At 32.3% G+C, this 72089-nt stretch overlaps 1 protein-coding gene and 1 long non-coding RNA gene across 2 annotated transcripts in view; both read right to left on the reverse strand.

Annotated features, from left to right (window-relative positions):
- Positions 1-25511: 25511 nt before the first annotated feature.
- On the reverse strand, positions 25512-29675 carry LOC145129184 (uncharacterized). The gene is made up of 13 exons (XM_079063909.1): positions 29525-29675; positions 28666-28736; positions 28523-28591; positions 27932-28060; positions 27759-27845; positions 27391-27444; positions 27218-27308; positions 26977-27047; positions 26833-26902; positions 26392-26444; positions 26209-26302; positions 26015-26109; positions 25512-25780 (listed from the first exon to the last, which is right to left on the reverse strand). The coding sequence occupies exons 1-13, from the start codon at positions 29598-29600 to the stop codon at positions 25691-25693; spliced, it is 1050 nt and encodes a 349-aa protein (XP_078920035.1). The 5' UTR covers positions 29601-29675; the 3' UTR covers positions 25512-25690.
- Positions 29676-71003: 41328 nt separating this feature from the next.
- Positions 71004-72089, reverse strand: part of LOC145132149 (uncharacterized) — a 1267-nt gene continuing 181 nt past the window's right edge. Inside the window, exons 2-3 of the long non-coding RNA XR_013717890.1 lie at positions 72002-72071; positions 71004-71264 (exon numbers count right to left, since the gene is read on the reverse strand). This is a non-coding gene — a long non-coding RNA (uncharacterized LOC145132149). The remainder of the gene's footprint in view (positions 71265-72001; positions 72072-72089) is intronic.

Consider the following 72089-nt stretch of genomic DNA (forward strand, 5'->3'; position numbering starts at 1 on the left):
ATTTATAGTTGTAACTTTGGAATGCCTGACTATCAATCTTTTTGTAGATATTTGGATGAAGGTATGGATGTCAGATGAAGTTTTTTCTACATGCTCCCTTCTAGTTTAAACAACTTTGTGTAACTTAAATAGACAACCTTATAATATTATATACCTATTAATTAGAATTATGGAGAAAAAAATATTTTGAAACCAAGTGGCATCCCAGTCGAGTAATGTTTGAATTGAAGAAGAAAAACTCATATACAAACTCCATGTATTAAAACACCACACACCACTCGAAAACACCAAACACTATTGGAAAACACCAGATGTCACAGAACACCAGACGCCACCGGAAACCACCAGGAGGCACCAGAAAATTACAAGACACCACCGATTTGAAAACACCATGGTTCCATTTTAAGTTTATTTAATCATTTATATTCATTAATAATAAATCAATAATAAAAAACTAAAAAAAAGATAAATACAAAGGACAATATGGTCTTTTCATCTTTACGAGGGATGAAAAACGCAATAAAACCAAAACCTAGGGTCCGTCCGAGTGCAAATAAAAACATAGGGACCAAATGTGAAATATTTGTAAACCATAGGGACCATTCGGGAATTTCTTCTTTAGGATATGCATTGAGTAATTACGAAAAACGTTTCTTTCATTTAGGACATGCTTTATGTAAATTACGAAAAATGATTATATCATTTACAACATTCATCAAGTTAACTACGTATATCGTTTGTGAGGCAAACAATAAACTCTAAAGTCGAAACCAAATATTTGGTCCTTTTTTGTTCCAAACGAGTGGCAAAGGCATGAAATATCATTTAGGTTATGCGGTATGGTTTTAACATCAATTATGTTATGCTTACTTGACGTCCCTTAACATATGTTATAATATGTGAAAATTGTTCTGCTTTCATGTGGTGTTAAGCCATTTTACCCTCTCAACATTTTCCAACGTGGGTTAAGAAAAAAAACAATCAACTTTTTTTAATCTTTTTTCTTTTTTAAGTGGTGTGCTGGTGTGGTGTGTATTCCCTAGCAAAAATGGAGTCGTGCGGAGAATGACAGGATAGATGATCAACTTCCATATACTAGTATGATTTTGCTTTACACATAAACCATATGCATTTGGCACCCATTCTTTATTTTTATGTTGTTGTAAATATACATAATCACATGAAATCTTTTATTCTTTGTCCTCCTAATTTGAATGCAATTTCTATTAGAATTTAAAGAAGTCTATTTTCATACTGTTGCAAACTTAGCACAGTGCATAAAAAACCTAGAGCAATTATTAGATATATTCATGGAATTTGGGAGGCTCGAAACTTTAAGGGAATACAAGTGTTAAACTGGTAGTCGATTGACTTATTGACTTATTTCTTGTGTATTTTACATTCCATTACGAAATAGTCTGCTACAATTTCCATTTTTTTTGTAGATATATGATGATTAGTAAAATGAAAAAATGAGTTACAAGAAGATAGCATGTATGGCTTCTATACCCTTCAAGTTGCACATGTGATTTATAGTTGTAACTTTGGAATGCCTGACTATCAATCTTTTTGTAGATATTTGGATGAAGGTATGGATGTCAGATGAAGTTTTTTCTACATGCTCCCTTCTAGTTTAAACAACTTTGTGTAACTTAAATAGACAACCTTATAATATTATATACCTATTAATTAGAATTATGGAGAAAAAAATATTTTGAAACCAAGTGGCATCCCAATCGAGTAATGTTTGAATTGAAGAAGAAAAACTCATATACAAACTCCATGTATTAAAACACCAGACACCACTCGAAAACACCAAACACTACTAGAAAACACCAGATGTCACAAGAACACCAGACGCCACCGGAAACCACCAGGAGGCGCAAGGAAATTACAAGACACCACCGATCTGAAAACACCATGGTTCCATTTTAAGTTTATTTAATCATTTATATTCATTAATAATAAATCAATAATAAAAAACTAAAAAAAATGATAAATACAAAGGACAATATGGTCTTTTCATCTTTACGTGGGATGAAAAACGCAATAAAACCAAAACCTAGGGTCCGTCCGAGTGCAAAAAAAACATAGGGGCCAAATGTGAAATTTTTGTAAACCATAGGGCCCATTCAGTAATTTGTTCTTTAGGATATGCATTGACTAATTACGAAAAACGTTTCTTTCATTTAGGACATGCATTATGTAAATTACGAAAAACGATCGTATCATTTACGACATTCATTGACAAGTCTTAATCGTAGAAAATATCTGTTTTAGAATACATACACACACACACACACACACACACATATATATATATATATATATATATATATATATATATATATATATATATATATATATATATATATATATATATATATATATATATATATATATATCAATTTCTTCATTTAGGGCATTTTTGGTCCCAACTATGATGATTCTTAAGCATGGCATGCTCTTCATCAAATAAGTCGTCCTTTCAAACCGAATGAGGGGTCTTGAATCATAAAAATGTGGTCTTGATGCTTAGTTCTTCCCAATGCATGTTCTAGAAGGTCTTAAGGTGTTAAGAAGTTGGATTTTGTTTATTAGGCACTTAATGGGCATGCAAAGTCATAAAGTTGGAAACTTTATGACTCTTAGTGGTATTTTGGCCTTGGATCTGAAATTTGGACGTGAGAGCTTAATGCATTAAGCTCTTATTGAGGAAAAAGGAATTTGTGTGTATGTCGTGCGTAACCTAGAGTACGCCGTACGTACGGGGTCAACCGTCTGACTCCGGTTAAAGCCTAAGTACTCTCAGCGTAGGAGCTGAGTACGCCCCGCGTACTCAGCTCAGTGGATCGAGTTAACTCGTTGAGCTTGACCTTTGACCAAGTTGACCTAGGGTACTTTAGGTATTTTGAGCTAATTAATTGAGATTAGGTCCTTGGTTTTGGTTAGGTGATCGTTGAGCCACTAGATTATATATCCTGGTCAGCATAGTGATATGATAGTTTATAGCTGTTCAGTAGATCTGTATGGTTATCTGTATTTGTTGGCTCACTGTTTATGTTTATTTGTTGCATATGTCGACATGTTGTGTTGGGTTGAGGTGGTCCTGCTTTGTGCTATAGGCCAAGAGACCCAGGAACCACCAAATAGGTTGTAGGCCCTGTGAGGTGGTCCATTCAGGCCAGCGGCCCGTGGATCGGTCTGGATAGGTTGTAGGCCTTACGAGGTGGTCCGGTCAGGTTGAAGTCTTGTAGAGTGGTCTAGATAAGCCGTAGGCCCTGGGAGGCGGTCCAATTACGTTGGTTGCTCATATTTGTATGCTTGTTTGTTATGTGGTGTGTTGTTACTTTGGGGGAACTCACTAAGCTTTGGTTTACCGTTTTAGTTTATCGTTTCAGGTACTTCTGAGGATCGTGCGAAGGCAAAGGCGTGATCGTACACAACTTCCTGTTTTATGTCAGCAAGTCTTGGGAAAACTCTGATTTGAAATAATTCTTTTGAAACAATGACTCTTTTTGTAAACAATACTGATTCATGGTTGGTTTTGAAAATTTTAAACTTGTTGTGATTTTTGGAGTGTTACAAGCTGGTATCGGAGGCTTGGTTTGAGAGTATTGGATGAACATTCATGTGAATCCAGACTCAAACTAGGGAACTGCAAAAGTTTTGAAACTGATTTTCAAAATTGTTTTCAAAAGTAAATAAGGAAGGATGTGATGTGTACAATCAGCCGGAGCAAGAAAGTATACCCTAAGTTACCCACACTATTATTGATATTATGTTTATGTTAGAACAACAAGCTAGTGGTAGGCTAGGGATCTTCAGGGATTCCATGATAGAATTGCCTGATAATTGATGCCTGAAAGCCTAAGATTCTTGCTAGTATGGAACTAATATCATTATAGTAGTTTCTTAGTGTATGCATCATAATTGTACATAACTAAGACTCTATAGGATGAGAATTTTTGGTTTAGCCTTATTTCATGTTCTTCTTTGATGAAGGGCTTAGTGTAGAATCAAATATCCGACTGTCTACAGGATCCAGCATTATGTATGATTAGCACACACGAGTGCTGTAGGGTTGTTGGAAGTTTCATGGGTGGGTTATGTGTGAGCAGCTGACCAGTTGAGGAATTTCTAGCCTTTCTCTAGGGTGTGAGAATAGGATGTATGTGTATTCTAGTGTGTGCTAATAGGGTCGTTGTGATGATCTTCTAAGACAAATACGTGTAGGTGCGAAAGGTAGTATGGGCCCGTACTATTGGAAGCATAGGACCCCTACGCGTAGCAGGGAAGTCACAACCCCTAGGGTTTGTTCTTTAGAATAGCTTATATGGTATGAAATGCACCTAATATGATATTTTCTTGTTTATTTTAAGTATGGTGGTCACGAGGAGATTCGAGACAGGAGTTGGGTCGAGTGGCCAGGATAGGTCGAGGTTATGACTGTTATCTGGGGGTAGATACCGAAGCTATTTGGGTCTATAAAGACTGTCATGATTGAATACTTTGAAGACTGATACGATGCTCTTACTGAGGCTGTTGTTGCTGCAGCTACCACGGCCGTTGCGGCCGTTGGGGTCGTGGAGATAGAGCTTTCCAGTATCGGGACTTCGACAATACGAATCCCCCGATGTTCGATAGGGTTCAGGATCCGATCATTGTTATGAGGTGGTTGTCCGATGTCGAGGGATGTTTCATTAACTGCTCCTGCCCAGCCGAACAGAAGGTCAATTGCACCCTGAACCTTCTCAAGTTCGGGGTGAAGGATTGGTGGAGTATGGTTACTAGCTCTTATACTCCGGAGCAGAGGGCTACTGCTTCATGGGAGTAGTTATTTGAGATGTTCCGCACAAGATATGTTCCATTGGTTGAGAAGGAGAGACTATCCCATGAGAATTTAATTTTGAGGCAGGGGACGGAGTCGGTCACTGAGATCACCAAGATGTTTACGGAGAGAGCTCTGTTTTGTCCTGAGTTTGCTACTTTTGAGCATGCTCAGATGACCCGGTACTTGAGCATGCTCAAGACGGACATCCGCCAATTTGTGTCTACTCAACATTATGGTAGACTTTTGGGGTTACAGGAGGCCGCTAGGAGGCGGGAGATCGAGTTGGAGCTCCAGACGAGGGAGCGGAGGCAGGCTCCGGTGCAGTTGCAGCCTACAGTGAAGCGGTTCAAGGCTGCTGATGTGATATATGTGAGTCAGAGGGTTTGTACTTGTGGCAAGTGCGGCATGGTTCATGAGGGTTCTTGGCGATCTTCGTTTGGGTGCCACAAATGTGGCAAGGATAGGCATTGTACCAAGGATTGCCGCCATCAGGTCCCAACACCGACCACCAGGATCTGTTATCACTGTGAGCAGGTTGACTATATTAAGGCCAACTATCCTTTACTCATTGCAGCACCGGCGCAGGCTCCAGTGCCAGCTACTTTGAGGATCACCGACGGGTGCAAGGGTAAGGCGGAGCCCCTAAGTGCTCTAGGTCGCACTTTTCAGCTCACGGCATATGAGGCCAGGGCGGCGCCAAATTTTGTTATTGTTATGTTTCTATTTATCATTTTGTAAAATATTTTATGGTATGCATATGTTTATGTTTCTGATAGGTATATTCTTAGTGAATTTTTTGCCTGCTCTTGTGTTATTCGACTCGGGCGCGAGTCGGTCCTTTGTAGCCCAGTCTTTTAGTAGGGATTTTGATATGACCCTTAGCGAGTTGGACACATGGCATACTCATACATGAGGAGGCGGGTATTGGATGCGTACGTCGAGCGTACTCAGCAGGTACGCCGCGCCTATGTTGTTTAGACCAAAACCCTAGTTTAAGGGTTTTTCACCTTATCTAATCCTCTTTATGGATCATGGCCTTCACCCTCATCAGCCTCCACCTGAGAAAACGTCCCTCTAGCTAACCCTAAGTGAGAAGAGGAAGAAGGTAGTGGGGAGACTTTGGAGCTTGGAAGCAACTTGGATATTGGATTCTCTCCTTTCTAGCAACCTCCAGGAGGTAAAAAGCTCCTAGCTTGATCATCTTATCTTATATATCCAACCATTTCTTCATTTAGGACATTTTTGGTCCCAACTATGATGATTCTTGAGCATGGCATGCTCTTAATCAAATAAGTCATCCTTTTAGACCCAATGAGAGGTCTTGAGTCATAAAAATGTGGTCTTGATACTTAGTTCTTCCCCCATACATGCTCTAGAAGGTCTTAAGGTGTTAAGAAGTTGGGATTTTGTGTATTAAGCACTTAATGGCCATGCAAAGTCATAAAGTTCAAAACTTTATGATTGTAAGTGGTATTTTGGCCTTTGATTTGAAATTAGGACGTGAGATCTTAGTGCATTAAAATCTTATTGAGGAAAAATGATTTTGTATGTGCGTCGTGCGTAACCCAGCGTACCCCGCATGTACGGGGTCAACTTCCCGACTTCGGTTAAAGCCTGAGTACGCCCGACATAGGTGATGAGTATGCCCCACATACTCACCTGAGTGGACCGAGTTGACTCGTTGACCTTGACCTTTGACCAAGTTGACCTAGGGTTATTTAAGGTATTTTGAGTTGATTAATTGAGATTAGGTCCTTGGTTTTGGTTTCGGGACCGAGATTTATTCAGCTTGTATTAAGACTGAGAGGTGAGTTTTCCTCATTTTACCCATGGGCCGAAGGTACCAATGCCGACCCACTAGATTATTTATCATGGTCAGGATAGTGATATGATAGTTTGTAGTTGTTAAGTAGATCTGTATGATTATTTGTATTTTCTGGCTCTGTGTTTATGTTTATTTGTTGCATATGTCAACATTTGTGTTAGGTTGAGGCGGTCCTACTTTGTGCTGTAGTCCAACACACCCGGGGATAACCGGATAGGTTGTAGGCCCTGCGAGGCGGTCCAGTCACATCGGCGGCCTGTGGAGGAGTCCGGATAGGATGTAGGCCCTGCGAGACGGTCCAGTCATGCCAAAGGCTCGTATAGCGGTCTAGATATGTTGTAGGCCCTGTGAGGCGGTACACTTAGGTTGGCTGCTCATATTTGTATGCTTGTTTGTTATGTGGTGTGCTGGTACTTTGGGGAACTCACTAACCTTTGGCTTACAATTTTAGTTGATGTTTCAGGTACTTTTGAGGATCGTGGAAAGGCAATGGTGTGATCGTACACAACGTTTTGTTTTATATCACCGAGTTTTAGGAAAACTCTAATTTGAAATAACGCTTTTGAAGCAATGACTATTTTGTAAACAATATTGATTCATCGTTGGTTTTGAAAATTTCAATTTTGTTGTGATTTTTGGAGTTTTACACATTCCTTGAAACGCTTGTAGCGAGTCAACCTTCAAAATGTTGACCACACAAACTATAAATTTATAATACTACATTATCATAAATGAAATCATATTCTTCAGTTGTGAATTATTACAAATAGTTGGTACATACGAGTCGGGAAAAATGTTGTTCGTATAAATAATGTTTAACAAAATACATAAGACAATGATAATGATGTACTTAATGGAGACAGAACTTTGGTAAGTCATATAAGGATGTTTTTTTACAAACGGCTTTCCGCATAAAGCCCTAGGTTTTTTTTACAAATTTACCCTTGATTGCTTTAGTTTAGTTTATTTTTTCGAAGTACAGATTAACGGAAAGTTATATTCCACAAGCGACTTGTTGAGCTCGGCTGCTTTGCTTACACTCTTGAAAAATATGACGGCTTGATTGAAACCTATCGCATCGAGCTTACGATTCTTCTCTAGCTAGATCAATTTGATGTAGTGCTGCCATGGATAACCGTTAGAAAAGACTAAAAGGTAATCTTCAGTATGATGGAATCAAGGTAGATATGGAATGGTTAATTTCATTGTAATAACGAAATATAATTTGTAGAAGGAAATTGATTTTTTTTCATTTTAGCCATGGGAATGGAATGGGATGAAAAGTTGCAATGAAAGACACTTTTATCTATATATTTTTTAAAGTAGGGCTCAAAACGTTTTTCTAAATATTTCACATTGACAAGTAAATTAGAATTCTACTTTCAAAATTGTGCCTTCAATTATTTCATAAACGAAATCATCTCCATATTCCTCTTCTCATTCTCTTTTTACAAGCCATTTAGAATTTAAACCCATGAATCTCAAAGAATTTATTAGGACGATAGTCAGCATCAGACATTGTAAAAGAAGAGATTTCTCATGGTTTTTCTCTTTTGTGTAATACCTTAAGTCATATTTTTCTTCTATTCAATTTAGGTATTGTCACACCCCGCTAAAGAGGAAACACGGGGCGTGGCAGTACAAAGGGTTTCATAGCAAAAGATAAAGACAACACCAACCATAGTATTAAAAGCTTTATAGTTTACAATGAGTTTGAACAACTTCAAAGAAAAATATTATAATACATTTGAAAAATAACACATGAAAATGCTCCTACAAGTGATGTGTCCCTACGTGTCACTTACTCGATGTTTCCTGAAAAAAGCGTGTAAAATGAGCGGTCAACTACCGAAATAGTTGGTGAGTTCACAAGTTTACAAAAATATTTGTTTCATGAATCGTAATCAAAGTTTTGATAGAAGTTTCCATAAATAAAAGTACATTGCTAAAATGAGTCAATAAGTTTTCATAAACAATGTTCGTTGTCATCATGAGAAATAAAGTATGTTGCCAAAATGAGATGTAAAGTTCAAATTCTCATAGGAAATATAGTTCGTTGCTAAAACGAGTAAACAAGTTTCGTTACTAAAATAAGTACACAAGTTTCACTACTAAAATAAGTATACAAGTTTCACTGCTAAAATGAGTATACAATTTTCGTTGCTAAAATAAGTATACAAGTTTCATCGCTAAAATAAGTATACAAGTTTTTTTGCTAAAATAAGTATAAAAGTTTCATTGCTAAAATAAGTATACAAGTGTCGTTGCTAACATGCGATGTAAGATTCGTATGCGAATCAAGTTTCCATTCATGAGTTCAAAACCCAAGCCTAGTGACCGAATTGTGCCCTATTGACTACTATGTGTATCACAAACATAGAGAATAAAATGGTAAAATGCACTCAAGCGAATCGTGCGAGTGAAGAGTTGTCTACCTCCTGATAGCGCTATCTACAATGACCATGGGATCAAAAGAGTTAATGAGTTGTGTAGAATGATTCCAGGGACTTAACCGCGATACAGTCCTCATGAATTAAAGTAACATACACATACATGCAAATCATAGCAACCAAGTTTATACGAGTCAAAATAAATACAACGAACATAAACAGTTTTTGGACATGCTTTTCCACCCCAAAACATTTAAAACCGAAAATAGGTGGAGTCGTGAATACTCACAATGCTTTGAGATAATGCAAATGATTCCTTCAACTACGCTCCACTCGTACCACTATCGATTCCTACAAAAACGTTACACACTAATGAGTCTCTATTCGAAATCTAATACTAGTATACTTACTACTACAATAGAACTATGCCAATATTATGCCAAAATTTTAATATTGTTAAGTTACAAATATTTTTCTTTGAAATATATATTTCTATGAATCAATTTGTTGTATAACAAATTCAAGTGGAAATTCTCATTATTGAAATGTTAAAATTTAACATTTTAGGAGGTGTTCCACTGATTAAATATTCAAAAACAAAATCAATTTAGTTCCAGAATTTCCTAAATTTTGCATTTCAATTTAAACTGAAGTCAAAGACCTTAAGATAAATTTTCTTCAATTTTTTATAAGTCTAATATTTTTCCTTTATTTAATTGCTAAAATCAACACAAATTCATGAAAAATAGCAACCAGTTAATAAAATTCTCCAAAATTTTTCTAACATTGATACTCATCATATATAATATGGGAAAAATGTAAAACTTGGTTTTTAAACAGATTAATGTGATTTTATGATTTTTGTGTATTTATTATAGCAAAAATCGAAATAAAGAGGAAACAGTTTAGAAAATTCTCCAAACTTTTTGTGCCACTGTTATTCGACATATATAATATGGGAAAAACATCAAAGTTGGTTTTCAAATAGTTTAACTAGTTTTCTTTGTTTTATTCGCTTAAAAATCATTAATTCGAGAAAATTATTAAACAGTAGCTAAAATTCACTAAACTTTTTATATACGATTAATATATGCTATAAGATATTCGGATGAAGTTTCATAATTTTTGAATAAGTGTAAGTATTATTTTCATGAATTTAACCCCTTAAATATTCATTAAATCGGGAAAAGTAAGAAACTATCATGGAAAAATCTGAAATTTCTTTTATGGGGTACTTATAATATCCTGAAGATGTAAAAATTGTCAAATACAGTTTCGGACATTCATAACTGTATTTTACAATTTATTTGTCTTCAACAAAAATAAATTTAAAATCAACCGAAGACAGTCATAAAAATATATGCAAATTCATGAAACGTATTTAATTAGTGTATAAGTGATATCAGAAATTTCCCATAATTTATTGACCACAAAAAGTATACTATGTGAATTATTGCTCTATTTTCTTGCAATAATTATAATAATTCGAGAAAAACAAATTATTTTCTGAAAATTTCCATATCATCTTATTTTATTGTTTGGATTCTAGGAAAAATCGGATTTGAGCAGAAAAGAAGTTCTAGATATTTATTTGTGAATAAATCGTTTATGACATATTTGAAAGCTTTTTAACAACATACTATGATCATCTAGCATCTAAGCTTGAAGATCATCACATGCATGTTGGTTTGAAGACCATGCATGAGTTTGAAATGCTCAAAATTCGTTATTGAAAGAAAAATCATGGTGCATGTGGTGATTTTCCACCAAAACTTGTAGAGAAGTGCATTATCTTGATTTTGACTTCGGTTTTGGTCATGAGACTTCACCATTTGCAACATGCATGTTGTTTTTGGTGAAATCCTATGACCATCATCATAAAAATCATGGTTATGAACATATAATTCATAATCCATCCATACAATGGTATAGAAGTAGAAAATGTGCATGAAAACACAAAGTTGTGAAGGAAAAAGTGAAGGGAGAATGAAGGTTTTTGTGATTACCTCAAGAACAACACTTGATGATGAAAGTTTTGAGTGTCATGAGATTATATTTTCTGGAAAATTTCATGTTTGAGAGGAAGATAAAGATTAGATAGAGTTTGAGTGGTGATGATGATGAAGTGTTGGGAGGAATGAGAGAAAGAGTGTAAGAGTGACATAAATGATTTCTACTTTGGAAAGAGAGTTAGTGGGAGGGAGAGAGAGAGAGATAGAGAGAGAGAGGGAGAGAGAGAGAACGAATTTGAGGGGATGAGAGAGGGTTTCCCTCTCTTCCATTTTTATAAATTTCATATATTTTATAAAATTATGAAGTTTTTATAACATATGCACCATAACCTAAATCTTATTTATAAAACCTTGATTTTTGACTTATAAATCAAAGGTAAATGTTAATGTCTTTTTTTTTCGTGATTATATTTTCTTGAAGTTAATCATTTGAAATTGATATTATAAGGTTCATAACAAATTTTTATGGAGTTTTAGGTGTTAAAGTTTATAAATTTGAGTTTTTAGGGCTTTTAGGGTTTTTCAGAATTTGCTAAACATTAGATATCAAAATAAAATGAATCTTTGAGACTTCAAATTATTTTTTATTATTATAACTCTTTTATACTTATAAATAATGTTTGTAATTTGTTTTTGTTGGTTTATTGGCATTTCTATGCACTGGTTCCGAGATTCAAGTGAAATTGAAGAACCAAGTATACTAGTCATAGTTTCAACTTTGACTTAAGTTCCTACGAGACTTTGACCTAATTTATACTACTAAGTCAAGTTCATGATGTGTCTACATGATTCATGCAAAGATGTTCAAGTCAAGTAATGACCTGAATTTGGATAGTCGCTACAGTTAAAGTAGTTGTAGAATTCACATATCAATGTGAAATCTAGGTACACTATCCTTTGATTCTACTTGTTTCGAAGATTCTAGTAGGTTATAACTCAGTTTCTAGTTACTAAGTCTAGTATGTTTCGTTCCTATACGTGCAACTAAGCTTAGTCAAATCTAGAACCAACTCGAATTTCGACGGTTGTCACAAGTATCAAACATAATGATCTATAAGTATTGTTCAATCTAATTATGTAATTTTGATTCATCTTTACAGAAAGGTTTGCATATGCAATTCTTTATACGATCAATTGTTGATCACATAATCTCAAAATCTGAAGATGATAAACAACCTAAGGAGGTATGGACTTGATGAATTAAGATATTGGGATTTTATTTTTTCTACATAATTCTCCAAATCAGAATTTTCTAATTTTTTTTTTAAATTTCCCAGCAAATATTGCAATTATCTTTTTGTTATTATATGTTTGTGGTTATTTGTGTTTAAGTTTGGCATTGTATGTGTGTGGTTATATGATTGTGTTTGTGTGACTGTGTTTATGTGACTGAATAAGTGTGTGTGTGTGTGAATGGATGTGAATGACTAATGCTCTTCATGGTGGCTGCACTTTTGGGTTAAAGATACGGTAATGTTCATGATTTTAGACATGATAATAATTAAAGCTTCTTGCTGTAGTTATTTGAAACCATTTTATTATGTGTTTGCTTCACTTTTACATTGTCATTGAAACTTTAAATATAGCTAAAAGGGCAAGGGAACTTATGAAATCAAGAATGGCTTGTATACAATTATTATCCCAGTTAGCAAATCTAATTATGTATATTATTGTTGTGATATTTCAGGAAGGTGTTTCGCACATACCCTCTGTGGCAAATCTGGGTGAAAAAATGAACATATATGCCTTATTTTCTTACATTTTAGGGTGAATATATGGCCTTATACCAAATAGAGTTTGAGTTTGTGTTTTAATTGCATAAAAAATGCGAAATTGTAAATATTTATTTAGTTAAAAGTAACTACATGTTGTATTGAGTTTATACATGTTGTATTGAGTTTATGTTCCATTTTTTTCTTATAATATAGATATCTTATGGAAGTTGAACTCATTTCTTTGATTGAATTGCTCTTGCATTTCTCATTTCTTTTTCTTAAATCTTTTTAACGTTCACTTTAAAAAGCTGAAGAAAATCTTGATTTTGTTTTAGAAAAATGTATTTTACAATTAAAATATTTTTTTGAACCCCATTTCACATATATATGAAGTGATGCTAGTATGCTACTATACTAATTTTAATGTTTGATCCTGTAATATATCTTGCTTAGATTAAAATGTGGTCAAGTTAGGCTTCTCCGTCCTTTAATACAATCTTAAAGCAATCATCCATAAAAGACATACTAAAAGGCAACTCAAGTTCATATGATGATTTAAATGTAAAAATAAAAAATAAAAAGGTATTTTATAAAGCAATTTACCACGTAAAGGGTAGTTTAAAATTTGAGTAGTTTGATATTAATTTTTTTTTTTTGAGTTATTTAGACTCGATTAATTAATGGAGAGCTCATAAAAACAAATAACCCTTAAATTGGGTTATAGTCAATGCTATTAAAACTTATGAGAACAATACAACACGTTAATAATTATAAATTTCTAAACATTTAAACTGAATTTAACAAATAGGATAATGCTAAAACCATTTTAAGGGATTAAAAGAAATTTCTATAAGGCTTACAAATTGTTAATATGACATGGTAGGACAAAAACAATGAAAATATAAAATATCATAAATATTAATTTAAAATTTCCATAGGTCTCAACTCATAATTAATAATGCACAATCAATCATGTATGTACATTTGTAAAAAATCCAAACGTTTCGTTTTTAATTCTTATTGATTTCGTTTCTGATAGAATGAATCTTACTGATAATTGTTTAGATGTAGTAATTATTTGCGTAAATGAACTAATCGCCTCTAAAAAATAATTTATGAAAAACTATTCGCACCCATCACTTAACGCGGGTAAACGGCTACTATACTTCGGGGCTGTTTGTTTGACCTCATAATGATCCTATAAAGAGGATGACTTTGGTTGAAGCTATTTTAACCTCTTAATCGGCCAGACATTAAAAAAGGGGCCTTATTTGGTCGGACCGAATAGTTTTTCCTTTGATGCCCTTGCCCTAAAAAACAGATATCGTGTCCGCCTCTTTTTTTCTTCCCACTTGTGCTTCCGCGACAAACGAACACTCGTCCTCCTCACTTGAAGCGCCGATTTCAGGTTGCATTCGGACCTCCTATAGCCCCAGTCCACCTCCACCTTCGTCGCCTCCGTCCTTGCTGCCTCCCCTTTCGCTAGTATGTTTTTCTACTTTGTTCAATGGGTCGATTTTTTAAGCATACCTCTCATAAATTTGCCTTTGAACATGAAACCAATAATGTGTTGTGTTCTTACTGTCTTGCTATGCTGGTTGATCAATTTGTGTTTGGGTGAACAATTTGTGTGAAATCTGATCGATTGTTAGTCATATTGTTGTGGTTTTGTTGTGTTCTTGTAGATTTGCTACTTATATGTGATTAAAAGTCCAAAAATATATGTTCTTGCTGATTTGCTGCTATGATTTTGCTTGATTTTTCTGTTATGTTTCTGGATTTTGTTGTTGAAACATGTTATTGCTGAATTTTGAATATTAGACATGGCACAAATGGCACAAAAAAAGGGCCTAGAATTAATTAGAAACAGATAGAAGGTGTTGAAAAAATATTTCTTGAAGCTTGTATTCATGAAATTACAACGTACGGACGTGAAGGGAGTAGTTTGAAAGCAAGCTCATGGAAGAATGCAGCTGGAAGATTAAAAAAATACATTTTGTAGTTGATCAAAAACAAATGAAAAACTGATACGGCTACCTAAAAGCAAACTTTGGTGCTTGGTTGAAATTAAAAAACAAAATAGAAAACATTTATAACTCTATAACTTTCACATTTAACATGGAAGAAGACGAATAGGAACTAGAGATCAATGTATTGTGATTTTTGATAAGAAGTAATATATCATAATATTTTATAATATTTCATAATATTTCATAATATTTATGATATTTTCAAGTAGTCGAACAAAATTGTAGAAACTTTGAGAACTTCTCCACTAGTGTACCCTGATCTTTGATCTTTGTGTTCAATTATTCAACGGGTCGGCTACAACTGACATTCATGGATGGGGATCATCTTTTACACTTCCTCACCCTTCTCTTGACTCGCATGAACATAATGTTTTATGTTTAGTTGGTTTTTATATGACGTTTTGTATTTTATTTATAATTACTTACAAATTCAAGATCATTCAGCACAGTCGTTCGGATATCCAACCAAACAGTTCAGAGGCTTAAAATGATTATTTTCACCATTAAGAGACAGCGAATTAGATGTCTGACCAAACATCAATTTATCCCCTTAAACATAAACATAAGAGTACATGTTGAATGGGTATTTATTAAAAGTTAAATGTAGTTACCAATTAGTATACATATTAAAAGTCGAATATTTATTGAAAGGTAAATGTAGTTACCAATTATTATACATATTAAAAGTCGAATAGGACCGTGAACAGTAGTTGTTTTAAGCTAATCCAAGTCTCATTCTATTCGGTTGGGTTTTCTTCTCGAGGCGCTCCTTTTTGTTTCTGTGTGGCGTTTTTTTTGGGGATTCATTGAATTTCCTTCACCTCTTCTCTTGTCGTCATCTTTCTATGTTTCGTTGTTCTTTCAAGTAATAGATTCCTCGATTGATTTTCTGTCGTCTATGATTTCCCTTTCTATGATATTTCATTTCCTCTATTTTCATTATTCTTTGCTTCTCTTTTATGTCTAACGTCTGTTTCTAGAGATTGTCCTTGTTGTTGTCCTCTTCTTCTTCCTCAGCTTTGCGTCTATGCGTTTATAGGTACTACTTTTTCCATTGATCACTGCCACTTTCTGTGAGCTATATATACAAGTTCTACAATGGAGGTTACTACATTTAACAAGGAATTCCTAGATGCGTAGTTTCCGGTTTGGGACAAAATTGGTGCGCAGCTATGGAATAGGTTAGTTTCCATTTCTTTTCCCTAAATTAAAACTTCAAAACAAAATTTCAATGTGTGTTAAACATTGAATGAAGACATTAATGGTGGTACTTCATCGAAAAGTCGATTTTATGGTGATTCATGAGGGGTTTTGATTTTTGATATCTCTAATGAACATCGATCAATGAAGATTTATAGTTTGTTGTTCTTCATGATTGCATCTCCCTTTCTAATAAAGGTGAAAAATTCATGCATACCTTTTATTTTTGGTAAACATATTGTTCAACTTTGGCCTATTAAACACATGTTCTACAAAATCCATCCATATATTAACTCAAAATTGGTGTAAAACCAAAATAAGAGATGATTGCATCAAAAAACTAGATTATTGATTCCTACCCTAATATGGAACTAACAAGATCATTAAGAATAAGAATTAGATAATTGACTATAAAAAAAGATTAAAGTTCATCCTCGAATACTGTAACAAAATGTTTAAAGTGTAAATGCAAATAAACCATCATATGCTTTTTATCCAAAAATCTACACTTTTACAACATAGGTTTTTATCTTTTCAACTTCCATATATGATTTTGCTAATCTCATAAACCATATGAATTTGGCACCCATTCTTTATGTTTATGGTTTTGTAAATATACATAATCACATGAAATATTTTCTTCTTTGTCCTCCTAATTTGAATGCAACTTCTATCAGAATTTAAAGAAGTCTATTTTCATATTATTGCAAACTTAGAGAGTGCATAAAAAGCCTGGAGAAATCACTAGATATATTCATGGAATTTGGGAGGCTCAACACTTTAAATGAATACATGTGTTAAAGTGGTAGTCTGAAAGACTTATTGACTTATTTCTTGTGTATTTTACATTCCACTACGATATAGTGTGCTGCAATTTCCATGTTTTGTTGCAGATACATGATGATTAGGAAAAGGACAAAATGAGTTACATGAAGATAGCATGTATGAATTTTTTACTCTTCAAGTTGCACATGTAATTTATTGTTGTAAATTTGGAATGCCTTATATTGACTAACAATCTTTTTAATGATATTTCGATCAAGGTATGGATGTCAGATGAAGTTTTTTCTAGTTTAAACAACTTTTTGTAACTTTAATAGATAAATGGCAAATGTCATATTAGCCCATCAAACTTATTGTTTTTGTTTTAAAAGGTCACTAACCTATTTTTTTGCACATTAAAGGAATAAACTCTCATATGACCGTTTAATTACATCCTTTTACCGATTGTAAAAGGTATAACCCATATTTTCATGACATGGGCCTCCACCGTGGATTATTACTGTTGTAATCTTGGTCCCCAAGATTGCCTAGTCATCGTTAATGGTCCCCCTTATAAATTGAAGGGATACCCTAAATCCCTCTTCCTCACCCACTTTGTTACCCTAATCCGTAACCTTCACTTAATACCACCGAGTTCGCTTTTTCCCACTTATAAATCAAGAACAAAGTTTTTCGTATGGTGGTTTCAGAGTTTCAGACCTAGACGTACCAACTGATTACGAGCTTCACGCCATGGAAACCCAACTCCAGATTGAGGAAATGAGAGATGAACTGCGACAACATCTTGGCGAGTTTAGGGAGGAAATACGCTACTTGAAAAGGATAGTGGCCGTGATGGGTGCAGTTGGAGTTGCAGTGATGTCGTTAATCGGGGTTCATGTTTGTGTCGAATGCGCTGGGTGGGGATTTTGGGGGGGTCTAGTTTAGTTCGTAGGTAGCACGATGACGATTAGTGTTTTTTGGGTTAATGGGTTGTCGAAGGTTTTTTGTTTTTTTCTAAGTTCGTCATCTGCTAGTATAATATGTATGTATTAGGGTATGTGTTGGTGGTTATTTTGATCAGTGGTGCTTGTTGACGATGTTAGGGTTTTTAGAACCATCTTTTTGGGGGTTTTTGGTAGCACAATAACCTCATTTGTAGTCCAAGTACATTGTTATGTGGAAGTACATTGTTATATGAAAGTACTTTGTTAACCATTGTTCTACATATGATATTATTCTAATATTTAGTAATGTAGACGAAGTACCCTTTGTTATGTTAACTGTGTATATTAATTTTTTCATGTGGAAGTACATTGTTATGTGGAAGTACATTGTTATATGAAAGTACTTTTTTATGTATAATTACCTTGGAAGTACAATCATAAAAAAAACATTCATGTTACAATCACAAACTAACACAATAACCTCAGTTGTAGTCGAAGTACATTGTTATGTGGAAGTACATTGTTATATGAATTACCTTGGAAGTACAATCATAAACAAACATTCATGTTACAATCACAAACTAACATTCATGTTATGTTTTAAACCAAAACACAAACATTCATGTTACAAACGAAAAACAAACATCCATGCATTCATTAATGTCATAAGTTGGTGTTTTAAAGACACGTTAGCAATCTTAACAAGACCATAACAAACATGAAATAAAGACATCTAACCGTAACTAACATACTCCATAAACAAAACACCTTTAATCCAAATCCATTGGTTTGGTTGAAGTATCACCTTCACCGTTTTTGCCTTCAACCTTTTTTGTCAACTTTTTCTTTATTATCCTCTCGGAATTTTTTCTTAACTTCACTGTACCTTCTTTTGTACCATTTTTCTTATTCACAACACTTGTTGACCCATATTCACATTGTCCCGTTTTGAAACCAATTCCACTTCCACCTTCACCTTCACCCTTTCCCTTATTTACACCATTTCCCCTTTGCACTTGACCCTTCCCTTTCTTCAATGCACTAGCTTCACCCTTCACTTTCTTCAATGCACTAGTTTCACCTTTACCTTCAGCCTTCCTCTTTATGACCTTACTTTTTTGGGTCTTTGACACTGCATCACAGGTTGACTTATTGTGGCTTGCCTTTTTACAAACACCACAGACAATCTTTTTTCCTGACTTGGATACTCTGTGTGATCCACTATCCTCAGTACTGCCCCTCTTTCTCTTAATACTGGGTCTCCCTGGCATCTTCCTTTTCAATGGTGGCAAAGGTGGTATGTAGTCTGTTGGGGGCCACATGTCACTTCCATTCATGCTTCCTATTGAGTATGTCACACCCCTAAACCGGAACGGCGGAAACGTTCGGGGGTGGAGGACGTCATGTATGGTATCACAACAATTACATCATAGTAATCAAAGTAAACACAAGCATTACATTGAATAAGTAAAGTATTTACATCTGTTCGATACATAGTTTGTATACAGCAAAAATATATAACCAAAAGTATAAAAGACGAGACACTATAAGCTCCGTCTTCTTAAAAGCCTGCGGAAGTACCTGTCTACTAATTTCCTGAGAATACAAGCGGTTTTGAAAGAGTATCAACATTAAAGCTGGTGAGTTCATAAGTATGTTTTTGTAATGAAAACCTGTCTGTGAATCTATAAAATGTTTACATGTTCTCAAGAAAATCCAATATTTTCTTTAGTATTAAAAAGTAGTCTTAAACCCTAAGATTGAAGTGTATGTTCGTTACTATGTACTATAGTTGTATATGAAAGCGTTAGTTTATATGCCTGGATACTATCAGTAGAATTGTATAGTATTGTTTTGTAGGAAAACTATGGTGTGAAATCCCTGGCTATCACCAGTAATGTATAGTATGTTCTTGTATAAAAACCCTGGAATCCCCCGGTATGTATAGTAGTTCTAAAACTCATTGAACTTGATACCATTCATACATTAATCGTATTATTGATTACCAAATTTATGAGTTGTTATAACAATACTTGACCATTGAATTGCTTGAACAACGTTCTTCAGGCGTCGGAATCGAAATGACTTTGTCACCCAGGCCTGCCGGCCTAACTGTAGCTAACAGTTGCGGTGCAGGATTGTCAGTCTTGTATAGATCTATACACAAACTCACGTTCTACCTCCAGGAGACTCTGGTTATAATCTCAGGACTTTTGTTAGTACTTAGGTAAGTACGTGAAGATGCTCACTCATAAAAAGCTATACTAAAGATTAAGTGTAGAATAAAATGAATCATTTGAATTTAAATGACTGTTTGTATGACCCCTAAACTATATCCTATATAGTTTATATGTTTGTTCGCATTGAATCTATGTTTCGTGCATTGAATAGGTAATTGTTCCATAAACTGTACCTATTATAGTTTATACGTTTGTTAATGTATTCAATTCGTGTATTATTCTGAAAACTTTGCAATTATGGTTGTATGTTGAAAACTTCCATTATGCTCAACATTTTACAAAAGGGATAAAATATCTAAGTATTTTATAAAATGTAATAATCTTTTGATTGTATCAATTGCATAAGTTTTAATCCTGTTTAAATCTTTAATATATAATCACAAAATTTCTTTGTGTCTTGCTTGTATTCTCCCTGAATACGTTAAAAACAGAAAAAGTGTAGGGGTATGAACTCACAGTTGGTTGCGTGTATGTGCCGAGCAACGAGACTGGAATGAGGACCCTCGAGTTGTTGTACGTGAAATTAACGGAATCCTAATAATAATTAAACACATATTTTCATTTAAATTAGTGAACTCATTATTTAAAGTGTTAGAAAACACTAGCTTTTGGTTTAGGAATGTTACCGAGACTTGTATTTGTGGAAAACGAGAGTTTGCAGCCAAGATTCACGATTCAGGGTTGTTTGCGGCCGTGAATGGTTTTCGGTCGTGAACTGATTGCGGTCGTGAATGGTTTTCGGCCGTGAACGGTTTTCGGCCTTTGAATGGTTTTCGGCCTTTGAAGATTTGAATATGTTCTTGGTGTTCTTGGTGAAAAACTTGAAGATTTGAAGGTTGGATCTTGAAGGCTTGAATGTTCTTGGGAGAAATTTGAGAGGATTTGAGTGAAAATGATGAAAAATGAGAAATCTCTCCGGGAAAATATATATTGGTTGAGTTTACGGCCGTAAACAGGTTTGCGACCGTAAACACTGGGCTGAACGATATTGCTGATTTTTCGAAGGAAACTGGATTTTTCGAGTGTTCTTTGTTCCTAAAACTTATATAAACTTTATTTATATATATTAGATTATTTCCTAACCCACAAAATCTTAGTGGAATAAACAAAATTTGACATTTTATTTAACGGAAATTGACTTTTGTTGACTAGAAAGTATCGGGTTGTCACATCATCCCCCCGTTAAAGGGAATTTCGTCCCGAAATTCTATAATGAATACAAAAATGGACTAGGGAAAGAGATGTGGATACTTCTGTTACATCTGATCTTCTTGCTCCCAAGTAAATTCAGGTCCCCACTTGGCATTCCAGCGAACCTTCACTATTGGGATGCAACTTTGTTTCGTTCGTTTGACTTCCCTATCCATGATTTCGACTGGCTCTTCTACGAAGTTATGACTCTCATTTATCTCGATTTCATCGAGTGGAATCACGAGAGTCTCGTCGAATAGACACTTTTTAAGATTTGACACATGGAAGACGGGGTGAATGTTGCTAAGTTCTTGTGGTAATCGGAGTTTGTAAGCTACGGGACCGATCCTAGCAAGGATCTCGAATGGTTTGTTGTATCTTGGATTCAGCTTTCCACGCTTTCTGAAGCGTATCATGCCCTTCCAGGGTGAGACCTTCAATAGAACGCGGTCACCAACCTGGAATTCCAAGGGTTTTCGTCTTTTGTCGGCATAACTCTTTTGTCTATCTCTTGAGGCTTTTAGTCGTTCTCGTATTTGTACGATCTTTTTGTGGTTTCTCAGATGATTTCTGGGCCAGTGAGAGTGCTATCATGAATTTGACCTCTAGCTAGCTGCGTGTTACTCACCTCAGCCTAGCACAAATGGGATCTACACTTGCGGCCATAGATGGCTTCGAATGGAGCAGCCTTAATGCTAGTGTGATAGATGTTTTTGTAGGAAAACTCTACCAAGGGCAAATGGGTGTCCCATGAATTGCCAAAGTCGATAACACACGAACCTTGGTGTCCAGATCCGGTCCATGAAATAACGAACCCCGTCACCCTTGATTTCGAAGTTCTTGTCCATTCCTCTCAGGGCTTCATCTGCCACATTATCTGGCTTCAATACTTCTAGCTGAGTCTCTTTGATATGTGTGGCCAGATGTGAATGGATTGTCATGGTTAGTGCTTTCACTCCGCGAACAGCGTACTCTTTCCGGCTGAGGGCATCAGCTACCACATTGGCTTTACTCGGATGATTGAGAATTTCACACTCGTAATCATTGGGTAGCTCTACCCTTCGCCGTTACCTCATATTAAGCTCCTTTTGGTCAAAGATATGTTGTAGGCTTTTGTGGTCAGTGAAGATAGTGCACTTGGTACCATAATGGTAATGTCTCCAGACTTTCAGCGCAAAGACCACTGCTCCCAACTCAAGATCGTGAGTAGTATAATTGACAATAACCTTTCCTCGATGCATAAGCACACAGCCTAGCCCCTGATTGGATGCATCACAGTAAACTACGAAGTCTTCTGTCCCTTCAGGAAGAGACAAGATAGGTGCGTTGCACAGGGCTTGCTTTAGAGTCTGGAACGAAGTATCTTGTTTTTTTCCCCAACTAAAGGTTACACCTTTCTGGGGCAGGGCGGTAAGAGGCTTAGCAATCCTAGATAAGTTTTGGATGAATCTGCGATAGTAGCCATCAAGACCCAAGAATTGACGGATTTCTGTGGGCGTCTTTGGTGCTGACCAATTCTTGATTGCCTTTATTTTGGAAGGGTCCACATGTATGCCTTCTTCGCTATCCATGTGACGCAATAAAGTTACCTTCTTAATCCAAAACTCGCACTTAGAGAATTTCGCGTAAAGCTTTTCTGCTCTCAGTGTTTCTAGAACTTGTCTTAAGTGATGGTTGTGTTCTTCCTTGTTTCGTGAATAGATAAGTATTTCGTCTATGAATACTATCACGAACTTGTCTAGGAATGGACGGCACACCCTATTTATCAGGTCCATGAATACGGCGGGTGTGTTGGTTAGACCAAAGGGCATCACTACAAACTCGTAGTGACCATACCGAGTTCGGAAAGCTGTTTTCGGAACATCACTCTCCAGGACTCGTAGTTGATGGTACCCCAATCACAGGTCTATCTTTGAAAAATATCTCGCTCCCTGAAGTTGATCAAAAAGGCCGTCGATTATGCGAAGAGGGTAGCGGTTCTTGATAGTGAGTTTGTTGAGCTCACGATAATCTATGCACATCCGGAAAGATCCATCCTCTTTTTTAACGAATAAGATCGGTGCTCCCCAGGGTGAGAAGCTCGGTCTAATGAATCCCTTGCTGAGCAGTTCATTAAGTTGACTGGATAATTCCTGTATTTCCTCTGGAGCTACACGGTAAGGTGATTTGACTACGGGGGTAGCTCCGGGAATTAAGTCGATTCGGAATTTGACTTGGCACTCGAGAGGAACTCCGGGAAGATCCTCGGGGAAGATGTCGGGAAAGTTACAGACTTCGGGGATGCTCTCGAGGTCTTTGACTTCTTTTTTTTCGTTGATGACATGGGCTAAGAATGGCATGGCACTCTTTTCGTAGGTATTTTTGAGCTTTGATGCACGAAATGATACAAAGGTTCATGTTGAGTTTATCGTCATAGATAATGAGGGCTTCGCCAGATGGCAGATTGAGGCGAATGGCTTTTTCATGACAGAGAATATCAACACGATTGGGGCTCAACCAATCCATGCCGATGATGACATCAAAGCTTTTTATGGAAATCGGCATAAGGTCGATTGGAAAGGAATAATCGTTCAGAGTGAGGGTGCATCCTACGAATACGTCGTTAGTACTCTCTTTCTTTCCGTTATCCATTTCGACGGTGAATGTTTCGGTTAAAGGTTGGGATTTGTGTTTGAGTAAGTGTTTGAATGAATGACTGACAAAACTTCTCTCCGCACCACTATCAAAGAGAATACATGCATAAGAGTTGTCGAGGAGGAACGTACCTGTAACTACGGTGGGATCAGTAACGGCCTCCTCCTGGCCCATTGCTAGCACCTTCCCTGTGTTGCCAGCAGTTGTTGCTTTGGGGAAATTCCTCTTGAAGTGCCTGGTTTCTCCACAACCATAGCAGGCTTGGCCTACTCAAGCTCCAGAGACCTGATTGGTTGGTTGGACTTGTGTAAACACAATATTCTTTTGTTAGACTTGTATCCCCCCTCCCCCTAAAACAGGAAAAAATAGTAAAAATGCAGGGGTATGAACTCACCTTTTGTGAGATTCTGGTTGTTGGTACGGTGTAGTAGGGTTAATTCCACAAGTTAGAACCCGCGATAAAAACCGAATCCTAATTTATATTAATATAAAATTAAGTATAAATTAGATAGTCTAGAAATGTTTAAAGTGTTAAATTACACTTAATTATTGTAAAAAGACTTACAATAATCTTTAGAATAGTGTTTTTTTGTGTTCTTCGTGAAATCTAATGTATTTTGGTGTTTTCGGCCCAAAATAAGAAGATTGGAAGGTGTTTTTGAAATGAACTTCATAATTTAGAATTACTTTCTAACGGCCAAGATTGGTTCCTTGGTTCCATAATTTAGAATGATTCCTTGTTGAACTTTTGCATATATATATATATATATATATATATATATATATATATATATATATATATATATATATATATATGTGTGTGTGTGTGTGTGTGTGTCATTTTGAATATTTGGACAATTACTTCTAGGGCATTTTTAGTGGCAAATTTTTTATAAATATTTTGTTATTATTTCAAAAAAAAAAAAAAAAAAAACTTTATATGAATAGAGATAAGAGTTTTTTTTATTATTAAATAAACTCCAACCATTTACTAAACTTCAACATTTTAATCATTTTATAGATGTTTTCTATTATAGACCTTACAATTAATAATAACTTACACTCTACTTTTATTTAAATAATTAAATTTTATTATTTTGTGATAATTTAGTCTATTTAACTGAATACATTTTATTAAAATTTTAGCATTAAAAAATTATTTTTAAACTTTTAAATACACTATTATCAAATATTAAAAATATTATTATCACATTATATTCTAAGATTTTTATTTGAATAAATACTAATGTCAACTAATATAATCTTTGAAAATGTGACACGTTATGTGATATAGGAATTTTTACAATATTTAAGTTAAGTAAGGAAATTGTTATCTTTCTGTCATGTGACCATTGTGTCCAACCTAACGGGTTGTTGTGTACTTAATTTACATGGTGGTTGCTTAAAAAACAACATTTTTGGATAAATTATACCACCACGCCAAGTAACTTCCGCTTTATGCTTAGTTTTCTAGCTACTCCGTTTGGCTTTCAACAATATAAAGTATTTTCTTATGTGGTTATAAAGAATGTACAAAGCCACGATTCGAAGAATGATAAATCACACTTATAAGGATATAACTTCTAAATGATAAATCGTAGTTATATGAATATAGTTTCTAAAATGTTTGCCACTTCAGAATAACCAACAACTATCTCTTACAAATTTACAACACAAATCTTGAGACACATAGTTAAAGTTGGCCCCCGCCTTTATAATAAAAAAAATACATAATCAAATTTGGAATAAGTTTTATTTATTGGAAGGTTTTTTTCATGTGTTTAATACAAATAACAACGCCAAAGCTTTATTTATGTGATATACACATACAGTTTAGATATAGAACAATATTTGGCCGAGCTTAAAAACAGGGCCTAGCGGTATCATACATACACATGCATGAGAAATTTCTACGGTTTGAGAAACTTGTCAAACCAGTCACTCGCTTCTTTAAGCATTGATAACGTCACTTCATGTCCAATTCCTGGTTCGACTATCACCTAAATTTCATTCGTAATAAAACACATAATTACATCATATACAACACAATATTACATCATATAACATTATACTTTACTGTTGTTTACCAATATAGACAATCTACTCTATTTTTTTACCTATAATATCAACATACTAATATTCTTGGTTAGTAAAGTACGTTGTTATTCCGTGCAATTTGCCTATTTAGAAAAATCAAGAAACATTGGTCAAGACCAAAAGTCAAAAGTCAATACCTTGAAATGAGTCACAGATTGGGCGTCGAAAGTCTTTTGTGTTGTTGATATGGTAGCATCAAGACCTTCCACTGGGCAACGGGGATCGTCTTCACCTGATAGTTTTATCCATGTTATTATTTCATCAGAATATATATATATATATATATATATATATATTGGATCAAGAAGAGTGGGTAGATTGGTCATTTCACCGTTTATAATCAACAAAGGGCGTACTGCAATGACTGGGACCGAATGAAGTGAGTCAAACTCAGATGCTAAACCAGGAGCTATTCTGTTCCAAACCTGGTCATAAAAGTATCACAACATCGAAAGTTAGACGCCAATTGGATGCCACGTCTGCAACACATTTTATCAATCTTTATGAAACTTACCTTTTCTACAACCTCTTTGTCAATGGTATCCTTCCCTAAATCAATCCTTGCTTCTGAAGAAAAAGAATATAAAAGTAACATCACAAAAATCATGCAAAAAAAAATTACAATTTAGAAAGAGTGAATGTGCTAACTATAACTGTAAGATTTTAAAAACCATATATATATATATATATATATATATATATATATATATATATATATATATATATGTGTGTGTGTGTGTGTATAAAGAGAATTTTAAACAATTTTTTTTTAAATATATTTGACGAAATAAAAGAGGGAAATTTTGAAAAATTTACAACTCAAAGTCGTTTTTTCTGCATTAAGTAAAACAAACACCCATATATAACTTAACTTACATGTTTTATTAAACACAGAAGTGATAACGTATTAAAAATATAGATTTTATATTTCTTTTTAAAGTAGTGTCTTAATTACCTTCAAACACAGACTTAATACTGTGCACACGAGCATGCCATTGATCATTATCTATGGCCCACCGAAAGCTCTACACATTCATATTAAGTGATTAGGTCGGATTAAGTGTTTAATTAAGCTCATTAAGTCAAAAAGAAACAATACCTGAACAGAAATTATGGGGACAACCACTGAGTAACGTGTATCAGCAAAAGCAGCAAACCATGCATGAATTCCTACATCACAAATTCACATATGAATAACTGAGTTGTGGAATTAAAGGCATGATAACTCATAATATATATATATATATATATATATATATATATATATATATATATACACACACACACACACACTCTTGTTTTTGCTAGATGTTGTGTTTAATAAAATATTAAAATTCAACCTCCAAGTGACATCCCAAGGATTCCTATCTTGGAATGGTCTATATCTTCTCTTGCGGTTAGATAATCTGCCAATATTAAAAGGTCCCACACCTAAAACATGACAAATGTTAAACATTTGGGCATTAAAAGGTTATAATGTCATTTGAAAAATTCAAGAGTTAAGAAGTATAACCGTGTCATATACAAATGGCATTGTATCACCTTTTTTCCATGATGAAACCAGAGCCTGGATCCAGAATACATAACCAGAATATATAAACCAAAATATATAAAATTGAATATATATTTATGGTTTGAGATCATGAAAGATAATTAGTATATTCTCAATTGTACTCTCTAAAAACTACTCAACTATATATAGCAAGGAAAAATTGGTTTCCATATGAATCACATTGCTATAACTGGATAGATTTTTTTCAAAGTAGGATGCTATAATAAACAAATATATGAAAGTATGTTGCTTTTTCTTATTTTCTTGCATTTATCCCTATTCTTTTTGGCATAAAGAAAATAAAAATAAAGACAGGTTTCAATGCTCACATCTTGATAGGCGGTGGGGGTTTTGGCACGTTCTCCATGGTAACGAGAATCAATGGCAACTGCAATATACCCACGTGAAGCATAATCCTGAATTCAAAGGAAGAAATCATTAAATCAAAGTCTTTTGTTAAATGAAGAAATGACCAATCTACCCTTGTAATTTTATATTATACCTCAAGTAAAGGGCGTACCCACTCTTTGGATGCATCTGTGCTATGTAGAATAACAACAGCTGGTCTTTTCGAATGCGTGCTTTCTTTCATGCTCAAAATCAGCACAGGCACTCGCCCTTGCTCTCCTTCCTAATTTGAATAAAATAATAAGTTTCATCATGTTGACATTAGTAACAAAAGAATCACATGTTAGTTTCTTCATAAAGATGCTCATAGGAAATCATTATATATATATATATATATATATATATATATATATATATATATATATATATATATATATAAATGTTTCTTGTTGAGTTAATATAAAAAAGAATGACTTAACAGAGAAAGTCAAGAAAAGAAGGCTCCTCCAATATGTGTGTTTAATTTTAACTTAATGGAGAAAGATTGACTTTATAGAAAATGTCTAATTTAATTCCTAGCCTTTTACAAATTTCTTTTCGTTTATTTTTTTCCTTCAATCCTTCCATGCTATCATAGTTCCATGTATGTAATTATTTTTTCAGATATCTTTCAAATGTCATATATTCATATTAACTTTATCCGGTTAGCATTTAATTAGAAAAAAAAAAACAGGGTGAAAGTTACCTCGGTGATTAGGTAGAAGTTTTCTTCATTGAAGTTATGGATGCGTGCTTTCGGGAAGGATTTCATTGCCTGATAGTGTTCAATTAAGATAACTTCTAACAATGATTAACAGAAAAGTAAAATATATGCCAAGTAATATCCACCTCATAGTCACAAGGTGTTCCCTGATATAAGGGTTCCACCACGCATTTTGCAGGTAGTGTCTGAAATGGAACTGAAAAAAAAAAAACCGTCAGAAATATACTATGAATCCACATTTTGACAAATAAAGAGATGAAGTTATATTTCAATCACATTATTGATAAACAAAAGTGATCACACTAGTTATTGATGAAAAAAGTTAAACTTAATTCCCCTCCTAACAAGACAATGAGAGATAGAGAACAAAGTTTGGTGTTGTTTCTTTGTTACCTAATGGGGTCTTGACTTAATCTGGTAAGCTAGTTATGTTTTTTTGAGTTGATGCAAGAGAAAAGCTTGATTGAAAAAGTTATGGAAATGAGGATTTTCCAATTAAGTCCTAACTTTTTACAAATATACACAGCTTAGTTTTTCCTTCTCAATTACTTTAGTTAGACAACAATTAATGGAAAACAAAGAAACAGAGTGTTACAATAGAAACTACATGTATTCAGTCAAGTTTTGCACTTTGACTTTGGACAATCAAATGAGTTATTTTATAATGAAAGCAACTGACCTTATACTACTCTTACAAGATTGAGGAAGTTGCCGATATTCATAAATAAAATCTAGATACATAAAACGCACACAATTTAGCTGTGATCTCCATAGCCACTATCTTAATTAGCTCAAAAGAAATCTACTGCTACTAGCAGTCTAGCAGCAATATCTGTCCCAGAACTACTCCTTTTTCTATATTGCTTAATTATTTTAGGCAAAGAACTCACACGGTTGTATGAGAGTAGAGGAGAGTATGATATGAGCCCAAGTATTCGCAACAAATAAACATAAAAATTGACCAAATCTATGAAAGCAGCTTGCCTACAGGAGAACGGCGACTACGGAGAACTTCAAGGAATTGTGAACGGAGGTTGGCTGCTGATTCGATAGGCTCCATCTTCTCGAAATTCCGACGAGGCAACTGTGACGTGAATACGTTAAGATGATATGGTGTGCTTATATTTATAGGTGATAGAGTGCGAATGGAGAGAACAATTTAATAAAATGCTCCATGTCGTTTGCAAAAATTTCACATTTGGTTCCTATGTTTTCTTTTGCACTTGGACGGTCCTTAAATTTTAATTTTATTGTGTTTTTCATCCCTCATAGCGCTAAAAAAAGACTATATTGTACTTTATATTTTTATTTTCATTTTTTATATTATTAGTTTATTATTAAGTATTATAAATTATTAAATAAACTTGAAATTGGACCCACCCAAAACCCTACATCCCTAATGCCCTTCTCTCTCATTTCAGTTCATCTGCGATGCAAACTACCGCCCGCCGCCGGAAAACACCAAACACTACCGGAAAAGACACCAGATGCACTAGGCAACAAAGGGAGAGATATTTTCAGGGGGCGGTGTTTTCGGGCAGGTAAGAGACAACGATGGTGGTGGTGGTGATTGTTTATTATTTGTCTGATGAAGCTTCCGGTGGGAGGGTTTCGAAAGCAGTGGTGAATTATAATGAGAGAGAAGTACATGAGAAGTGCGGGGTGTAGGGTTTTGGATGGGTTCCATTTTAAGTTTATTTAATCATTTATATTCATTATTAATAAATAGATAATAAAAAAATAAAAAAGATAAACACAAAGGACAATATGGTATTCTGATCTCTAAAATAAAACCAAAACCCATGGACCGTTCGAGTGCAAATGAAAACATAGGGACCAAACAAGAATATTTTGCAAACCACATGGACCATTTCAGTGATTTGTACTTTAGGATATGCATCGAATAAATTACTATTGTTTGTGTTTATTTAGGATATGCCATATGTAAATTACGAAAATCGTTTGTTTCATTTTGGATATAGATCGAGTAAATTATGATAATCGTTTGTTTCATTTAGGATATACATCGAGTAAAGGGTAAATAACACGGATGGTCCCTGTGGTTTAGGGTAATCTGCGTGTTTTGTACCTAACAACCTTTTTTAACTTGGGCCATCCCTATTTTATATTTTGTTGCATGATGGTCCGTATCCATTCTAAAAAAGTTGATTTACTCTTACTGATTTCTTTTATATTTTTTAAATTATCAATTAAATAAAAAATATTAATTAAATGTGAAAAAGGTATCAATTAAGTATTAAAATTTGATGGGTACCACCACCCCATTCCTACTCCACCCACCCACCCCACCCTCAACCCTCCACCTTCTTTTTCTCCGGTAAACAACCCACAACTTGGTCTTCTCCGGCGAACCATCCATAACTCCGTTTCATTTTTATACTCCTTCTCCAACCAAAATGACGCCTTCCCGCTTGCCCACCTCCTTGGTGTTTCTGGCAAGATCCATAACCAAGCTCATAACTACTGATCAATTTTATGAAAAAAACGCAAAACCAAAACCAATATTTGATGAAACTGAAATCTCAAAACAAGAAAATAAGATGAAATAGAAATCATAAAATAAGACATAGATTCTAAATTACAACCAAAACCAATATTTTCAAATATTACACTAAAATATTAAATTTTCAAATATTTAAGTTTTCAAATTTTAAAATATTTATACTAAAATATTCAATTTTTCAAAATTTAAAAATTTTAAATTTTCAAATACTTATATTTTTAGGATATATTAATTTTTTAAATAATTTTATTAATAATTTAGGGTCCCCGATTAATCTCCGACTAATCCCCGCCTAGTCCGATTAATCGTTTATCGTCAGTCGACCGCCCGACTACCGTCGAACGATTTTCACAACCTTGCATTTAGGATATGCATCGAGTAAATTATGAAAACCGATTGTGTCATTTAGGATACTTGTTATGTTAATTACAAAAATTGTTTTTCATTTAGGATATGCATTATGTAAATTACGAAAATCGTTTGTTTCGTTTAGGATATGCATTATGTAAATTAAGAAAATTGTTTGTTTCATTTAGGGTATGGATAGAGTAAATTACGAAAACCGTTTGTTTCATTTAGGATATGCATTATGTACATTACAAAATCGTTTGATTCATTTAGTATATGCATTATGTAAATTACGAAAATCGTTGTTTCATTTAGGATATGCATCGAGTAAATTACGAAAACTGTTTGTTTCATTTCAGATATGCATTGAGTAAATTACGAAAATCGTTTGTTTCATTTAGGATATGCATTATGTAAATTATGAAAATCGCTTGTTTCATTTAAGATATGCATTGAGTAAATTACGAAAATTGTTTGTTTCATTTAGGATATTGTTAGATACCATTTTATGCATCTTATAGGGTAGTTTTCATTAGCATTTAGGATCATATTTTGTACATTTGCATGTCATTTATTTAAATAAAGTTCAGCTCATGTCTTTCGTTAGAATTCCCGTACTGCTCATGTTTTTTATGTCAATTTCAGATAGTTTGAGTGGAGCAGTGCTTTGGAGCAGTTAGATGCGCGTTTGGAGCTTAAAATGGAGCTTGAAACTTATGGAGTATGTTGTGGAATGATTGGAAGATGCTTTGGTCAATAAACATTCGATCGAATTGATCACACGAAGATAGAATATGCAATCTAAAGTTAAAGGATGTTGCTGGCAGCTTTGACCCCCTGTCAGTATTTTGACCATATCTCATGAACCATAACTCCGATTGAGGCGATTCAAAATGATCTGAAAAGTAGACGAAATTTCGGACGTCTTAGGCACAACATGCGATCGCAGGTTGCCTTTATGCGATCGCATGGGGCCTTTATGAGATCGCAAGTTAGGTCGCAGCATGGATTCGAGGTTGTTTAGTGCCAAAAATTCATCCGGAAGTGAAAAATGAAAACCTGCGATCGCAGTTTGCGTACATGTGATTGCAGGTTGGCCAAAAAGTGCCAAAATGGTATCCTACTTCATTAAAAAAGGCACGAGACGCGTTTTCTTCAAAGCCTGCGATCGCAGCTTTGATACATGCGATCGCATGCGCATCGTTTTTGCTCCTGGACGTATAAATAGACCCTAATAACCTTCCAGTAACCTAAGTTGGCGATCCTAGAGGTACCAGACGACGAAAATACGATTTTGGAGGCGTTTCTTCTCCGATTTCAACGATTTCTGAAGATCTGAAGACTGTGGATCATCTCCTTCAAGTAGATTAGTAAGATTAGTTGTTTGATGTCTCTTTTCATCTGTTTTCATCAGATTTTGGCCATGTCTGGCTAAACCATAGTTTTCAGTTCTGCATAAGACAAGTACTTTTCATGTGATTGATCATTAGATCTGATTTTCGTTTTGTGTTTCTATCTAGATTATTTAGTTTTGTTCTTAATGAATGTTTGATTTGAATTCTTGTTAGTCTGATCATCTAATTAGGGTTTTATCATTCCAGTTAATCAGTTATTAGAATCCGTAATTGTTCATGTCAACTGGTAAAAGTAACAAGTATCAGATTGGTTCCGTGTTGGGATTTAACTCTGGTATAAACTAAAAAATCATATCTTTACGCTTCCGAGCTTGTGAGAAGTATTGGGTATTACTGGGAATTTTACAAAGAACTTAATGCAATTTTTCTGATTTAATTAAGAGCTTGTTTAATTGAACAGTAAAAAGTTAGGGTTAATTGAAGAGCTTGTTTTGGTTAACTAAATAAGGTAAAAGAGAAATTACTAGAGCTTGTTAGTTTTTCTCAGTACCAGCTTAGATAGAACGCACCTCAAATAATCAGATCTGGGTTAGTTGCATGATTAGGAAAGTCACAGCAGAGCTGAAATCGTTTTTAATATTGATTTTCGTTTAATTTTAATATCACTGCATTTTTAGTTTTTAGTTTTTAATTAAAAACCCCCCCATTTATATTCTGTTTCTTGACTAGATGTGTCTGATGCAAAAAGGCATTGACTTTTAGGCTGTGTCCCTGAGGATTCGACCCGGCTTCCCTGTGCTATCTTTTTAGTGCAACCAGCAGTGATAATTTACTTGTTTAATACGCGCGCGACAGCGTGTTAACAGATATGCATTATGTTAATTATGAAAATCGTTTGTTTCATTCAGGATATGTGTCGAGTAAATTACGAAAATTGTTTGTTTCATTTAGGATATTTTGTTTTGACGTGTTTTTCTTTTCTTTCTTTTTTTTTAACTGTATTAAAGTTAATATTTTTACTTTTTTTTTGTATAGAAATTGAAATTGTAACTAAACCTGCATTTGATGATACTACACCTTGAGATCCTAATTTCTCAGGGGATGAAGGTGGGGCAATATATGTCAAATTGGGTTAATGTTATCTTAATGTAAGTGCTTCACATTTTTCAGCCCTAATTTCATGCATTAATGTTTGTGCGGATGCAAGTCACTCCTATAAGAAAACAAACAACATAGGTTTTATCTTTTCAACTTCCATATACTAGTATGATTTTGCTTTACTCATAAACCATATGCATCTGGCACCCATTCTTTATTTTTATTTTTGTGTAAATATACATAATCATATGAAATCTTTTCTTCTTTGTCCTCCTAATTTGAATGCAATTTCTATCAGAATTTAAAGAAGTCTATTTTCTTAATTTGTTGCAAACTTAGCAGAGTGCATAAAAAACCTAGAGCAATTATTAGATATATTCACGGAATTTGGGAGGCTCGACACTTTAAGGGAATACAAGTGTTAAAGTGGTAGTCGATTGACTTGTTGACTTATTTCTTGTGTATTTTACATTCCATTACGATATAGTCTGCTACAATTTCCATGTTTTTTTCCCAGATACATGATGATTAGTAAAATGACAAAATGAGTTACATGAAGATAGCATGTATGGCTTTTATACCCTTCATGTTGCACATGTGATTTATATTTGTAAATTTGGAATGCCTTACTATCAATCTTTTTGTAGACATTTCGATGAAGGTATGGATGTCACATGAAGTTTTTTCTATATGCACCCTTCTAGTTTAAGCAACTTCTTGTAACTTAAATAGACAAACTTATAATATTATATGCCTATTAATTAGAATTATGAAGAAAAAAAATATTTTGAAACCAAGTGGCAGCCCAGTCGAATAAAGTTTGAATTTAAGAAGAAAAACTCATATATAAACTCCATCTATTAAAACACTAGACGTCACTCGAAATCACCAAACAATACCGGAAAACACGGGATGTCACAGAACACCAAACGCCAAGAAATTACAAGAGGCGCCATGAAATTCAAACTTTATTCGACTGGACGCCACCGGAAACCACCAGGAGGCGCCATTAAATAACAAGACACCACCGATCTGAAAAACACCAGGGTTCCATTTTAAGTTTATTTAATCATTTATATTCATTAATAATAAATTAATAATAAAAAACTAAAAAAAGATAAATACAAAGGAAAATATGGTCTTTTCATCTCTACGAGAGATCAAAAACGCAATAAAACCAAAACCTAGGGTCCGTCCGAGTGCAAATAAAAACATAGGGACCAATTGTGAAAATTTTGTAAACCATAGGGACTATTTCAGTAATTTTTTCTTTAGGATATGCATTGAGTAATTACGAAAAACATTTCTTTCATTTAGGACATGCATTATGTAAATTACGAAAAACGATTGTTTCATTTACGATATTCATCGAGTTAACTACGTAAATCGTTTGTGAACGTCAATTACGAGTGGCAAAGGCACCAAATAATATTTAGGTTATGCGGTATGGTTTTAACGTCAATTACGTTATGCTTACTTGACGTCCCTTAACATATGTTATAATATGTGAAAACTCTTCTGCTTTCATGTGGTGTTAATCCATTTTACCCTCTCAACATTTTCCAACGTCGGTTAAGAGAAAAACAATCAACTTTTTTTATTCTTTTTTCCTTTATAAGTGGTGTGATCGTGTGGTGTGTATTTCCTAGCAAAAATGGATTTGTGCGGAGGATAACATGACAGATGATCATTCCTATAAGTTATATGAAATATATTCCTATTAGTTATTTGTTATATGAGATATATTTGTAAATTTTTTTATTAGACAAATAGACCATTCCGTTCCAATTTTTTGTTTGGGTTTTGCTAACATTTTTAATTTGAAAACTTTAGCTCTTCTAAAAAATAAAATTAAATTAAAATTTCAACTGAATCTTCAAAACGATGCTTATGTGCACAAGGGTGGTGCTTTCATTGACAAGTCTAAATCGTAGAATATATATATATATATATATATATATATATATATATATATATATATATATATATATATATATTATTTTGAATAATTGGACAGTAACTTGTTTAGGACATATTTAATGGTAGTTTATTCAATATTTCTAAAAGTTTTTTTTAAAACTATATATAAATGGAGACAAGAGTTTTCTCTAGGAAAACTTTCCAACCAATTAATAAAGTTCATTATTTTAATCATTTTATAGTTGTTTTCTATTTTAGACCTTACATTTAATAATAAATTACGTCATACTAATATTTAAATATTTACAATCTAGTTAAAATTCCATATATATCATTATTAAACATCAAAAAATCATATTCGTCCAAATTAATATCTAAATATCATATTTATCCTTCATAAAATTTTAAAATATCATATATGCCCTTGTTAACATGAAAATGCATATATGTCCTTCATGAGCTCATTTTTGTGTTTTGGTGGTATTCTTGAAAAAGTAGAAGGTGGTGGGAAGACTTTGGAGCTTGGAAGCAACTTGGATTTGGGATTCTCTCCTTGCTAGCAACCTTCAGGAGGTAAAAGCTCCTAGCTTGATCATCTTATCTTATAGATCTAGCCATTTCTTCATTTAGGGCATTTTTGGTCCCAACTATGATGATTCTTAAGCATGGCATGCTCTTAATCAAATAAGTCGTCCTTTCAGACCCAATGAGGGGTCTTGAGTCATAAAAATGTGGTCTTGATGCTTAGTTCTTCCCAATGCATGCTCTAGAAGGTCTTAAGGTGTTAAGAAGTTGGGATTTTGTTTATTAGGCACTTAATGGGCATGCAAAGTCATAAAGTTGGAAACTTTATGACTCTTAGTGGTATTTTGGCCTTGGATCTGAAATTTGGACGTGATAACTTAATGCATTAAGCTCTTATTGAGGAAAAAGGATTTTGTGTGTATGTCGAGCGTAACCCATAGTACGCTGCATGTACGGGGTCAACCGTCCGACTGCGGTCAAAGCCTGAGTACGCTCAGCATAGGAGCTGAGTACGCCCCACGTACTCAGCTGAGTGGACCGAGTTGACTCGTTGACCTTGACCTTTGACCAGAGTTTTGACCAAGTTGACCTAGGGGTATTTTAGGTATTTTGAGTTGATTAATTGAGATTAGGTCCTTGGTTTTGGTTAGGTGATCGTTGAGCCGATTTTCGGGACCGAGATTTATTCAGCTTGCATTCAGACTGAGAGGTGAGTTTTCCTCACTATACCCATGGGTCAAATGCACCAATGTAGGCCCACTAGATTATTTATCCTGGTCAGCATAGTGATATGATAGTTTGTATTTGTTTAGTAGATCTGGTCATTTAGGATATGCATTATTTAGATTAAAAAATCGTTTGTTTCATTTAGGATATGCATTAAGTAAATTACGAAGATCGTTTGTTTCATTTAGTATATGCATTGAGTAAATTACATAAATTGTTTGTTTCATTTAGGATATGCATCAAGTAAATTACGAAAACTGTTTGTTTCATTTAGGATATGCATTATGTAAATTACGAAAATTGTTTGTTTCAGTTAGGATATGCATTATGTAAATTACAAATATTATTTGTTTCATTTAGGATATGCATCAAGTAAATTACGAAATTCATTTGTTTCATTTAGGATATGCATCAAGTAAATTACGAAACCGTTTGTTTCATTTAGTATATGCATTATGTAAATTACGAAAATGGTTTGTTTCATTTAGGATATGAATTATGTAAATTACGAAAATCGTTTGTTTCATTTAGGATATGTATCATGAAAATTACAAAAATTGTTTGTTTCATTTAGGATATGCATCGAGTAAATTACGAAAATCGTTTGTTCATTTAAGATATGCATTATGTAAATTACAAAAATTGTTTGTTTCATTTAGGATATGCATTATGTAAATTACGAAAACCGTTTTTTTCATTTAGGATATGCGTCGAGTAAATTACGAAATCATTTGTTTCATTTAGGATATGCATCAAGTAAATTACGAAAATTGTTTGTTTCATTTAAGATATGCATTATGTAAATTATGAAAATCATTTTTTCATTTAGGATATGCTGAGTTAATTACGAAAATGGTTTGTTTCATTTAGGATATTTTGTTTTGATGTATGTTTTTTTGAAATTGTATTAAAGTTAATATTTTTACTTTTTTTGTATAGAAATCGAGAATGTAATTGAACCTGCATTTGATGATATTACACCTTGAGATCCTAATTTCGTAGGGGATGAAGGTGGGGCAATATATGTTAAATTGGGTTAATGCATCTTAAAGTAAGTGCTTCACATTTTTCATCCCTAATTTCATGCATTAATGTTTATGCGGATGGAAGACAATGTTATAAGAAAACAAACAACATAGGTTTTATCTTTTCAACTTCCATATACTAGTGTTATTTTATGGAAGTGCCCCTTAGACAATCCAAGATGTGAAGCAATTCCGAGATGACATAGCGATTCTGAGATGGCCTTCCATTCTGAGATGAAGATCGATTATGAGATGACACAGTGATTCTGAGATGGCCTTTCGTTTTGAGATGAAGCATTTAGGAATGAAGACTCTGAAATATAGAAGTGATTCTGAAATCACTTCTCAACCAAGATGAAGATGATGTTCTGAGACAGTTCCTTAACCGAGATGTAGAGACTTTGAGATCATTCCTCATTCCGAGATGGAATGTTGTTTAAAATGTGAAGTGAAGATTCAGAGACCAAGACTCCATGATGACTAGTTCCGAGATGCCTTGGATTTGTAACTTAGTCAACTTTCCGTGACATGAAGAAAGTTCTTTTGGTTGTATTCCATTTTTAGTATTACGTAGATTCAGAAAAAAAAATCCACTTTATAAGCGTTTTGTTTACTGATGCAAGTTATCTTTATCTTATGTATTTGTCTTGTATTGATTCCTTTTCCTACAAAAAAGTGTCAACCTTGTACCAGAAACACATCTAATACAGATCTTAACTAGAATCTTTCACTTCACTCTCATATTTCTGTCAATTATCTCTCATAAATTCTTCTTGTTCTTAAATAATTTGTTGAAGTTATTTACTTCAAGTCTTGACTGGTTTGACCAGATTTGACTGTATCTTAATTACTAGAAACCATCGATATTAAAGATTAATTCAAGGTTTGAGTTTTCAAACCTTTTCCGCGTATTTAATAGAGTTTAAGCACTCACAGTTGGTATCAGAGCCTAAGTGGTTGTCCTTTAAATCCATAAGATCATATTATAGTTGATTTAAGATTACCTTGGTATCTTAATCATTTCTATGTTCAGGATAAAAGTTCTTCTATATACCACTTCAACTCTAATATCTTAATATCATTGGATACATCTAATCCATCTCAACAAATGTATTCAATGCAAATCACAAATAGCATGGGTTGCCCATCGTGTGCCTCACTGCTAGTTGTCGAAGAGTATGATCATTGGAAAGTTAGAATAGAGAGATTTTTGGTTGGAAAAGAAATGTTGAAGAGATATGGAGGTCAGTGAAAGAAGGTCCTCATGTTCATGTAATACAAGTTGTTAGAGATGTTGTCTCCGTTATTATGGTTCAAGAAGAAACACAACAGGCACCTCTCATTGCAAATGACATCGAAAAGCTCAAAGCAAATCAGATCGCTTTCTCCGAAATGATGTTTGGTGCTCCATCGTCTTTCTTTGAGCACATTAAGTTGTGCAAGTCTGCGAAAGAGATATGTGACACACTTCAATATTTTTTTGAAGGTTCAGAGAATATGAAGGAAAAACGATTGACATCTGTGGTGAACGACTTCGACACTTTCTCTACCACTCCTGGTGAATCGGTCGTATTTGCATCAAATCGGTACAGAATCATTATGAACAACATGACTGCTCATGGTGTTGTTTACACTCCGATTAAGTACAACCTGAAGTTCATCAACAGTTTAGGCAAAGGATGGGGAAACGTTAAATCGTGTCTTCCGAGTAATGGATCTTTGAAGAAGTTTAAGCTCTATTAGTTGTTCGACGAACCACAAGGCCAAGAATCCAATGTTGCTCAAACATTAAGAGAACTCTCTGGAGGGCCACTCACACTTGTTAGTTCCGTCAACCCACTTATTCTAAACCCAATTGTTTCAGATCCCTTTAAAGCTCCCCCTCTGTTCCACTTAAACAACCTACTCAACCTGTTCCAAACCTTTCTTATGAAGATAACTTTAATCCAGAATCCCCTGATTCTGAACTTCGCTTCCACCAAGAGTTCACACTTCTCTCAATAAAAAAATGACCACAAAATCCCAATAAAATAACAACACCACAACCACTACCAAACTCCTCACCAAAGCAACCATCAGCCTTATCCTAAGCTAACTGAAAACCCACATGCTTATCGACCCAACATTCTGAATCGCATGTTGGAACCTCAAGAAATCCAAAATCAGCCAAACCAAAGATTTTATGTCACACATGTGGTCTTGCTAACCACTATGCAAAGGTCTTCTTGGCTAATGAACCTCAAAAGCCAAAGGTGAAAGACGTTGCTTATTATGCTCAACATGCCCAGGAGCTAGCAGAGAGCGAAAAGCTTTTGTCACCACTCTTTCGTGAAATGTTGGTGGGTATTGGTCATCGGGTGACGAGGATGAAGGAAATTCGGGTAAAAACTTCTATCTAGTGGCTAGACAAACGATTGAGTGTGATGAAGGTTACAATCAGATATGACATATTTATAAAGCATATGAATCTTCCTTAGAAGTTAGTGAGAAGCTGGAAAGTGAGTTGACCCGACTTATACTACGATTTGAAGACCGCAAGCTTAAGATTGAATTGTTAGAGCGAGAACTTGTAATGGCAAAAGATGAATGTATTATTTTGAATGAAATATGTGAAATTTCAATTAGTGAAAGAAATCTTTTGTTTTTTTATAACAAACGTCTCAATGCTAAAACAAATATTTTGCATAACTCTATTGATGTTCTTGAATCTAATGAAAAAATGACTCACAACTTTCGTCATCCATGGTCCAAAGCACCTGGTCTTGGAAGCGAACTTTCGAAACCAATTGTTCATCCCTTGAAGGAACTTCAAAATTTAATGTTTATAGGAGACACTCTAAACCACACTCATTCGGATACCCCCATATCACCATTGTCGTCCCTTCACGAGACCTTAGACAAATATCAATCTTTCATTCTTGACTTCAAACCAATCACTATTATATGTCCCTATTCCATGCAATTTCCGCCTCTGATATCCCTAGACCTGAATCAATATTCGGAACTTCCACATAGCACAGGTGGCACTTGAGTTTATATTCCAAACTCTGGTCCTTTAAACAATTGTGTTATTGAGGAAATCATTCCTAAGACATGTGGACATGACTCGGACCAAACTAAGTCATTTTGGGTGTCGTTGGATAGTGATATCGATGAAGAAATTAGGTGTAATGATGACTCATCGTCTAATTCCTTTGTGTCGATATCTATTTTTTTCTAAGAGTACTTTACTTCCTATCAAGCCTTGTTTCATAAATCCATCTGTAGGACAATATTCTAAGTCAACATCTGACTCCAAGAAGAAACCATGGTTGAATAAGAAGGACATTGTTCATCCAAAGACAGAGGTTGGGAAAGCTCTTGCGAAAGAAACTATGAGTACACAAAACTCTAGGTTCCTTGAAAAATCTGATAAGAAATTACCTCAGAAAGTTGCCTATCCAGCTACTAGGAATCACAACACATTCATGCATGATAACACTCTTAAGAGACAATCTATTCATGTTAGATCGAATATTCGTTCTGTAAAACCTGTTAATGATGTGAATTCTCAAATGAAAAATAATTCAATTCGGGAAGTGTCTTCTTCAGTGTTCATTGCTACCTCTGATGGCACTATTTTCAAACCAAAATAAGTTTAAAAAAATCCATTGTGCCAGAGAAGGAAGTGAACAAAGGAAAAGATACTCGAAATATCACTAATAAGAAACCTTATAAAAGTTCAAATCTGAAATTTGAATGGATTGTTCAAGGACAAACTACTGTTCCGAAGCATGAACCTTGGAATTTGGTTCACTTTGAACCATCTCGAAACTTGGTTCATTCTGAACCACCTCAGAACACTATTCCTCTAAGAAAAGCAGTTGCCAAACAACCAAGTGTTGAGTATGACTTTTGGATCAATGAAAAGGCAATGTCATTTTGTATCTTTCCAAAAGAGTCTCGGAAAGAGCACTCCGAGACACTAGTTGTTTAAAGACCAAAATCTAAGTCCAAAGCCCATGCCAAACTCCCCAAGCCTAACTCGGAGCTTAAAAACTCCACCACTCACTGATTTTACAGTCTTTTTGTGCATTAAAATAAGATACAATATGGTATATTCGTAGTGCTTGTTCCATGCACATGACTATTTCTGCATGATCTAAATCTTACTCTAAATGGGGGTTATGTTACATATGGAAACAATTCAAATTCCCAAATTCGAGGTTATGGCGTCCTAACCAACAACAATTTCGTTGTCTCTCTTGTGGCTTATGTTGTTGATCTCAAGCACAGTATGATCAGTGTGGCCCAACTCACCGATGCGAATCAGTGGGTTGAGTTTTGTAAGAAGTATAGCTATGTTATGACGGAAGATAGAAAAGAATGTCTCATCAAGTCAGGTCGCAATAAGAATATGTATCCTCTAGATATCAAAACGATCATCGGGAAGCCTCGATTGTGTCTCCTTGATGTGAATATTTAATGCACTAGTTTTTTATTTGTAATTCCTAGTTTATCGCATCTAAACCACACCTTACATGTAGTGAACCCGATCGAGTATAGTATAGTTTTGATAAGCAAGGTTGACGAACACAAGGGGAACGGTAGTGAATTAATTTAGAATGTTTGATTATAGGTTACACAAAACACACGAAAGCAGTAAAGAATGGTTTTATGGAATTAAATCTCAAACAATCGACTAAACAATAAATCTCGATAAACTGACCGAAGACAAATCTCTTTAGGTACTTTGGTTTAGACAAATTACATCTTAAAATCATAGATAATTGCACACACAGATTTATTTATTCATATTCACCGATTTCTAAAATGATTAGGTTCATGTTCACTATTACTAATCCTTTATAAAACAAGTCAATTGAAGCAGTGATCAGTTGATTAAATTAACAGGTTTCCTAGTGTTCAGTCCATATCAAGCAAGACTTGTAATATTGGTTAATTAAATTTTTCAATTCAATCAACTTATATGTGGTTGTTCATCACACATGCTCACACATTAACTTACTTATTTTCTAGTTAACCCTAGGTTCATGTCCACTAATACTAGGCATACAATCTTGTTTTCACAAAACTATATGATTCAAGCAATTAAGAAAATGTTCATACAACTCAATAAATTTGATTATTAACAGAAAATAATTATCATTAACACATAAGGATCATTTAACAAGCTTAACAAGATAAATTAAACACGAATAAAAAATTCCAAATAGCAATTAATCCATAAATCAAGGTTCCATCTAATCATAAACACAAAGCAAAGGGTTTTAACACCCAAATCAGAAAGTAATTGCATATAGAATCATAATGGAATGCTAAACATGTTCACGTTAACAAACCACATGTTTACCGACATGAATCCGCTCTCTAATCCATCAGATCTTTGCTCCATATCAGCTTAACGGCCTTCCATCCGCCTTCTAGACCCTCAAAACAGCAGTTATGAAGTTTTCTTGTCGCACAAGTCGAAGTGGAATATCATAGATGATGAAAATGGGTGAATGATATGAGATACTTATAGTTGAATGGAGATGGAATTAATATGGAATATTAGAGTTGGATAGCAATAAGGAAACTAGTGGTAGCTTAGGGATAAAGCAAATAAAAATAAGGTAAGTGGTGCTTGGGGAATAAGTAACTTGGAGGGAATTTCCGTCCAGCTTTTATGCTTCATCTTCAAGGCCGATTTTGGATAAGATAAATGCCGAATTAGCAAAAAGGCCCTCTCACATAAGTCGTAGAAAATTTCATCTAGTTTTCAGTACATTTTGAATCTTGTCAATTGGACTTATGAGTCATCAGATATACCCGAAACACTGAAGAGGGGTCAATCTGCCAGCAATATCCTTTTTGCATCTTTTCAGCTCCATTCTCTTCCTTTTGCATTCCAGCTCCCATTTTAACTGTAATTGAATATTTCAAAGCATATTAAGTATCTTTTAGTTCTAAATAACATAAAAACATAGTATAAAATAATAAGAAAACGTCATAAATATATGCATAAAATAGACGTTATCACTCCTTTCGAAAGTTGTTCCTGACGTAAGTTGGCTATGGCATTGGAGGCTTGCTCATCTAAATTTCTGATACACGAATGATCTGGTTTCTATGTTTGAAAACGATCATCTCTGTGTTGTATACGATTGTGGGAAGCAATCCAAGAAAGGTCATCTTGTTCTTACCAAGAAGTCAATTTCGGAACCACTTGAGCTTCGTTACATTGATCTTTATGGGTCATCTCATATTCAAAGTTTGCATCAAAAAAGTACATTCTTGTGATTGTTGACGACTCCACAAGATTCACTTGGGTTTTCTTCCTGAGATTGAAATTAGAAACCGCTTTCGAGCTCATCAAGTTCATTAAGGGAATTGAAGTTCTCACCAAGCTACCCATTCGAAGTATTCATAGTGACAATGGTTTTGATTTCACTAATGCCATGATTGAAAAGTTTTTTACTGAAAAAGCATTGAACACAACTTTTATGCTCCTTACACCCCACAACAAAATGGAGTTGTTGAAAAAAAATCGCACCTTAGTTGAAGCCTCTCAGTCAATGTTGAATTTTGCAAATCTTCATTTTTATCTTTGGGCTGAAGCAGTATCAACAGCTTACTTTCACTCAAAATCGAAGTATCGTCAACCATCGTCTAAACAAGACTACATATGAAGCAATTAATGGTCACAAGCCGAGTATCTCATTCTTACACATCTTTGGATGTAAATGTTTCATCAAAAACAATCGAGATCAAATCCCCAAGTTTCAACCGAAGTCTGATGAAGCTATCCTTTTGGGATACTCAGCCAAATCAAAAGCTTACCGAGTTCTTAATCATCGTAGCCGTGTAATTGAAGAAAGTTTTGATATCACTTTTGATGGTAACTTTGTTCACCACTCAGAACCAACTCATATTACGATACACATCATGGAGTCTGATGCTCCACCTCCTGGTTCTCCCAATCGTCAATTTATCTATGAAGTCGATTTTGAAAGCTTGTTCGGACCAATAGAAACAACTCTTGATTTTGAATCTCGATCAAGACCATCTTCAACTCCCACTCATGTTTCTCAAAACATATCTAGTCCAAACCCCACATTTCCTCTATTTTATTTCGAAGTATTTCCATCTCGGGTAGTAGGGGAGAATACCTTTGCTTCCATGCCTCAAGGACAAGAAAGCAATCCAACCCTTGAATCAAATATTGATGGATTCCAAGATGCAGCAGATCAATTTGCTAAAATTGTTCCTATTCTGAACAACAATGAAGATAATGTCCACTTCTTTGAATTTCCGAACGAAGTCGATGCCAATATATTAGGTTCAAAAGTTCAAAAGGAGCATCATCCTCAAATTCAAACAGTTCAAGGGGAGCAACACAACACCATTGTTGATGTCAAATCATCTGTTGCTCAAGAACTGTCAAGATTTCATGTTTGGACTAAGGATCATCCTCCAAATCAAGTTATTGTAAATCTCAATGCTGGTGTTCAAACTTGATCCACTACTAATAATCAAAATGATTGTCACTTTTCGGCATTCATATCAATGGTTGAACCCAAATCCATCAAAGAAGCTCTAGAACATTCAAATTGGATTACAGCCATGCAAAAAGAATAAGCGGAATTTGATCGAAATCAAGTGTGGACTCTCATCCCTCCTCCTCAGGATCACCCTATAGTTGGAACTCAATGGGTTTTCCGAAAGAAAATCGACGATGCAGGAGTTATCATTGTAACACCCGGAATCTTGAGGAGCAATTGTAAGGAATGAATCCCATTTTGAGGACTGAACACGGCGTGTTGGAGGAACCAACAAAGCGTGTCTAGTTAAGGAAAAGCGTGGTTCTCATTAAGGTCAACACGGCGTGTCGGTGTCTAAACACAACATGTTGGAAGCTGGGAAGGAAACCCTAATTTTTAGGATGTTTCACCCTATATAATCTCTTTAATCCCCAAGGGCTGGTCTCCTTACCAGCCTCCATTAACACTAAAACCCTAAAATCGATCTCTAAGTCTCTTGGTGGTGTTCTTGAGCTAGTAAGAAGTTCTTGGTGCTCATTTTTGGCCTTTGTGAAGGAAGAGGAGATCTTGAAGTTGTCTTGCTTGGTAGCTTGGCTTTGGATCTAAAATCATCTCCTTTTGGGCAAGCTTTCTAAGGTATCAAGTTTGAACCTTGACTTATAGATGTTTAAATCTCCTCATATTGTGCTTTGTTATGCTTTTGGTCCCTTTTTGGGTTGATGAGAGATTGAAGTCGTTTTAAGGGCTTATTATTCCATATCTGAGTTTGTTTTGGTCCCTTTGAGCATAAAGGCGCAAGCTTTATGAGATTATTGGTGTCATGCATGCATTAAGTCAATTATTAAGTCCCTTTTGAAGCTTAATAACTTCATTTAGTCATGCATGAACGTAAAGTTGGCAACTTTACGTGGTTTCCGGCTCAAGGAAGTCAGATCTATGTTTTGGGGCTATGTCTTTATGGGTTAAGTGCTAATTGGTTAAGCCCATGCATTATTAAGCTTTATGGATGGAGATTTGAACCTTTGTGGGTAGTACCAATGGATAAAGTTGGAAAGTTTATCCTTCTGTACCGCATTATGGACTAGATCTGAACTTTGAAGCTCTTGAAATTGGGGAGAACAACTTAATGAATTAAGCTGTGGAAACTCGGGCAAACACGATGTGTTGGCTAGGGTTTTCCCGATTATCTGGATGATGAAAGAGCACAGCGTGTGTGTAAGTCAACATGGCGTGTTTGGTCAACATGGACTGTTGACTTTGACTTTGACCATAATTTTCATTGGGGTTTACCATGGGATGTTTTGGGCCATGTTTGGGCCTTTTGGATTGTTGAATTGGGCCTTGGCTTTGGGGGGCAAGTTATAGAGAGGGTAAAAAGGTCTTTTACCCTAGTTTGAAAACTTAGTGTGGGTCGGATCCAATTATTGATGGGTGTTTAACTTGTGATGGATAGTGCGGGGATCTGTCAGCCAGCAGCCAGGGATTATCTAAATGATTCAGCAGTGCGAGGTGAGTTTCCTCATTATGTTTAGTGGGTCAAAGGCACCAATGCTGGCCCATGGTTTGTTATGCTTTGTATGTTGGTTGTCTGCATGATTCTTGCATGTGTTATGTTTACTGAGCAGGGCCCCATGCCAGGCGGGGTCTGATGAGTATAATGTATGATAGTTATATGTATGAGTTTTTGTGTTTATCGGGTACAACCCGATGTTGGGCGAGGCCTGATGATCGTTCGGTATTCTATGTATCTTTGTGATTATTGCATATGTTATGTATTAATATGTTTATATGTTTATATGTTTGTATATATGTATATTGGGCAGGGCCCGACGACTTACAGATCTGTATACCGAGCAGAGCTCGATGCCGGGAGGGGCTGGATGACAGGGCGGGGCCCATTATGTGTTTATTTGTGTATGTATGGTATGTGGTAATTTGGGGAGCTCACTAAGCTTTGTGCTTACGATTTTTAGTTAATGTTTCAGGTACTTCAGTTTTCAAATGGAAGAGCTCAGGATGATTGCAGAGCACACACCACATGTTTCTGCATTCTGTGATTTACTCTGATTTGATGATGTTTTGATAAATCTCAATTAACTTGGTTTTATGGAAATGTTATGTATTAACGATTTATTAATCTAAAAACAATAATTTTATGTCATTATTTTTGGGACATTACAAGTTGGTATCAGAGCCTTGGTTTGAGGGATTCAGACATACTCTCGGGTGTGTCTGAAATCAAATTGAGGATTTGGTTAAGTTTTCAAAAAGAAAAGTGTTTTTTAAGAAAATAGTTTCTAAGATAAGAAAGGGTGGGGTGCATGCAGTTAGCCGAGCTCAAGTAAGTTTTTCCCAAATTACCCATACATGTCACCTAATATGATTTGATTTATGAATTTGTGAATCGCATGCTAGTTAGGACTAAGGATCTGCTCAGTTTTGCATGGTAGAATGCTAGTAGAGATGCCTTTGTATGACTATTGTATGAGCTTGTAGACTTTCATTCTAGTTCTGATTAGCCAGTGATAGGTTGGCCTGATATGTGATGCCTGGTAGTCTAGGAAGCATGGGATGTTGGTTTGGGTTGTAGTATGTGGGATTGGATGCTCGTGATTATTCTATGGATTGGAGTGCTTTTGCACGAATGTTGCTTGAATTGTTCTTTGTGGAACTCTTAAGTGAGGCGAGTTAGCTACCAAGTGAATATGTTAAGTCACATGTGACAAAGGTTGGATAATCTCAGAGTAATAGATTTGACCCTATTGCGCAACTCTCGTTTGAGTTTAACCATTGTAGGGATGAGTCTTTTACTCGAAGGATTATCTGGGATTTGTTGCATGTGATTGTATTCATGAAGTAGGTGACTGAAATTATGGAGAGTTCGCTGATGGCGGTGCGAGGTCGGGAACCTAGGGAAGCCTAAGGAATTGCTTTAGTAGGTTTCGATGCGTTGGTTAGCGAGTGTTTGGCGTATGGATTTGAGAAGGTGACTTAGAGGATTCGGGAGGATTCTTGAGGAAAGTATGGGTAGGTGTGGAAGGTAGTATTGGGCCCGTACTACTAAAAGCACAGGACCCATATAAGAATCGGGGTGAGTCTTGGAGAATCTAGGAGGCCTGTGGGATGAGGATTCTTGGGTGTATTCATATCGTTCGCATGTGGCTTTTGGTATGGTGTTGAGCACTCAGGTTTGGGGTTCAGGTTCTGGTTCCGGCTCAGGTGCAGGTACTAAGCCTATCAATGCACGAATTATCCATTTTAGTTGGTTTCCAGGTAACTTACCGGTTACCGAATGCCAGTAAAGCCTTTGAGTTTTCAGAAATGTTCGGATTTACCCTTAAGTTTTAAAAAATGTTCGGATTTACCCTTACTTTGATTGTTATTTTGATTATTATTATTATTATTATTATTATTATTATTATTATTATTATTATTATTATCAAGAAAAAACATGTTATTTTTACTATGTTTTTGCACTGCTAGATCTCTGGCGAAGGAAATGGCATTTTGGTGAAAAAGTTGCATAAGGGTCGGTCCGTTGATTTTGAAGGCCCTGTGCAAATCGTAACAAATGGGCTCATATATATATATATATATATATATATATATATATATATATATATATATATATATATATGGGTTTGGTTTGGTGAATATATGGATGTCATTTATGCAAGTTTAGGTGTAGAACTTGATAAAACTAGTATAGTTTCGATAAAAAATCAGTTAAATCACCTCGTTATTCAGAATTATTATTTTAATCATTTATTTTACGATTTTAACAACCGTTTAGAAAACAAATCGCTTTTTCATTTGTGAACATTTGCTGCAACGACCTCAAAATCCATTTCACACATTTTTATTTATTTTATAATATATAATTTCTTACGCATTTGTGAAACACGAGCTTTCATAATTTCAATTTAATTTCATCACTACAAATAGTAATTTTGCAGCAAAATCAAAAGCAATGAAGAAAAAAAATAATATGATTTGTCAAAAAAATAATTTTATGTTTCAAAATTATTAATGCGGTATAGTTGATTTAATCATGAATAGAAATTTCAAAAATAAACGAACATATCCGTAATTTGATTTCTTCCCGATTGGATTTTGTTTAGGTTACATAATGGGTTATTTGAATAATATTTTCATAAGAAATTAAATGAAAAATGAAGAAAGTTGATAGATAAAGTGGAAGACGAAGACGCCTATTTTGGAGATTAGTTAAGGAGAATATGTAAAAAACAAATAATCTTCTATTATTATGAAAGATTTAATCCAAATTGTAAAAAACAAATTATATATATATATATATATATATATATATATATATATATATATATATATATATATATATATATATAATCAAAAACAATATAGATTTAAAAGGAAATCTTTTAGAAAAGAAAAACAAAATAAAAAAAAAGAAAGATAATCCACCAACTTGTTATAAATGCGGTCGAATTGGTCATTTTGCCAATAAATGTAAAATAAAGAAAAAGATTAATAATCTAAATCTAGACGATAATATGAAAGAGAAATTAAAAGAAATTCTTTTAAACAATTCGGAAGAATCCTCATCTGATGATGAAATAAATAATATAAATTCGGATGAAGAAATTTATACATCTTCAAGTAGTTCTAATGAAGAAGAAAATAATTGTTTTTTTATAAATAAAAATAATTGTTCATGTGATAATGAAATATATAATATTCAATCACAATTTCAGGATAATTTACAACTAAACGGTTTAGATAAAGATATTTTATCTATTTTAAAAAATATAGATGATTCCGAATTAAGATCACAAATCATTGATCAAATAATGAATAATCAAAATACTCAGGTTAAAGAACCAATTTATTCTATGAAAGAAATAGATCAAAGATTAAAAATGAAAAATAATATTTCATTAAACACTACAATCATGGATTACACACAAGAAATTAATAATTTGAAAAATGAAATTATTTTTCTGAAAAATAATCATAATAAGTTAGAAAATAGAATTATTACTCTTGAAAAAGAATCCCATAATGTTAAGACATCAGCTTCAAATAATGAGTCTGATGAATTTTTAAGTGCTATGGAATTAATCACATCCCAGAAATGATACGTCAAAATAAAATTAATAATTGGAGAATATTATAAAAAAGAATTTATTGCTCTTGTTGACAGTGGAGTAGATATAAACTGTATACAGGAATGTTTAATTCCTGTCAAGTATTTTGAAAAATCCACCCATGTGATTCGCACCGTCAGTGGAGAGAAATTGGATATCAATTATAAGTTGTCTAATGCGAAGATTTGTAATAATAGAGTTTGTATTCCACTAAACTTTACAATAATTAAGAATATGTCTCACAATGAAATTATTTTAGGCACTCTATTTTTACAAAAAATATTGCCATTTGGAGTTAATGATAAGGGAATCTTAGGCAATTTTCAAAATTATGAAGTATTTTTTGAATTTATTACAAAACCTTTTACTCGTTGGATAGATCTTATATATTTGAAAACGAAACAAATAAACTTTTTAAAGGAAGAAATTTTAATAATAAACATAGACGAAAAATTACAAAATCCAAAGTTACAAGAAAAAATTAATAATTTAAGAAATAAATTTATCTTAAAAATATGTTCCGATCATCCTAATGCTTTTTGGGAGAGAAAGAAACATATAATCCCTCTTCCATATGAAGACAATTTTAATGAAAAAAATATTCCAACCAAGGCTCGCCCTTGTCAAATGAATCATCACTATTTAGACCTTTGTAAAAGAGAAATATCCTCTTTACTAAGTAAAATTTTAATTAGACCCTCTAAATCAGCTTGGTCTTGCACTGTTTTTTATGTTAATAAACATTCAGAACAAGAAAGAGGAATTCCCAGACTAGTAATAAATTATAAGTCTTTAAATAAAGTTTTAAAGTGGATTAGGTATCCAATTCCAAATAAAAAAGATTTAATAGATAGATTAAATACTGCAATCATATTTTCAAATTTTGATTTAAAATCAGGATATTGGCAAATTCAAATTGATGAAAAGGATCGGTATAAGACTGCTTTTAATGTTCCTTTTGGTCAATATTAATGGAATGTTATGTCATTTGGTTTAAAAAATGCACCTTCGGAATTTCAGAATATTATGAATGATATTTTTTATCCTCATAGCAATTGCATGATAGTTTACATCGATGATATCTTAGTTTTTTCTAAAAACATCGAAGATCATTTTAGACATTTAAATCTTTTTCAACAAATTATAGAAAAAAATGGTTTAGTCATATCCCAACCCAAAATGGTTTTATTTCAATCCAAAATTAGATTTCTTGGCCATAATATAGAGAAAGGGAAAATAATTCCAATAAATAGAAGTATAGAGTTTGCTTCTAAATTCCCTGACAAAATTATTGATAAAACTCAATTACAAAGATTTTTAGGAAGTTTAAATTATATATCTTCTTTTTATAAAGATTTAGTTAAAGATACAGCTATCTTATATGATAGACTAAAAAAGAAACCTGTTCCATGGACTGATCTTCATACTCAAGCAGTCCAAAGAATAAAAGAAAAGGTAAAATCGTTACCTTGTTTGTCTTTAGCAAATCCAAATTGGAAAAAAAAAACTATTGAAACCGATGCCTCCGATATAGGTTATGGAGGGGTCTTAAAACAAATTAATCCAAATAATAAACAAGTATATTTAGTTAGATTTCATTCAGGAAAATGGTCTGAATCCCAAAAGAATTATGCTACTACTGCCAAAGAAATCTTGGCAATAGTAAAATGTGTTTTAAAATTTCAAGATGATCTTTACAATCAACAATTTACTGTAATTACTGATTGTCAAGCAGCAAAATTTATGTTTAATAAAGATTTTAAGCATAATGTGTCTAAACAAATGTTTGCCAGATGGCAAGCTCATTTAGCACCATTTGATTTTACGATAATATATAGAAAAGGTGAAGATAATAGTCTTCCTGATTTTCTAACTAGAGAATTTTTAAATGAGTAATGAGCATTTAAAACAATTATCTAATGATATTTTTAATACAAGAAACTCGATTAAAGAAACTAAAGTTGAAATAACCAACTTATTGGATAATATGCCAACAACAGACACAAATATCCTTGATCGTATTCGCCATACTAGACTAATTCATTTATTAAGATTCAGACTAATAGGCCTAAGAGCTCATCTTAGGTTTCTGGAGAATAAACTTATATTACTTTTGAATTAAATTTTGTAGGATGATCTCCAATAGGGGAAGAGGTGGCTACCCTCATAAAGGTAGCAGAGGAAGAGGATCATATCCTCTTATACAACATGGGAAAAATTTGCTAATAGCAGAAAATATTGCCTCCCAATCATCATCTAATATGCCCAAACCTGGGGATCCGTTATACTCGACTTTTCAACAGTTCTTGAAACAACAAAAGGATAATAATCCTTCTTTCTCAAAAATAGTTTCTGAAGAAGATAATGATGATTCCTAAGAATATATTTTAACTCCTCATAAAGATTTAATAATTCTTTTAGAAGAGAAGGATATCATGTTATATTTTGAGGATAATAATGATCCATGGAATTTATTCTCCAGGTATCTGGATACTGCGTCATACGCAGCATGTTCTTACAAATCACGAAATTATTATGAAAATATACTAATTTCTACAGGTACATGTGAAATTTCACATTTCTCCTCTTCAGGAGACAAGAAAGTTTATAACTTCAGCAAAGTAATATTCAAAAGGATTATATCTGCAGAGGAATGGGGTTTAAGCACCCTCAGGGAAAGAGAACTTCTCCACCCTGAACAAAAGATCTTAATAAAATACAATTTCTGGGATTATATTGACAGCTTTTATAAAGCTTTTCTTTATGAAAATCCAAAGAAGAAACATTCTTGGTTTTTCAAAATTTGTGACCAAGTTTATAAACAAAAGTTGCCAAATTGGTTTACACAATGGTGGTCATCATATGGCCCAAGTGTTCAAATTCTCCCTGAACCGTTCAAATCTTTATATGTTGAATGGGTTCATGTGGCTCCAAAATACAGGGAGGCTCTTGAGCACTCCAATGGAGGAAGAGAAGTAATACCTACTCTACATTTTTTCATAGAATTTTCCATTCCTTGGATTTGGAAATGGATCCCAGAAGTTGATTACAGTCCTAATAAGTTCCCATCTTTACAAAGATCATATCTTACAAAATTTTGGGCAAAAAGGTTGCAAAAGGATCCAACCTCAAATGAGATAAACTCCAAACAAACGATTGATAATATCAATCAGGCAATTTTGAAATATAAATCTCAAAAAGAATTTTTATCTCATAAGGAACAATCAAACAATTTTAATCCTTATGAAAAAGTTCTAAATTCCATTAAAGCTCAAGGAAATTCTTCCCCATCAAAAGATGAAATTATCAAGACTTATTTTCGTCAGATGAAAGAAGACCTACTTCAAAAACTCAATAAACAACCATCAGACAGCTCCATGTTATCCACAAGCAATGATGAAAATTATCTAGCAGGAGAATCTCAACCAATCGATGATACCAATGACATTATGGATGACTTCACTGTAGAAGATGCTTTTGCCACTATTGAAGACATGATATTGGAAAAGCTACAAAAGAAGAAGACAAAAGCATAAGGGCTATATGGTGGAAATTTCTACATCTGTCAATATTCTCTATTTGCTTTAATAAAGCTACAATAATGAAGACATTTGTTTAACCAGCTGTTATACAGTGTACTCAATTATTATCTTGTAATATTTTATAGTTTTTAAACTTGGTTTGAAGTCCGAGCCTATATATAGGCTGTTATGTTTATGTATGAAGGGGCAGAAGATTTCTTCCTATCTACTCTCTCCCTCTTGTAAAATATTCTGAAGTTATAAAATAAGTTTTAAAGTATTCCTGGTGCATCCTTCTTTCGTTAATTGTGTTTCCCTTCACTCTTGTAAGTTTTCATTACTTATACTTTATTATTGTTTATATTAGCCTAATGAAAGGCTAAAACCTTTTAAGTGTTAAATAATTTCATGAGATTATGGCTTTATTAAGAACCGTAGGTACCATATAGTTATTTGAAATACAAAAGTCTAGGTTGATAACATGTAATTTAATTAGAAATGTTTTACCATTAGTCGTGATGTTGCCCGCCTTTTAGCCAAAGTTTGGCGTTGTTAGGGTTGTTATCATTGACTCGATATATAGTAACGTTTCAAATTAAATTATTTGTTATTGTAAATAATCCTATGACTGTATTTTGACATAACTATATGGTACCCCTGGGCCTTCTCTGAATTTATGGCTCATATATATATATATATATATATATATATATATATATATATATATATATATATATATATATATATATATATATATATATATATATATATATATAAGGTGGTAAATTGTCTGGAAAGTAAAGTTTAATTAATGAAAAGAATGACAAATGTCATTTTTCTAAAATTGAGGGGATAAATATGTATTTCTAAAAACTAATTTTGTAAGGAACTTGGATGGTGTGCTAGTTTGTAAAATATGAAGCATACACGAAGGAGTGAAAGTGTAACGTGAGTAAAAATCTATTTAAATTAAGCATGCAAGTCAAAAAGTGGTGTATGGAAGATTCGAACCTACATCAAGACGGAAAAGAAACCGAAAAAGGAAGTGGAACATAGAGTCGTCAACCAGCTGAACCAAACAGATTTTACTTTTGAAATTGAATAATATAAAATTTATACAATTTAAAATATTATATTGAAGAATTTCGCAAAATTTCGGGCCCTATTTTTTTCGGGCCCTGTGCGGCTGCACACCCTCAGGGCCCCGGCCCTGAGTTGCATAATAATATGACTTAAACTAGAAACTGCAGACATTTTGGTCGAGATGCTCATGTGAACCTGTAATCAACATATTCAAGGGGTTATTAAGATGATGGAGATAGAGGTTGATGATTGATGTATTTTTTACAAGTTGTAAGGTAGCTCACATCCGTTTTGAAGTTGTTGGTGCCTATGTATATGCATATACGTGGTAATTCTTTGGTGTTGAAGATAAGATTTCAATATTTACCACTATATCGTGTATATGTACCAATTGGTTTTTTTAGTATATTTTTAAGGGATGTTTTAATTTTTAATTATTGTTCACTATTACCTTTTTAAATTTTTAATTTTAGGATGTGAAGAGGAAAGAGACGTATTTTATAACTTTAACTACTATTGGTGGGCATCAGAGGGATAATATTGATCCATCAGTAAAATAAGGTCTATTTCTTTCTCTGGTTTTAATTTAAGATGTTAATTAAAAATACAAACATATGGGCATGACATTTTGTACTTTTCCGATGATTTTCGATAAGTGCGTTCTCACTATGATGTCTGACCAACAAAATGGTATGAGTTGAGAGCATGAATGGTCAGGAAGTTTTCTTTGTTCATTCCATCATGGAATGTAATAATTTTTTGCGATATAATCCATATACCCACTTCTATATAACTTCAAGTGATGTGTTTAAAAAAACCTTAATTTTTAGTTAAATTATATATATATGTAATTTTTTACAGAGAAGGTTACATGATGACATTATGCATTGATTCAAATTTTAGTGATTTGTTAACAGCCACTTAAAGGTAATATATGTGTCCTACTATCATTTCTTCCTATTACACACATATGGAAACAATAAGAGATGTATGGTCCAATGTTTATTTGTAACAATAAAATTTCAATTTTATTATGATATTATGAAAATGATGAAAACATTAAAGTGATTATGTGGCATGTTTATTGAAACTATATAATGAAATTGTTTCATTAAACCTGCCACGTCAACAAAAAAAAAGTTTATAACCATGGAACAAAAATACAAAATATCATAATACTAGAATAAAATTGCAGGTTGGGTGGTTAATGCTTTCGAAAATTAGTTTGAGGTACTCACTTGAACAAATTTTATATTTGGTTACTTTTTGATGAAAATAGTTTTGGTTTTTTATACTATTATTATTATTTTGGTAGAGGCTAATGATTTGAATTTATTTTTTCATCATTGAAGCAACTTTGTGTACTCTATGACATTCAGGCAGTGAAAAAACATTGATGTGAACAAATTTCATAAAACTTATGATACATTTGGATGAAAGTTAGTAGCTATATTAGTCCAAATTGCATCCCATATCAGGTAATGCCAATTGTACCCATGTTGCCTGCAATCTGACCGGACCGGTTAACCGGGTAGGACCGAAAACCATGGCTAATTTGCTTTATATGGTAGTCACTTTCCAACATATGTGATTGTCAGTTTTTCTCTACAGTTTCACTCTCTGTTTTTCAACAATGATTTCGTGATCAGGGCTGAATTGTTATACATTAAAAAACAATGATTTTGATTATTTTAACACTTAAGAATTTCAAAAGTTTTCATTTTCATTATACCTTTTATCAACCACTTATTTATCTATATTGTAATATAAACTTTTTATTTTATATTTATAAATTAGATTGACTTTTTTTTTATTAACTTTTACTTTCTATTGAACAGGAAAGGGCTTGCATAAGATATCGTTGTTAGATGAAAAAACAAACAGGGTTAGATGAAAAGGGGTTTATAAAATATTTTGAGATAGATAAGGCTAATTGTGTAATTGTTGTGTTTTTGTTGCGGGTCGGAGACAATTGGTGTCGCTAAATAGACTTCTCAAGTAACAAGTGAAGGATTGCAACATCTAAAGCCATTGAAGAACTGCCGATGGTTTCTTATTTAATACACCTTCAAATAACCAAAAAAAAAAAAAAAAACCAGCGCCAAAGGCGCATCTAATTTCATCTAGTTTTCATAAATAACTATAAATATGTTATTTCATATAGTAGATTATTATATAACAATTTTTTAAAAAAAACGTCAATTTAACCTTAAATAACTAATAATTTTGATATTGTTATAGTTTTTTGTCGTACAATATCATTTGAGTTGTAGTCTGTTTCAGCTTTACATACAAAAAAAATTAAATATATCTTTTATTTACAGTTTTTTATCTAAATAATACATAATTTAATGATTAAAACATCTCTTCATATTGATAATAATTGTTTTACAACTCATCTATTTGATCATATTATATTTTGAAACTAATTTATTAAAAATGGAGATTATAAAAAATGTGACGTTTGGGTAACTCCACTGGCGAGTTACTTGCAAGTCACCAAATGTGATTTAGCCCAATAAGTCCTTAGATATTTTGTTCATATTTTTAAACACATTATATCAGACTATGTGCCAGATTTTTGTTTATGTACTGCTTTTTACAATAATAAGTAACGTTTCTCCCAACATGCATTTTCCACATATCTCAAAACGATTAATTAGCCTACAAGCATACCTACACGAATCTAACTCCGATCGGGAAAATCAACTTGTTCTCTCGACAAAAACCCACATCATTAATATTTAAATGAACACACAAATTCGTAACATATACAATATAGATAGACAATTTGTACAATTAAAAAGATAATAAAAAAAGGCATACATACAACTAAACAGACGAAAACACACAAGTGGTGATCATGGCAGTAGTAGATGGAAACAGGAAACAGGTGGTGGTGATAGCAATAGATCTCGGGAGTTTTGTGAAGAAAGTCAGGGAAGGTGGTGTAGGATGTAAATAGTGGTGGTGGTGGCGAAAGTAACGGGTGGAGAAGGTAGCGGAATGGTTGGGATTTCGGTGGCTGGTGTCAAAGGTAGACAAAGATTGGTAGAAAAATATGACTTATAAGAGGATTATACAGAGAATTAGAGAAATAGTTAATGGTGGTAAGGGTGGTGAAATGATCGGTGTTACGGTTGACATGTATTTAAAAGTACGAGGAAAAAGCTGATCAATTTGATGAGGATACATGTGTTCCTTTGAGTTGATTATCAACCATTGGATTGCAATCCGTATGAAATCACAAATAAATGAAGTGTATTGTCAGTCCGATTAAGATCCGTGTCAAATATGCACAAATTTTGTTAGTGGAAATCTCAATTTACTTCTAACCGGATTTTTAAAATATTCCAGAAAAATATGTTTGAAGCTTAAAAAGTCAACGGATTGTATTTTGTACATCAACATTTGTACCTCTTAATTTTAAGACATCAAGCTTGATTTTATTGTATATTATACATAATAGATTGTAATATTAAGACATTGGTTATATATGCATTATAAAATAGTAAGATATATATATATATATATATATATATATATATATATATATATATATATATATATATATATATATATATATCTTACTACTTTATAATGTATAAATAAAGTGGGACCCATCAAATTTTAAGACAGTTTTAAAAACAAGGAGATGAATTTTTGTCCATTAGATTTTAAATGAATGGTGCTGATTATATTAAGGGTGATCTAAGTGAAATGCTTTTAACCAATAAAAACAAATAATAATACTATAAAAGACTCCCATAATCTTACTCCCTTTTGTAAAATCCTAATTTTCTCCCTCCTACCTACTTTTCTCTTTAGAAAGATTAGTCACCATCACAACCCCTTACCTCTGGAGCCACTGCCGGCCATATCCGACGTAGCTCCTACCCCAAAGACTATCATTTGTTGTTTCTACGGCTAAACTCCGAATCTGAACACCACCTTCACTAATGTCGCTTTTAAACAACCCTAGATTTGGAAATATGGAGTCGTTTAAGATCTTTCTGATTTAGAAATTGAGCTCTCATTTGTTTATTTTTTGGTTATTCAGATCAGATAATGTTAGATCTGTAAGTTTTTGATTTCGTATTTTGATATGCAAATATGAAATCTATTTGTTTTTAATTTTCTTTTTTTAGATCTGTAAATGTAGGATGTTTAGTTTTGATTTTTGTGTTTCAGATCTGGGAATGTTGTATTTTAGTTTTGATTTTCATATTTTATATCCTCAAATGTTAAGAAAAAGGTGGATGTATCTTATTTTCTACTGTTTTGAACGTAAACAATACTCTGATGTGTATTGAGTGTATAATTTGAAGTATATTTCACATCTAGAAATGTAAAGTAGAAGATAGATCGATCTTTGAAGTTTATTTCAGACATGTAAATGTAATATCTTTTATTTGTTGAATTTTATATTTCAGATATGTAATGTACATCAAAAGGCAGATGTTACAATATTTTGAATCTTTCTCAGATATACACAAAATAGTTTATTTGGTATTTTTTTTGTTTAAGAGCACTAAGCTTTGAAAATATCTATTGTGAATAACTTATTCAGTAAAAAAATTTGTTTATAAAATTTCAGATCTCCAAATCTTTATTGTAAGTTAAGTAATATGTCTGTGTTTTATTAAGATAAACAAGAAAGATGAATGTGTGATCTTTGTTTTTTATATTTTGATATGTTTGTTATTTATTTCATTTTTCATTAATGTTTTTGTTGTAGGTTTAATTATTTTGGTCATCTTCTAATTTCCTAACAAAATGTATACCAACAATGAATATAACGACGATGATGTTAATCAATGTCAAATTCTTGAAGTTGTTAAAGAAATGGATTTGCTTTTAAGGAATTCAAATCCAGAAGAAAAAATTATGTTTCTTTTAGTTTTTTTATATGTGTTCCTGTATAACAAAGATTGCAGAACAATTCATTGAAATTATTTTTATGTTCATATTATAGTTGTATGTTTATGGACATAAAAATAACAGATTAAAACAATTTAATTTTATTCTTTGCTGTTATTTTTAGTTATCATTTTGAATATTAGTTATGTTTATTTAAAAAAATCTATATACATGAGGACAATAAGCATTGTTTAGAATGTCAAAAGACAAGAACCATTATACTTTAACATAATAGATTCCAAATTATTTGAACTTCGTAAAAAAATGAAAAAATAAAACAAGTTTTTGATAGAGTGGTTTGTCGAAAACAATTAATTTTTAAAAAACAACAAAAAGAATAATGTTCAAGTAATTATGTGATGTTGATTTTAGATGTTTAGGCATGCAGGTTAGACTGAGTTGTAAAAAGTTGTTAACAAGACAATTTGTTGATAAAACAATAAATGATCTATTTTTATTGGAAGTTGATGTCTTTTATTATTTGTCAGCTTTTGTTTATTTTATTTTTATTTAGAGTATATTTTAGAATCATAAAACGTATTTTCCTCTTTTATTTATAATTAAAATCATAAATCAAAAAACTTAAAAGTCATTATGATTATTATTTTTTTACATTTTGCATAGTAATTATAATATAAAATAGATGAAATATATAATTATTATTTGACATAAAACGTTATTAATAAATCATATTCTAATAAAAAAAATTAAAATCATACCATTTGGACGTTACATTTTTTACATAAATATTAATACCATTATTATAATATTTAATTTAACATTTTAATAAAGGTAACAAAATTTAACATATTTGGCATATTTATTATTTTATTTCCATCTTTTAACTGATACAAAACAAAAAAAAGTATCCAAATGAACTATATATAAAGAATAATTGATAATTATGATACCAAAAATTAAAAACCTCTTAAAACGGTATCGACGATCCTTTTAGAGCAAATACTAATAACTAAGTTATAATTTTTTATTTAACATAGTTTAAATTTAAAGGTTATTTTAATTCAAAAATTAATATATTTAAAAAAATAAAGTATATAATTGTCACATAATGAATCAGGCTTATTACACCAAATATAATAATAATAATAAAATACAACCATTGAATATCTCAAAAATGGTCAATATCATGCAAAAAAATATTTTATTAAAAAAGAATATGAATAAGTTATACTAAAGTTTTTATGAAGAAAAATGGGTAAATTACACGGATGGTCCCTGTGGTTTAGGGTAATCTGCGTGTTTGGTCCCTAAGAACTTTTTTAAACTCGGACCGTCCCTAGTTTATATTTTTGTTGCACGCTTGGTCCCTGTCCGTTCTAAAAAGACTGATTTGACCTTACTGGTTTCTTTTACCTTTTTTAAATTATCAATTAATTAAGAATATATATTAATTAAATATGGAAAATGTATTAATTAAATATATATTTGTTTGATTCAAGAACCCCCCCCCCCCCCCCAAAACTTAATACCCCTCCTTCATTTTCATGAGAAACACGAATCTTTTTGCCCAAAATTGCACCGTCACCGTTTCTTCTCCCTCTCCAATTCCGGCAACCAGTCGCCGACTGTTGAACTTCAGAAATCAATTTCTTTTGGTGGTCGTCGGATGTATACCGATCATGGGGTGGTCATGTTTGTCGGACGTGAGACCTACGTCTCATTTACTGCCTTCGTCCCCCACTTTCATAATCTTGTCGTCGCCGTTCCAACAAAGTATTATCGTCAACGGCTGCATCTCGTAAAGCACCAACGACGTTGTTTCACCACCGCATTCGTAACCAGGTTACACTTTATGCTTCATGATTTTGTTTTAGGTTTAATTTTGGATTCATGTAATTGCATATGTATTGTAGAAATTAGTTTGATTTCCGATGATTAAATCCCCTCCACTGGCAGTGACAGTCTAAATCCATGGGTTCTAATACCGATTCCAATCTTCCCTTAACCACACTCGATTTCTCTATTCTTTCACCCTAGAATCTAGAGACGGTGAAGAAAAAAATTTACGATCCAAGTTCTTCTGTTCCATTTTGGTTTTAGATTTGATTTTCAAGTTTTATTTTGGTTTTAGATTTGAGTTACGTGTTTGGTTTTAGACGTATTTTTCACATTTGTTGTTGAACGGTAGGTATTTTGTGTTGAATTTTGGGTGATTTCTATGGTATTGGTAATGATTTTTGGTTTGGATTTTTGGTGGAACCTAGTGTTTTCCGGTGGAGTCCGGCGTTTTATGGTGGATGTCGGATTTTTCCGACGAGCGGAGTCAAATTTTCCGGCGACTAAACACAAGGAGGCAGGGGAGGGGAGGAGGGTACGGTGGTGTGGGTTCTTGAATCAAACAAATATATATTTAATTAATACATTTTCAATATTTAATTAATATATATTATTAATTAACTAATAATTTAAAAATGTAAAAGAAACCAGTAAGAGCAAATCGGTCTTTTTAGAACGCACAGGACCAAGCGTGCAACAAAAATATAAATTAGGGACGGTCCGATTTAAAAAAAGCTCTTAGGGATCAAACATGCAGATTACCCTAAACCACAGGGACCATCCGTGTAATTTACCCAAGAAAAATAAATTATTTTAAATATCGAAAATTCGAGATATAATCAATATAAAAACTACATTGCTTGATTTGTTAACATAACCTAAATGACTAATAAAATCATATAAACATAAATATAAAAAAAATTTCAAAAAAAAGTTAGGAACTTATAATATATATGAGATTTTATGTGAAAACTTATAATAATAAAAAAAACTAAAAACCTCTTTAAAATACCTAATAAGTTTATAATAACAATAATATATATATATATATATATATATATATATATATATATATATATATATATATATATATATATGAAAGAAGTCAAAATGAAACTATTTATCATTTGCAAAAGTAAATTTATTATTGTCCAAAAATTATTAGTTGAAATTAAACTAATCGTCCCACGTTCCATTACACATCTACTAATTAATCAAAGGGTTGATGTGTTGCATATTTTTTTTAAAGTATTAGATGTTTCCAACATAAAGTTACAAGCCACAAGAAAACGACTCATAAAAATAATTAATCGCGTCCAGAAACAACTAATCATTGAAATCAAACAAATCTTCGTCGCATCGCGAGGGTATTCTACTAGTGTGTGTGTGTGTGTGTGTGTATATATATATATATATATATATATATATCATTATCATACATATTTATAAAGCTAGCATTTTTTCTTGAATTTCATGCATTTGAAACCCCCTTTTTTAACTTCCTCGAACCACATTCATTTGAAACTCCCTTTTTTAACTGATGCAACTCAAAAGTTTTCTTAATTATGATTTAACACTCAAAAGTTTTATAACTTATATTATGTTTAATTAGCATTTAATGAAAAGTTTACTATAAAAAGGTCAATCTGTTAGGAAGACATGCATACAAATCATATACAAATTTCAGAAAGAAAACAAACTTAAAGGTTTTTGTGTTGGGTCGAGGTCTTATGACCACTTTTGGAGATATGTTATTATATTAGAGCTTTTAATTTGCAAGTTTGTTATACTAATTCGTTTTTATATTTTCTTCGTTTTTGGATTATTGTAATACAGTCGTTGTATATTATGGTTTAATCGTTAATATATTGATCATATGTTACATAGGGTGATGTCGAAAATATTTAATTAAATAATTTAAATATGTTTTTTTTGTTTTGTAATTGTACCGTTTCAAAAAGATAATTAATTCAAACTCATACATATGTTATACTTTCCATCTCTCTCCCTCTCTCTCTCTCTATATATATATATATACTCCAAAATTCATTTAAAATCTAATATTTCAAATGTTTTTTAATAATGATTGTAAAATTTTCAACATGTGTTACTTAATTGATTGATTAATAAAAATATTAATATTTTGAAACTCCTAACACTTAAACTTATATTATTTAATTTGTTAGTTAAGTAAAATATTTTTCCTACATAAAGATAGCATTTTTATGTTTGGTTAATCATATTTGTTTATGTAATTAGAAAACAAGTTGTACATAGAATGACTACTTCAATTTCACATAGGAATCGATACCACTAGAGAGGTATGTTGTCTTTAACCGGTGGTAGGAGATCCACATAACCTTTTTAATTATTTATATTAATGCTTAGTAATATCTATTTTATATTCCTATTCACCTTAATTTTTTAGGTACAAATTAAGGAAGAGGATTCTCGGCGCACCAACATAAAGTCAAACGTACGCCTTGCAAAATATGTAATTAAAATTAAATATCATATTTACTAATCGACTTATTTTAAAACTCTTTATGACATTTATGTATAATGATATATTTTGTGTGACTTCATTCTTAATTTCAATGTTTAATATTTAAAAGTTCATATATGAAACCTTGGATGTTTTGGTGTAATATAAATAGTGTAATACAAAATTTATTAGTTCAATATTTTTTATTAATAGCTCATTCAAAACAACTTATTTCTTATTTTATCCAAAAAAATATTATCGGACATAAGAAAAGTAGATTATATTAATGTTATACAAAAACTTATAATATATATTGGATATTATAAAAGTAAAAGTAAAGTTTATAAGGTATGAACTATATTAGATAGTATCAAAATATAAGTTGATGGATTTTTATGTTATTTGATCGGTTAATGCCCAAAACATGACTAAAAACGTAAATTTCAACATATTTTTATTTTTTCCCGTAATTATTTTAACCACTTAAATGCATTCTTACGCAACGCGCGAGGTTACGCCTAGTCATATCATACTATATGATAAAGGAAGCATTTTTCTTTTCACTACATTCATTTGAAACTCCCATGTATTTTTCCTTTTACCATATTCATTTGAAACTCCTATGACTTTTCAATTTCTTTCTAATAATAATTATAAGTTGGTTAATAAGATTAAATAAATATCAAACCTAAAGTGTAATCATATATAAACTAAATTTCAATATTAAAAATAATATCTTTACTTCTACTTATTAAATGGTTTTTTTTTAAATTATACTTAATTTATTAGTTTTAATATATTGTTGGATGTAAACCATTATCATTTTAAAGATACAATTTTGGAACAATTTGTATAAAACTATAACTTATCTTAATATATTTAATATGTTGTATGTGAACCATTATCAGTTTAAAACTATAACTTTTGAACAGTTTGGACAAAATACATAAATTGTTATTTTAAATATAACATTACAATGTCAACTTAAATATAAATTTCAGTTCCACTTAAAAAACCAAAGAACATTTTGTAAATAGTTAAAAGTGATAAATTGTAGTGATAAATGCAAAAACTAAATTGTAATCTCAGTTTAACTAAAATATTTCCTAAATATATTTTTATAATCGTTAAAAGTTTTCAAATAAGTAGCTTAAAATAACTTACAATAACAATAGTTAAAAATAACTCTATATAAATGATTATATTGTTACATTTAAAATCAAAAAACAATGTTTGATGTTTTAAATAATTATAATGATAAAAATTAAAACATTAAGCAAATAAATTTTAAAAAATTAATTAACAATAACAACAACTATAAATAACATTAAAACATATATTATATTTAATTTTATTCATGTGTAACTCGCGGGAAGAAGTAATTCAAACGATTGAGATTATGCAGTTATAACAGATTTATATATATTATCATATAATTCAAAATAATCAATACATTATATCAATTTAGTATACGAATTATTATATCAAATTTAACAACAACGTTATTGCTATATTAAAAAAAACATATATGTGTAAAGACTTCAACTATATAGGTGTTTCTGTGCAAAGCGCGGACATTAACCTAGTATATACTTATAAAGGAAGCATTTTTCCTTTCACCACATTCATTTGAAACTCTCATTCATTTTTCCTTTCACCACATTCATTTGAAACTCCCATGACTTTTCAATTTCTTTCTAATAATGATTATAAGTTGGTTATTAAGGTTAAATAAATATAAAACCTAATCATATATAAACTAAATTTCAATATTAAAAGAATATATTTTTTTCTACATATAAAGTTATGTTTTTAACTTTTAACATATTATACTTAATTTATTAGGTCTAATATGTTGTTGTATGTAAACCATTATCATTTTAAAGCTACAACTTTTGAACAATTTGTATAAAATACTTAAATTATTAATTTAAATATAACCTTACAGGATCAACTTAAATATAAATTTTAGTTCAACTTAAACAACCCAAAGAATATTGTGTAAATAGTTAAAAGTGATAAATTGTAGTGTCTTTCTAACAATGATTATAAGTTGGTTAATAAGGTTAAATAAGTATCAAACATAAAGTGTAATCATAAATAAACTAAATTTCAATATTAAAATAATATTTTTACTTCTACTTATAAAGTTATGTCTTTAACTTTTAACATATTATACTTAATTTATTAGATTTAATATGTTGTTGTATGTAAACCATTATCAGTTTAAAGCTACAACTTTTGAACAATTTGGACAAAATACTTAAATTGTTAATTTAAATATAACATTACAGGGTCAACTTCAATATAAATTTCATTTCCACTTAAAAAATCCAAAGAATATTTTGTGAATAGTTAAAAGTGATAAATTGTAGTGCTAAATGCAAAAATTAAATTGTAATATCAATTTAACTAAAATATTTCCTAAAGATATTTTTATAATCGTTAAAAGTTTTCAAATAAGTAGCTTAAAATAACTTACAATAACAAAAATTAAAAATAACTATATATAAATGACTATATTGTTACCTTTAAAATCAAAAAATTTGTTTGATGTTTTAAATAATTACAATGATAGAAATTAAAATGTTAAGCAAATAAATTTTTAAAAATTTAATTCACAATAACAACAATATAAATAACATCAAACCATATATTATATTTAATTTTATTCATGAGTAACCCGCGGATAGATGTCATTCAAAAAATTGAGATTATGCAGTTTTAATAGATGCATATACTATCATATAATTCAAAATAATCAATAGATTATATCAACTTAGTATACGAATTATTATATCAAATTTAACAACAACATTATTGTTATATTTAAAAAAACATATATTTGTAAAGATTTCAGCTATATACATGCTTCTACGCAACGTGTGGGCATTCGCCTAATGTGTGTGTGTGTGTGTGTGTGTGTATATATATACATATATATATATATATATATATATATATATATATATATATATATATATATATATATATAGAAAGAGAGAGAAAGAGAGAGATGGCGGAGCTCCATTTTATTTTATTTTTACTTTTATTTTTTATTACAAATTAATAAAAAAATAGAAATGGTAATTTAGACGACTTGGTAGGTAATTTAACCATATGAATCGTCTCTCCATCAAAATAAAACCACATGGCTAATATGGTGTGAGAAAAAAAAAGATGGAATGAGAGTTCAACTTTTATACAAACACAATGTCCATTTCTGTAATTAGAAATTTAATTAAGTTGTAGAGCGACCTCAAAAAAAAACTTTATCTTGGTTGTTATCAAACCGGTTGCAAAAAATTCCAATTGTGAAAATTGGTTTTTATAAAATGTTTCAAACTTACATCACGGTGCACTGTGACTATTGTATGTCTTTATTCCGTAAAGGCCTAGGGATCAAACTTTAGGATGAAAAAAATAACTAATCAAAATAAAAACAGAAATTTCGTCATTTTAAGTATCTTCAATATTTTTTTACCAAACTTGCAAAAAAATAAAAGTTTTCGACCAATGATGCTAGTCCAAAATTTTTTGGACCAAAGCGACAATTTTCGACAAACCACATGGACCATTTTTGCAGTTTTGTCTATGGGACATGTATTGAGTAAATTATGAAAATCGTTTGTTTCATTTAGGATATGCATCAAGTAAATTACGAAAAACGTTGTTTCATTCTAGATACGCATTGAGTAAATTACGAAAATCGTTTGTTTCATTTAGGATATGCATCAAGTAAATTACGAAAATCATTTTTGAGACAAACAACAAACTCTAAAGTGAAAACCAAATATTTGGTCCTTTTTTGTTACAAACGAGTGGCAAAGGCACCAAATATCATTTACGCTATATGGTATGGTTTTAATAAGTTATGCTTGTATGACATCTCTTAACATATGTTATAATATTACATGTGAACACCGTTCTGCTTTCACGTGGTGTTAAGCCATTTTGCCGTCTGAATATTTTCCAAACGCCGGTTAAGAAAAAAAACAATCCACTTTTTTTATTCTTTTTTCTTTTTTAAGTGGTGTGATGGTTTTCTTTTTTAAGCGGTGTGATGGTGTGGTGTGTATTTCCAAGCAAAAATGGAGTCGTGCGGATAATGACATGACATGTGATCATTCCTACAAGTTTTATAAAATATCTATGTAAAACGGTGACGTTTAGAACTTCAAGATGAGAGTCGTGTCTTATCAACATTTCACCGACCATATTTTTGAATTTTGAATTTTATTTTAAAATCTGATTTTATCTCTAAAACATAGATTTTAAGGGGAAGTTGTTATGGGAGAAAAACTTGACTTGAATCTTATGGAGGATTTGGAGTAGCAGGCTAGCGAGGATCTTGGCCAACATCTTGATCAAGAGTTCGGAGAACACTAACCACATGTTTGCTCTTTATTTGTTTATTTCTTTGATCCCGGTCTTGACAAAGAAGACCCTGTCAATTCGGAATAACTATGGAAAATGTGGAGAAAACGCTTAGTCGTCAAGAATTTGGGGATAAAGAAGACATGATCAACAAGGATTTCGGATTACAAGATCATGTCGTGATTCTTGGGATTCTACTATAGTCGTTAGTATTCACATGTATAAATATATATAGTCCTAGCCTCAAAATCACACACACAAACACACTCTCTTTACTTGTATTTTGCGACAAAAACTACTACACTTTGTACTCAATTATTCATTTTAATAAAATTATCAAGGGGGCCCGGATACTTCGAGAGGTTTGGAGTCATCAGAGATCAAGGGTTTTCCTCATAACTCTTGCGTCTTGCATCTCAGAATCTTGGATATCATTCTGAATAAAATACCACAACCCTTACTAATATGTGTATGTATGTATATATATATATATATATATATATATATATATATATATATATATATATATATATATATATATATATATACTAGTTTATAATCCGTGGGAACCACGGTTATAAATTAATTAAACTTTTATAATAAAAGTTATATAAATTAATCAATTATTTTAAATAAATCATTTTAAATAAATTATTAATTAAGAGATATATCAAAATTTTAAAGTTATTATAACTTTAAATTTAACATATAATTAGAAAATGTAAATTTGAATTTTGAAATGAGTTGCCTAATATATCTACATGACACATGGTATAATATTAATGATGAGTTATATTAGAGTGACACTTGGTAAAATGATATTAAAACTATTCATTTATTAGAATATATATATATATATATATATATATATATATATATATATATATATACTATTCTTTTGAATGTTTTGACAACTACTTTTTGAGGCATTTTTAATGGTAATTTTTTATAATTTTTTTTATTATTTCAAAGAAATAATAATAAAAAAATAAAAAATAAATAAAACTTTATATAAGTAGAGATAAGAGTTCTTTTTAAAAGTCACTCCAACCATTTACTAAACTTCAACATTTTAATCATTTAAAAGTTGTTTTCTATTTTAGACTTTACATTTAATAATAATTTACACTCTACTTATATTTAAATTTTTTAATTTTATTATTTTGTGATAATTTAATCAATTTAATTAAATATTTTGTATTGAAATTTTGTATCAATAAAAAATATTTTTAAACTTTCAAATACAAAAATATCAAATATTAAAAAATATTATTAATATATTATATTATAAGATTTTTATTTGATTAAATATTAACGTCAACTAATATAACTTTTGAAAATATGACGCACTATATGAGAGGACTTTTTACAACATTTAAGTTAATTAAGGAAAATCAGTTAATTTGAAGAAAATATATTCATTATTATTATCAATGTTTTGAAAATAACTTGTTAGTGATATAACTTTATAAAATATATTCATTAATATTTTGTGTATTTACTTAAATATGTTAACTATTAAAAATTTAAAAACAAATGTATCTAAAGATACAAAAATACAAAGTCTAGATTAGTAGAGTGTTTGGTGAATCTTCGGCAAATCTAGATTATTAACCCAATTTGTTTTCAAATTCGAACCGACTTTGTTCAACTCCAACAATTTCAACTATATGGTTAGAATGAAACAACAATGAGAGTATAGTATGCGTTTTTTCTTATAGCATGCCGAATGTAGGAGCATGAATCACAAGGAGACTCAAACTCTTGGGGGAGTTTCAATCCATTGGAGTTGTGATTTCTTTTTTTCGATGAGAGTCTGGTGAGCGTCAATGTGTGTGTGTGTGTGTGTATATATATATATATATATATATATATATAGAGAGAGAGAGAGAGAGAGAGAGAGATGGCGGGGCTGCATTTTATTTTATTTTTACTTTAATTTTTTATTACAAATTAATAAAAAAAAAATAGAAATTGTAATTTAGACGAATCGGTAAGTAATTTAAGCATACGAATCGTCTCTGCATCAAAATAAAACCACATTGCTAATATGGTGTGAGAAAAAAAAAGATGGAATGAGAGTTCAACTTTCATACAAACACAATGTCCATTTCTGTAATTTATTCAGAATTAACTTTATCTTGGCTGTTATCAAAACGGTTGCAAAAAATTCCAAATGTGAAAATTGGTTTTTATAAAACGTTTCAAACTTACATTGGGATGCACTGTGACTATTCTATGTCTTTATTCCATAATGGCTAGGGATCAAACTTGCTCCCCTCTATCGAGTTCACAAACACGAGAACAATTTTTGTGCTATGAAGGCCTCCTAGCGCTGAGGATTAAAACTCTAATACAAATGACAAGTACACTGTGAATAAGAAACAAAATCCTTTAGATCTCACTATAAATTGCTAATAGTGGAGACGCAGTTAAGATTTCCAAAAACAAGAATCATATTTTCATATTAGATAATGGAGCGTCCAGGTTCCCAAATATCAACATCGCACCCTTTTCAACTCCAACGACAAAAGGGCCTTATAAGACACCTTTTTCCATGCCCTAGGAAATAAGAGGGGTTCCTTTTGTGGCAAAACCCATCTTCTTTCTAGTTAAGCTAATTCTTTCTTTAAATCCCTTTAAGTGATGTCCAATTATCACAACTATTTATAAATGGTTAATCATATTCTCCACTACGTTTCAGTAGTATGATCCTAAAATAAGCAAAGTTGGCAATGCACTAGTGACAATAATATGTTATTATTGTGCACGTACATACACTAACACTATTAAGCGTGGAGAGAATGGCCATATTTCCATCCCTCCATCCCTCTACACATATCAGCATCACATTATCTCTCTTTTAATTTTATCCCAAAACTATGGAAATTGTCATCTTTCTATCCTGTGACCATTCTATCCAACCTAAGGGGTCTTGTGTACTTAATTTATATGGTGGTTGCTTAAAAACAACTTTTGCATAAATTATACCACCAAGCCAAGTAACTTCCGCTTTATGCTTAGTTTTTTTTATACTAATCATAGAAGTAATAACATATAAAACATAGAAATTTTATGTTTCCTGTTGTAAAGTAGCGTCTTAATTACCTTTAAACACAGGCTAAATATTGTCAACTCGAGCATGCCATTGATCATTATCTATGGCCCACCGAAAGCCCTACACATTAATATTAAG

Source organism: Lactuca virosa, chromosome 8 (genome assembly GCF_052849685.1).
Source record: "Lactuca virosa cultivar CGN04683 chromosome 8, Lactuca_virosa_CGN04683_v6, whole genome shotgun sequence".
In the NCBI taxonomy this organism is placed as follows: domain Eukaryota; kingdom Viridiplantae; phylum Streptophyta; class Magnoliopsida; order Asterales; family Asteraceae; genus Lactuca; species Lactuca virosa.

Excerpts from the sequence above, each read along its gene's own strand:
- LOC145129184 (XM_079063909.1), bottom strand. The coding sequence starts at position 29,600 with ATGGAGCCTATCGAATCAGCAGCCAACCTCCGTTCACAATTCCTTGAA. Across the intron at positions 27,309-27,390 it reads TGCCATTTGTATATGACACG|GTGTGGGACCTTTTAATATT; the intron begins GTTATACTTCTT and ends GTCATGTTTTAG. Across the intron at positions 25,781-26,014 it reads AATCTGTGACTCATTTCAAG|GTGATAGTCGAACCAGGAAT; the intron begins GTATTGACTTTT and ends AATGAAATTTAG.